General features: G+C 39.8%; 2 protein-coding genes across 4 annotated transcripts in view; both read right to left on the bottom strand.

Annotated features, from left to right (window-relative positions):
• Nucleotides 1-8,431: 8,431 nt before the first annotated feature.
• Nucleotides 8,432-45,805, bottom strand: pum3 (pumilio RNA-binding family member 3). 3 transcript variants are annotated; one of them, XM_052019511.1, is made up of 18 exons: nucleotides 45,521-45,559; nucleotides 37,291-37,408; nucleotides 36,857-37,018; nucleotides 35,553-35,688; nucleotides 33,176-33,251; nucleotides 31,819-31,912; nucleotides 31,298-31,364; nucleotides 30,418-30,592; nucleotides 27,472-27,575; nucleotides 25,276-25,354; nucleotides 22,519-22,617; nucleotides 21,964-22,017; nucleotides 21,108-21,188; nucleotides 19,517-19,659; nucleotides 15,191-15,413; nucleotides 14,021-14,108; nucleotides 11,712-11,802; nucleotides 8,432-10,621 (listed from the first exon to the last, which is right to left on the bottom strand). In XM_052019511.1, the coding sequence occupies exons 2-18, from the start codon at nucleotides 37,388-37,390 to the stop codon at nucleotides 10,477-10,479; spliced, it is 1,917 nt and encodes a 638-aa protein (XP_051875471.1). In that variant the 5' UTR covers nucleotides 37,391-37,408; nucleotides 45,521-45,559; the 3' UTR covers nucleotides 8,432-10,476. The 3 variants fall into 3 exon arrangements, with proteins under 3 accessions (XP_051875471.1, XP_051875470.1, XP_051875472.1); XM_052019510.1 differs by lacking the exon at nucleotides 45,521-45,559 and adding an exon at nucleotides 45,578-45,805 and having other exon boundaries at nucleotides 9,723-10,621; XM_052019512.1 differs by lacking the exon at nucleotides 45,521-45,559 and adding an exon at nucleotides 38,795-38,938 and having other exon boundaries at nucleotides 9,723-10,621.
• Nucleotides 45,806-60,248: 14,443 nt separating this feature from the next.
• The window catches only part of carm1l (coactivator-associated arginine methyltransferase 1, like), a 55,976-nt gene continuing 55,276 nt past the window's right edge, over nucleotides 60,249-60,948 (bottom strand). The window contains exon 13 of the mRNA XM_052019513.1: nucleotides 60,249-60,913. Coding sequence (XP_051875473.1) covers nucleotides 60,901-60,913 — 13 coding nt within the window. The 3' untranslated portion in view covers nucleotides 60,249-60,900. The remainder of the gene's footprint in view (nucleotides 60,914-60,948) is intronic.

Below are 60,948 nucleotides of genomic sequence, written 5' to 3'. Positions count from 1 at the left end.
AAATAGTCAACAGCACAGCAGGGAAATTAATGTTTATTGCACTGATCAATAAATTCCTCAATTAACACCAACAAATTATGCCTCATTGTGATTTTCTTACGAAAAGACTTGCATATTCCATATATAAGTGAATGCTGTTGAACTATCTAACTTTTAACCATTGTTTTATTACATATCACTGTATCTTTGTAGTTTATGGTGCATAAACTATAGAAGGGTGTATATTTTTGTGTATTATCCATAAAATATCAGACATACAAATAACTGACATTGTATTAGTGTTGTCTTGCTCTTGTAGCAACAGTTGGTACTTCCTATCACATGAACACACATATTGGAGGAAGAATAGTTTAGCACTCTTATATTTACCCTTTGCTGGAGGAATGGACAATCGATGTGTCCCTGTCTCCAGCTAAATCTTAAGTCTCATTCACTCTTCTTTCAGTTTGCCACAAAGTACCAAATTTTCCCCAATTAGAGTAAAACTCTACTATCTCGTTGTTCAGAAATCCCGATAGTTCAGCATCTGGCTCAAGGCCCTATTCTCATGCTCCTTACAAACACACCGACGCCCCATTCTTGTGCTTTACTAACACACTGTGACCCTGTTCCTGCACTCACATTGAACATACCCAGGCCCCATTCCCACACTCACTTTAAACCCGTTGGGTTGTATGAATAACATCTAATAGTCCAGAAAATCAGCCAGTCTGTATTTGTGATACCTTCAACCACATAACCAGTGCCTTATTAAATGATGGATTCTCTTTCCAAAATTCTATCTTTCATCTCTATAGAGCCTGCAGGATCTCCTCGCTTGTAAATAATTTTGTGTCCCTTTAAATGTGAGCAACGAACCTTCAAGTGTTCCACCTATAATGAATCTTACCTTCCAACCAATAGTCGCACTTCTGGTGCAGTTTCCAAGAATATATGGAATGAGTGTGTTCAGATGAGCGTTACTGGGCTGACATCGTAAAATCTCACCTCAGCCGAGCTCACTCATTGTTCTTCAGGTTGCATTGTTTGCAATAATTTGCCAAGTTCACAATCCGATCTCATGGAAAACTAAATGTAATAAAGAAAAAAAATAGAAAAAACCTACAGCACAATTCAGGCCCTTCGGCCTACAAAGCTGTGCCGAACATGTTCCTACCCTAGATATTACTAGGTTTACCCATAGCCCTCTGTTTTTCTCATCTCCATGTACCTATCCAACAGTCTCTTAAAAGACCCTACTATATCTGCTTCCACCACTGTTTCTGGCAGCCCATTCCACACACTCACCACTCTCTGAGTAAAAAAACTTACCCCTGACATCTCCTCTATACCTGCTCCCCAGCACCTTAAACCTATGTCCTCTTGTGGCCACCATTTCAGCCCTGGGGAAAAGCCTCTGAATATCCACCCAATCAATGCCTCTCATCATCTTATATACCTCTATCAGGTCCCCCCCCCCCCCTCATCCTCCATCACTCCAAGGAGAACTGGTCAAGTTCCCTCAACCTGCTTTCATGAGGCATGCTCTGCATTCCAGGCAGCATCCTTGTAAATCTCCTCTGCACCCTTTCTATGGCTTCCACATCCTTCCTGTAGTGAGGCGACCAGAACGGAGCACAGTACTCCAAGTGGGGTCTGACCAGGGACCTATATAGCTGCAACGATACCTCCTGGCTCCTAAATTCAATTCCACGATTGATGAAGGACTATACACCATATGCCTTCTTTACCACAGAGTCAACCTGCGCAGCTGCTTTGAGCGTCCTATGGACTCGGACCCCAAGATCCCTCTGATCCTCCACACTGCCAAGAATCCTACCATTAATACTATATTCTGCCATCATATTTGACCTACCAAAATGAACCACTTCACACTTATCTGGGTTGAACTGCATCTGCCACTTCTCAGCCCAACTTTGCATCCTATCTATGTCCCACTGTAACCTCTGACAGCCTTCTAGACTATCCACTACACATCCAACCTTTGTGTCATCTGCAAACTTACTAACCCATCCCTCCACTTCCTCATCCAGGTTGTTTATAAAAATCACAAAGAGCAAGGGTCCCAGTACAGATGCCTGAGGTACACCACTGGTCACCAACCTCCATGCAGAATACGACCCTTCAACAACCACTCTTTGCCTTCTGCGAGCCAGCCAGTTCTGGATCCATATTGCAATGTCCCCTTGGATCCCATGCCTCCTTACTTTCTCAATAAGCTTTGCATGGGGTACACTATCAAATGCCTTGCTGAAATCCATATACACTACATCTACTGCTCTCTCTTCATCGAGGTGTTTAGTCACATCCTCAAAAAATTCAATCAAGCTCGTAAAGCAGGACCTGCCCTTGACAAAGCCATGCTGACTATTCCTAATCATATTATACCTCTCCAAATGTTCATAAATCCTGCCTCTCAGGATCTTCTCCATCAGCTTACCAACCACTGAGGTAAGACTCACCGGTCTATAAATTCCTGGGCTATCTCTACTCCCTTTTTTGAATAAGGGAACAACATCTGCAACCCTCCAGTCTTCTGGAACCTCTCCTGTCTCCATCGATGATGCAAAGATCATCGTCAGAGGCTCCACAATCTCCTCCCTCGCCTCCCACAGCAGCCTGGGGTACATCTTATCCGGTCCCGGCATCTTATCCAACTTGATGCTTTCTAAAAGTTCCAGCAGCTCCTCTTTCCTAATATCTACATGCTCAAGCTTTTCAGCCTGCTGCAAGTCCTAACTAACAATCCCCCAGATCTTTTTCTGTAGTGAATACTGATGTAAAGTATTCATTAAATACCTCCACTATTTCTTCGGGATCCATACACACTTTCCCACTGCTGCACTTTGATAGGCCCTATTCTTTCGCATCTTATCCTCTTGCTCTTCACATACTTGTAGAATGCCTTGGGGTTTTCCTTAATCCTGCCCGCCAAGGCCTTCTCATGTCCCCTTTTGGCTCTCCTAATCTCCTTCTTAGTCTCCTTCCTGTTAGCCTTATACTCTTCCAGATCTCTAACATTACCTAGCTCTCTGTACCTTCTGTAAGCTTTTCTTTTCCTTTTGACTGGATTTATTATAGCCTTCGTACACCATGGTTCCTGTATCCTCTCGTGACTCCCCTGTCTTATTGGAACATGCCTATGCAGAACTCCACACAAATATCCCCTGAATATTTGCCACATTTCTCCTGTACTTTTCCCTGAGAACATCTGTTCCCAATTAAATCTTACAATTTCCTGCCTGAGAGCCTCATAATTCCCTTTACTCCAAGTAAACGCTTTTCTAGTCTGTCTGTTCCTATCTCTCTCCAGTGCTATCATAAAGGAGGTAGAATTATGATCACTCTCTCCAAAATGCTCACCCACTGAGAGGTCTGACACCTGACCAGGTTCATTTCCCAATACCAAACCAAGCACAGCCTCTCCTCTTGTAGGCCTATCTACATATTGTGTCAAGAATCCTTCCTGAACACACTTAACAAACTCCACCCCATCCAAACCCTTCATTGTCTAGAGATGCCAATCGATGTTTGGGAAATTAAAATCTCCCATCACAACAACTGTTATTCTCACACCTTTCTAGGATCTGCTTCCCTATCTGCTCCTCAATATCCCAGTTACTATTGGGCAGCCTATAAGAAACACCCAGTAAAGTTATTAACCCTTTCCTGTTCCTAACCTCCACCCACAGAGACTCTATAGACAGCCCCTCCATGACATCCACCTTTTCTGCAGCCGTGAAACTATCTCTGATCAACAGTGCCACTCCCCCACCTCTTTTGCCTCCCTCCCTGTCCTTTCTGAAACATCTATAAGCCGGCACTTGAAGCAACCATTCCAGTCCCTGAGCCATCCAAATCTCTGTAATGGCCACCACATCATAGCTCCAAGTATTTATCCAAGCTCTAAGCTCATCCGCCTTGTTCGCAATACTTCTTGCATTAAAATAGACACATCTCAAACTGGTCTGAGCATGTCCCTTCTCTATCACCTGTCTATCCTCCCTCTCATACCTACTATTAGCTTTCTCTATTTGAGAGCCAAACACCTCTTCCCCAGTCTCTCCAGTTCGGATCCCACCCCCCAACAAATCTAGTTTAAACTCCCCACAGTAGCCTTAGCAAACCTCCCCGCCAGGATATTGGTCCCCCTGGGATTCGAGTGCAACCCGTCCTCTTTGTACAGGTCATACCTGCCCCAAAAGAGGCCTCAATGATCCAGAAATCTGAATCCCTGCTCCTTACTCCAATCCCTCAGCCACGCATTTAACCTCCTCCTCATTCTATTCCTATAATCACTGTCACTTGGCACAGGCAGTAATCCTGAAATTACTACCTTTGAGGTCCTGCTTCTCAACTTCCTTCCTAACTCCCTATATAGTCTTTCTTCAGGACCTCATCCCTTCCCCTACCTATGTCATTGGTACCAATATGTACCATGACCTCTGGCTGTTCTCCCTCCCTCTGCAGGATATCTTGGACGCGATCTGAAACATCCGGGACCCTGGCACCTGGGAGGCAAACTACCTTCCAAGTTTCTCTCCTGCATCCACAGAATCACCTGTCTGCCCACCTAACCATAGAGTCCCCTAGCACTACTGCCTTCCTCTCTCCTTCCCTATCCTTCTGAGCCACAGGGCCAGACTCTGTGCCAGAGACACTGCCACTGTCGCTTCCCCCAGGTAGGCTGTCTCCCCCAACAGTACTCAAACAGGAGTACTTATTGTCGAGGGGTACAGCCACAGGGGTACTCTCTAGTACCTGACTCTTCCCCTTCCCCCTCCTGACTGTGACCCACTTGCCTGACTCCTGTGGCCCCGGTGTGACCACCTGCCTATAACTCCTTTCTATCACCTCCTGACTCTCCCTGATCTCCCTAATGCGGTCCCTTAGGAGCTGCAGCTCGACACACCTGGTGCAGATGTAGCCTTCCCAGAGGCAGGGAGGCTCCGGGAACTCCCACATCTGACTCCGAGTACAGGGAACCGCACTCATACTACTTCCTCTACTCAAGTCACCTACCTTTAAGGCTCTTTAAGGAAAAAAAAGATTTTCACTTGTATAGCAATCGCAAGACACCCCGCAGCTCTGCAGTGTCAACGAAATACTTTTAAAATATAGACACTTGTAATGCAAGGAATACAGCAGCTAATTTCTGCACAGGTAGCTCCCACAAAATGGAATGCAATAATGACCAGATTGAGGGGATTAATATAGTCTAGGGCACCACAATTATCTTCCCCACTTGTCTTCAAAAGAATGCCATAAAGATCTATTGGTCCCATCTGAGAATATACACAGGCCCTCTAGTTATCATCTCCTCTAAAAGATAGTGCAGAAATCCCACAGTACCACAACAGATGGCAACTTAGAATTTTGCTTAAGGGCATATACTGTATCAAAAGCAGGAATTCCTTGCTTAAGTACAAACTTACGATAAATGTAGGTTGACAGAGAAAATGTACATTTAGTAAGGAAAAGTATCAAGGCTGCTGAGATACATACAAGAAAATGTGCCACTAACATAGAAGGAAATGATAAGCCAGGTCAAATAAAAAGAAAAATTTTTAAAATTGTCAATAGAATTATTCCCAGTCATGGAGAATGAAGGATGAAATCTTGCAGTTCTGAAGAAATGGCAAAGTTGCATAAAACCTATTTTGCATCATTTCGTTAAGATGAAAGCAGAAATATGATAGACAATATCACTTTTCATACAAATGCATCCAGAAAGTGGTATTTTTCCTTGCGAAGATTTCCTTCAGATCAGGTGACATATCCATCATCTTCCCATTGCTTACACTCACAGGGTCCCCTCCCCCCTATAAACATGGTCAGGGGTTTACTTTGACTTCACTTATCACCCACAATCCACAGTGAACAAATCAGCCTGCACTTTCCCAACATAATGCCATCACCGAACACATCTACCTTTGCGATATTGTTAAGGGACCATTCCTTTCACTTTTGTCTATTGTCCCACCACCAACTTCCCTTCCCTCAGTACCTTCTCCTGGAGAAGCATGAAATGCAAAATCTGCCCTTTTGCTTCCTACCTGATCTCTTCCTTACATCCAGGGCCTAAATAATCCTTGGTGAAAAGTCAATTTACTTGCACTTCTTCCAAATTGAGATACTCCATCCACTGAATGTAATGGAGGCCTGACCTAGTGGTGAGTCACAGGTGTTGGTTTGATTTGGATGTGAATATACAAGGCGCGGTTGGTAAGTTTGCGGATGATACTAAAATAGGTGTTGTTGTAGACTGTGTAGAAGGTGATGGAAATTTACAGGGGGATCTTGATCAGCTAGGTACTGTATGTGGGTTGAGGATTGGGAGATCAAACCAGTGTAGGACTTGTACAGTGAATGGTAGGGCCCTGGAGAGTGTTATGAACAGAAGAGCCTAAGAATGCAAGTGCATTGTTTGCTGAAAGCAGCATCACAGGTAGATAGGGTGGTGAAGAAGGCGTTTGGTACACTGGCCTTCAGCAGTCAGGGCATTGAGTATAGGAGTTGGGAAGTTGTGTCAGTTACTTAAGATGTTGGTGAGGCTGCACTTGGGAGTGTTGTGTACAGTTCTGGTCACCCTGTTATAGGAAACATGTTACTAAACTAGAAGGAGTGCAGAAAAGATTTACCAGGATGTTGCCTGGACTTGGGGGGCCTGAGTTACAATGAGAGGTTGCGTAGACTAGCACTATATTATCTGCAATGTAGGAAATCGAGGGGTGACTTGATAGAGGTACATAAGATCATGAGGGGCATATACAGGGTGAAAGCACATTGTCTTTCTCCCAAGGAGGGGGTGCTAAAAACATGAGGGCATAGGTTTAAGATCAGAGGTGAGAGATTTAAAAGGGGTATCGGGGCAGCTTCTTCATGAAAAGGGTGGTGCGTATTTGGAACGAGTTGCCAGAAATAGTGGTTGAGGTGGGGCACATTAGCAACATTTAAAAGCCATTTAGATAAGTACATGGATAGAAGAGGTTTAGAGGGCTATGGGCCCAATTCAGGCAGCTGGGACTGGCTCGCTGGGCAACACAGTATGGATGAGTTGGGCCGAAGAGCCTGTTTCTATGCTGTATTACATGATGACAAGCTTCTACAGATTGTGACCCAGAGCAAATCAGACTATCCTTTTGCTGCAAATCTGTTCATTATACAGAAACAACTCTGAACTTTGGGTTGTTGGTCAGTTTAAGCCTCCACCCCAACACAAACTAAACTACAGCCTCCTATTTTGCTTTAAAAAGTCAAAGCAAACTCAAGGGAAGGGCACTGTGTTTGTCTTGACCTTAGCACAAAAAGATAACTAGATGTTAACCACTCCTCTCATTGTCCTGGACAGCAGGTGCAGGAAGATAACTGGAGTCTGGGAATGTATTGTCAGCATTAGCAAGAGAAAAACTTAAATCAATACTCTGTAGAAAATCTAAGGTTGTAAGAAGACTATGAAGCAAAGCAATGTTAAAGAAAATTAATTAAAGTTTTGTCCTGACATGAAAAATAAAAGCAAGATATATTAAAAACAAATAAACAAAGTTCCAGCCAAGAAGGCAGCCTTAAATTAGTTTTCAAATTGGAATTGCCAAAGTCAGCACTTTCTGAATCTAGATTGATTGTAGCTTTGCTTTCCCGTGAGTAGTAGGCCATTTTAATAACCTAGGATCTCCAACTGCCCATTCCTTTTTATTATAAAATGTACTAAAAACTTACTACCTTGTAACCAGTAGAGATTAAATGACAATCTCCCTAAATAAATCTATGGTATTAATGAATCAGAGCATGTAAACAGGCCTTTTGGCCCATGCTGTGCTGACCATTAATCATCCATTTACACTAATTCTACATTTATTTTCCCCACATTCTCATCAACCATCCTCCTCCCTGCCCCAGATTCCACCACTTACCCACACACTAGGGGCAACTCACAGTAGCCAAGTTACCTACCAACCCTCAAGCCTTCAGGATATGGGAGGAACCTGGAGTACCCAGAGGAAAGCCATGCAGTCAAAGGGAGAACGTGCAAACTCCACACTGAGAGCACCCAAGGTCAGGATTAAACCTGAGTCTCTGGCCCTATGAGACAGCGGCTCTACTGGGGGCAACAGTGTGCCACCCATTATGTACTCAGAAACTTCTATGTATAAAAGTTGATCTTTTGTTTGGTGTCACTTCAATAAATAACCACTTGTATGGAATTATCTAGAGCAGTGCTTTTACAATTGTCATGTTTATGGACCACAAAGATACAAGATATCCTCTCCCCTTGGTAGGCATATTACTACAGGCTTGTATGTCACCATATGTTTTCCAGTATTTTTAAAGCTGATTGAAAAGTATTTTTGAAAAATTAGGTCATATGCAAATTAGGTTCTGTGGAAAATGATGACATGTTTCTTGTGTATGAAATACAGAAATAGCTTGTGGGATGCATCCAATTTATTCATCTCCTTGGTGTATTTTTGTGTACTACACATTCCATTTTCCAGAAAAAAACATTTACAAACACCAGAAATGGGAGAACAGAGAAATTAAACACATACCTGCATGTTTAATGTTAAAGAAGCAAGGGGCCAGTGAGATTTAGAAACTGAAGGAAATTAGTAACAAATGTGAGGTCATCAAATTTAATGCACAAGACAGTATTTTTTAAATGATGCAGACTGGTTAATATTGGTGTTCAAAGGGACCAAGATATTCTTATACACAAGTCACTGATATTAAACATGCAAACTAAGCAAATAGTATGTTGGCTTTTATTGCAAGAGGATTTAAGTACAGAACTTGAAGTCTTCTTGGAGCTATATTGGGCCTTAGTGAGACCACATGTAGAGTGGTGTGTCCAATTTTGGTCTCCTTATCTTAAAAAATATATACTTGACTAGAAGGACTACAGAAAATATTCATTAAATTTGTTCCGCAGATTATGGGTTTGTTGTAAGGAGAGATTGAACGGGCAAGGCCTATATTTTCTGGAGTGTAGAAGAGTGAGAGATTTCATTGTAGCTTCAAGTCTGATACAGTGCTTTATTAGCACTGTATAATAAAATTTATGAGGGCTATAGATAGGATAGACTTCAGGTAACATTCTTCCATATCAGAGGTAGCTAAAACCAGAGGGCGTAGATTTAGGATAAAGGGGGGGGAAGAGATTCACAGGGGATATGAGGAGGACTTTCTTCACCCAAAGAGTGAAGAGTACCTGGAATGCACTGCCTGAGAAAGTGGGGGAAGCGGGGTCACTGATGGCATTTAAGAAGTCTCTAGCTGAACATCTGAATTGCTAAGGCATAGAAGGGTATGGGCTATGTGCCAGGAGATGAGTGTGGGCTGAATGGCCAGTTTTCTGTGCAGTATAAACTCTGCCTCTGCGAGATGTCACCCCTGGCTGAGAAGTCTAGAACTAAGTGGCAGTCACAGTGCAAAATAGGCCAGTCATCCATGCTGGCTCCCAGAAAGAGCAATCCTATCAGTCCTATTCCCCTTCACTTTTTCCACTTGTTGTTCTGCACTTTATTCTCTCTCAACTCCCCTTTTGCTACCTAACTGCACTATGCAGTAATTTCTAGCAGTCAATAAACACTCCACTGCTCAGACAGGCATCCAGTGGAAAGAAAAGCAGTCAATGTTTTTTGGTATCATGACCTTAAGGGTATACAAGTTAAAATATCCAAAATATAATACACAAGTCTAAATAAAATAATGCATTCCCTTTCACAAGTGGTTTGTGTGAAAGCTTGTGCAACTGCAAACAACAAATGTGGATTGATGTTCCTTTGCTATTCAGTTTTGTCAGGGACAAAGATATTCAACTTTCCTTTTGTAAATATCGGGTACTTATTCAGTTCACTTGAGAGTACATATGGAGAACCATATGTCATTTAACAAACAAAAGTAAAGTGAAGTGCCAAATATGTTATTGTGTACAATTAGAAACCAGAAGAATGATTTTTTTTACATAAATAAATGGAACATTTTACATTTATTACATAAGAATACAGCATCCAATTATAAAATAGAATAGGTAAAACTTTTACAAACATGATTTATATAATGGGCAATAATAAAAGTTGGTAGCTGTCTACTTTGGCAGCATCTGGTCTTCCCAAATAGTTTATTTAAAAGAAATGATTAATCACAAAATTCAGCATTATTTGCCTTAATTCACTTATCTATAAATTATAATCTGTAATGTACTGCAACTTCAAGAAGACAGGAGAAGTTTCATTGTTCCAAAAACCACTTAAGATGCTGGTTCACCGAGGTACAATTGTATCTCATGCCATTTCCAAGATTCCCTCTTGAAGACACCATTTAGCGAAATGTAGAGCCTCATAGAATAGTTTGTCTAACACAACAAACATTTTGAAGAAAATAGCTATTCCCTTTCCAATATACAAAAATTTATATTAATAAACAGTCAATTAGTTTTTGTCTAAGTTTTACAAATTCATTCTGAGCTGCTTTTACTCAGGGTTTTACATTGCCTGCAGTCAATTTTTCTAACAATATTTCCACGCCTTTCACATTTTTCATCTTCTTAAACTTGGGAATGAGGCTCTTTAAACCTTTTTTCACTTCAAGGGCTACATCCTCACTGTTACTTTGAAGAAGACTTTCAAAAAAAAAGAAACATGTATTAGATCTCAAACTTAAATATTCATGCAATATCTCAAACAGAGGCTGCTTTCAGTGGGGAAAAAGCAGACTGAATCTGAACAGAATAACAAAAACCTACCAGACTGAAATTGCAAGAGCACACAGCAAAAATAATTTGAAGAAACACTTTGTTGAAACACATTGTTTACTGTTTGTGGACGAATATTCACTCAACATAATGAAATGCCATGATCCAAAAAAAAATGTAGTTGTTGGATTTAAAATAATTTAAACTAGGGCCTGAAAATTGACTTGAAGGAATTTTTATGCTTGGTAGTACCATCATAAAAATTTCTTCAAGTCACTTTGCAGGTCACAAGTCTGAGAGTTGCAGATGGGGGGGGGGGGGAACATGGAAAGTTGTAATCAAATCTATAAATAACATACTGCTGCTATAGTAAGCCAAGGGTAGACCTGATGAATGATTCAGCTCAATGCCACTGCATTTCTTGATGGTATCTTACTCAAGTGTAGCAATAAACACACACTCTCACTTGTGCATTGTTAAATAGTTTTGGGGAGTCTTGTTGCTGCAGGAAACCCAGCATCTCTTTGCCTTTAAAGTCACGGCATTTAAATTGCTGATCCAATTGAATTTTGCCACCACATAATTACTACCAGATTTTGATGCAAGAAACACAGGGGGAGCAATCACCATGACCAGAACCACCAAATTAGAGCTTTCAGGCCAACAAGCAACATTTATTTACTCCAGGTCTCCTTCCCACAACAATTCCCTCCCATCTTTCAATAACTTCCTTCGGAATGTCTTCCTTAAAATGCACTTTTACTACCCTGACCCACTTCTCGAATTCTCAGTCTGCTTACACTCACTATCCATTGCTTTGTAAAATGCAATGGAATGTCTCAGCATGTAATGGGATCTACAGAAAGCATGTGGCTGTGGCTAAGTACGTCTTTGTAACAACAGTTAATCACAGTCGAATCAGTGCCTAACTTTGGTGTACAAAAAATGTGTATTTAAATGTTCTTAAAACTACAAATGGCTATATTGAAACTAACAACCACTTTAGTTTCATGGTTACCTGCAAAGTACAATAGCTCCACGGTTTACTTGTGCCCAGGTCTGCAGATTCTTAATGCCTACACGCTCCACTAATGTTCTTGCAAAGCATTCTGTAAGTAAGATTCAATACCAGTCAACATTTTTTTCATGCAACCCATAAGGTTTTTTGATGTTATTCTGGATCAGTAACACTTCAGCTGCTCCAAAGAATGTTACACATTATTACAATAGTGTAATTGATCCTCAAACAAATTACAAGGACACAATATGAACCGGTCATAACATAATTAATGGATCTTTCAACAAACATTTTTGAAATATCAGTACAAAGGAGAATCAACACAACCTAATTTGATCTGATTTTGGTTGAAAATCTTTCAAAGAGGTTTCCAAAAATGTCAAAATATCATTGTGCACAACAGGAACCTTTATATCACTGTTTTGTCAATTAAATCCGGTTTGGATTTCACAAGCTTGCTACTAAGAATGAATGTCTATGCTTTGCTAGCAAGCAGTGGGCCTTTCATGTAGGTTTAAAGTAATTTTATCATTTCAAAGCTTATATCAAGGTGTGACCCCTGTGCTAATAATTTCAAACAAGACCACCGACCAGTATAGTGCAACATGATTAGAGTCAAAATAGGTAAAAGCACGCTGAAAGATCTTCCTCGTTTTTCTATCTGTAATAGGAGTAAAGTCCCCATCGTAATAGTGATAAATTAGCTGGAGCAACACAACAGACTAAAGTGCTATGGACTGCATACTGATGGGATTAAATGTCCCAAGAAGCACAAACATCATAATCTTAAAGTCTGTGTTAATTTTTTTAAAATTTCCTAAAAATTTAAAAATAAGTGATCCCAGCATCAAATGGAAGCATGCTTTTGTTAAGCTAAATTCAAATCTCACTTTTAAAATCGTCAGGTGCATCTGCAGCTGGAAAATTATTCATGTGACAGATTGATCTTGGCTGGTTTTTCATGGTCCCATTATGGGATACTTTTAAAATACAATGTATTTGAAATTTTCCTTGAATTTGGTCTTAGACAAGATTTTATAAGTTTGGAAAAGTCTTCTAACAAATCTTTGTAGTGGAAGTTGGAAGACTGTGATAAATCAGTATAGTCAGATTGGGCTAGAGCCAGTAAAAGTTAATTACGGACTACAACTATGATTGTAAACCCAATGCAAGACTTAGATAAAACATCCAAAAGAAAGGCAAAATATCCAATGCTGCACCAGCCAACATTTTAATAATTTTCTCTGATGCTCATGTCAGAGGATTAGCCAAATAATTCTAATACACTTTGTGGTGGTATTAATTTGATGATAACATTCATGAACTATATTCCTACCATTTTAATTTGGACTGGAATAGGAAGGCATTAGATGGATAGCTAATAAAATCTTAGGCTAACTTAGCCAAGTACCTAAATATTTCTCTAATATACATATTATAGATGTTTTAGTAGTATTTTGGGCTCATAGGATCAAAGCAACACTATTTATTTGGATTTCCTTTAACTATTCATTTATGAGATGAAGTTATCATCTGCAGGGCCAGCACTTATTGGACATCAATAAATGCTCTTAAGTAAAGTGGCAATGAGCTGACTTCTTGAATTTCTGCAGTTGCTCTGGCGAAAGTCCTTTCAGGTGGGGAGTTTCAGGATTTTTACCTAGTGACAATGAAGGAACAGCAATACATTTCCAAGTCAGGATGGTGTACAAGTTTGGAGGGGAACTTGGAGGTGTCTGCTGCCCTTGTTCTTCTTGGTGGTAGAGAGGTTCTGTTGCAGTAACCTTGGCCAATACTGCAGGATTCTGGATTTGGATGTGAGGGAACAAATGTACTGGGAAATGGAAATACTGGATTCTTGATGAAGTACAAGAGTAGGACTTCAGATAGCAGTAGTGGATTGGTGGGGGTTTTTGGCTTAGATTGACAATAGCTGCAGCAGAGCTGCTTTAATTTTTTTAAAATATGAAATGCTGTAAAGAACTTAAAGTCAATTTCCATTTTAAGGGAACAAAAGCAGCACGAGTTAATTTGTTTTGGGGAAAACATTGGGAACAGAGGAAATAAAAAGAGCATCCTCACTTAAACTGAAGACAACATCAATAGTAAAACAGGATCTGAAGGAGCATAGCTACCACTCAATTTCTCTCTTGCTTACAGGTTATAGACAAATCCTTTGAAATGCCCTTCCTCATCTCTCACATCCAAAATGTTTTTATACTGGGAAAATAAACTGTCTAAAATAATAACTCTTTGTTACAAAGATGATTCAACAAGTTCCAGAAAGCATACATTAAGATTTCCTCTACCTGTTTTTCCAAGGTCTTTCATCTTTACATCTTGCTCTATTAGCCATTTAAGGACGAGGTGGCCTGCTGGATGCTCTGCCATGTGGGGCTAAAGAAGAAAAAAAAGAGGAAACCAGTCATATTTCAGTGTTCCTGGACTCTAACAGCAATTTTCCTAGACTCTAACAGTTTTAAATTCAGCCATAACCATTAATTGAAAAATGATAAAAGGACATTTGACAATGACATTTGAACCAAGGACTTGAACTTTTAAAATAATATTGAAGTAACTAGCCATTGTATTTATTTTAGAACTGGTGGCAAATGCCAATACAAGAATAAAGTATAACATGTCCTATTAGGTACTCTTTTCCAATTGTACTCATGACATCCTATTGCTAATTTGTAGTGTGATTTAACAGGACTGGTTTATCCCATTATTTACACCTTAACCATAAATTCACAATGACACTCATTAACAAAAATCAATTAGGGTATTACAAGTGATTGGTGTGCACTCCAAGTACACCTACATATTAAATAAAACCGACTGCTTATTTTTATTTTAGTCAGTGGGCACTTTTCCTCTAAATGTATTTACCAATCAGAAACTTTTAAATGCAGTCATATGACTTGACATTGACTGATGCATATATAGTGCAATTCTTTCTTAAAATGAAAGTAAATAAAAACTATCAAATCTATCAAAAAATATAATCCACTAAATAACTACTTAGGAATTATTCTGAGCATCATTTAAAAATATTCTGGTTTTTACAGACAGAAAAATATGGAAGAACACAACCTTGTAGTTGTTTTTATGCCATTTTGATCAGTTACTGCACGGAAAGATAGTTTTGCTGCACTTGATTAAACGACGTACAAAGATTAATAGCAGCATAAATGTGAAATTTACACAAGGATAGAAAGCAACTATCTCCTAACATTGAAGAGGAATAAAAGCATTATTGGATAAAATATGTTTCGGAAGATTTAAAACAGCTGCAGGATTTTTTTTTAAATGGTGTATTGGTTGATCTTGAAAATGCAGCACAATTTTCTGGACTAAAACTAAAAGTGGTTAAGTGCTTTTTTTTTGGAAAACAGTGCAACCCTAATGATTTTAGATGTTGAACGCCTGATTCCATAGGCACTGAAGTTAGAAACAAAGGTTATGTGTTTGTACATTACCTCACCATTTTTGCCTCCAGGTTCAAAAGTCTCTGCAGCAATATTAGCTATAGCATTCATGGAAGGCTGCACATCACCAATGGCACAGCCAAGAATATCTACCACAATGACGCTCGTTGCTTTATTCATCACCATTTCACGTGCATTTTCCTGCAAATACTTCAGCAAATGCGGCGAGATGGCTTCTAGCAATTCACGATGACGAATGTCTGTATCTTTCTTACTGGCATGATAACAAAAAGACCATTTCAAAGACATCAAACAGCAGGTTACAGAACATTTAATCAACTCTAGCAAATACTTTTCTCTCATTTTTCATTTATAGCATTCAATTTCAGATTATCCAAAGACACTCTCTGACCTCTCTTCCTCACTCTCGAAGTTGGTATATTGTGTTTATGGAGACAGAGTCATAAACCAGAAAACAGGCTCAACTGGTCCATGCCAACCAAGATGCCGACCTAGTCCCATTTGCCTGCATTTTGTCCACATCCCTCTAAACCTTTTCTATCCATGTACCAGTCCAAGTATCTTTTAAATGTTGTTAATGCACTTGCCTCAACCTCTTCCTCAGACGGCTCATTTCATACATGTACCAACCTCTGGGTGAAAAAGTTGCCCCTTGTATTCTTATTAAATTTCTCCCTTCTCACCTTAAACCTATGCCCTCTAGTTCTTAATTCTGCAACCCTGGGAAAAAGACTGTGCATTCACCTTATCTATGCTCCTCATGATTTTACACACCTCTATAAGATCACCCCCCATTCTCCTATGCTCCAATGAACGAAGTCCTAGCCTGCTTGATCTCTCTCTATAACTTAGTCCCTCGAGTCCTGGTAACATCCTCATAAATCTTTTTTACACTCTTTCCAGCTGAATGGCATCTTTCCCATAGCAATGTCACCAAAACTGAATACAATATTCCAAATGCGGCCTCACTAACATTTTGTACAACTGCAACATAACATTCCAACTTCTATACTCAATGCTCTGACAGATGAAAGCCAGCATGCCAAAAGCCTTCTTCGCCTTTTTACTAAAAAGAATGGGGAAAAATAAATCTGCAGAACGGAAACCAAAATTAATCATCATCTTGTTCAACATATAAAAATGTCATTATAGAACATGGAAAAATACTATTTAATGAGAAATGGAGCATTTTTCAACAAATAGAAATAGGAACACCAATACATTTATCCATCAATAATTCAAATTAAAGGTGATAAAAAAATCAGTTATATCATATGTTAGCAATACATGATCCCAACGGGCGCAGTTAGTAGTGTTACTGCCTCACAGCTCCAGTGACCAGGTTCAATCCTGACTTCTAGGCCATCTGTGTGGAGTTTACATGCTCTTCCATTGACTGCATGGGTACCCTTTGGTGTTTCAGTTTTCTGCCACATCCCAAAGGTGTGTGGGTTGGTAGGTTAACTGGCCACTGTACATTGCCCCTAGTGTGTAGATGAGTAGTCTGGTGGGAATTGATGGGAATACGGGGATAATAAAGTGGGATTGATGTAAATGGATGCTTGACTGTTTGGCCTCAGGGCCTGTTTCTGTGCTGTATGATTCAATGAGTTTATGTTTACTTCCATTTTGCACTGCCTGTTCACTCTCACAACTTTCCAATCTGCCCAGTCAGACTTCCAATTGTTCATCTACTCTCCAGTGTTTACCGGCTTCTTCCTCAAAAAGGGTTTCAGTCATTTTCACCAGTAATATCCCAACTGCTTCCTGTTCAAATTCCCACAATTCAGTTTCCACTTCACAACATAGACCATCAGTAATATATTCAGATAAACCCCAGCATGCACAAAAGGCATTTAATTTAATCAGAGCAACAAACCAACTGCTGGAGGAACTCAGCAGATCAAGGAGCATCTGCTTGGGAGTGGGGGGGCACGAAGGAACTGCTGATGTTTCACATTGAAACCCTGCATCAGGACTAAGGTCTGTTGCAGGACTTCGATCCGAAACATTGACAATTTCTCTTCCCCCACAGATGCTGCTCGACCTGCTGAGTACCTCCAGCAGACTGCTTCTTGCTCCAGATTCCAGCATCTGCAGTCTCCTGTTTCTCATCAGAGGACAGCTGAGACAATCTTAATCTTTACCTCATTTAACATCACTTTCAGGAGGATGAATCTTACAAGTTAGAAATAAATAGCATGGATGACATTCCATGTCTTAACTTGTTCCTATTTGATGCCCAGCTAAATTCAGATTCAGAGATAAAGATAAAGCTATGCCATTCATACTCTTCTCAACTACTGAGAAACAGCAATATAACTTAGTTAACAAAAAAAAGGTGGGGGGGAGAAAGAAGCTTAATCTGCTCGATTTGAGACCAATTACAATTGTGGAAATGTTCGATTTTGAAATAAGTAACTACCAAGTGGCGATCTTAAGGAGAAGGGGGATATTCACACAGGAGATAACAATCAGTCCATCCATTCCACCTGGAGCATTTCATTTGTGCATTTCCAATGAAGCTAAATCCCAGTTTCTGAAAAGAATCTGACATTTTTTAAAAGGTTTGTTTCATCTGCCAGCCTGATAATCCGTGGCATGATTTCACCCCAATTATAAGTGGAATTTTTTTTGTTTATGGAACAGATTTAGATTCTAGCTTATTTTTGTCCACAAACTACAAACTCAGAATAAAGGGTCATTTATTTGTGATGAACTTCTTTGCCAAAAAGATGCTGACTCTTTGGAATTCTCTATCTCAGAGATCTGTTGAGAGGCAGTCACTGAACATATCCAAAGCCGAGCAGAACAGATATCTGATTTACAAGGGAATCACAGAGAATGTGGATAGAATGGATCAGCTATGTTCTTATTTAATGGTGGAGCAGGCTTAAGGAGCCAATTGGCCTTCTGTGAATCCTGTATCTTATGGTGCTTAAATTAAGAGCCCAAAGTATAGGGGGAAGTGTGTTAGCATGGACTGAAAACTGGCTGTCACAAAGGAAACAGAAAGTTGGAATAAATGGGTCCCTTTTATGGCTAGGGGGATGCAACTAGTGGAGTACCCGAAGGATCTGCTCTTGGCCCTCAATCGTTTACTATTTATATTAATGACCTGGAAGAGGGCATGGAATGTAAGGTTTCCAAGTTTGCTGATCATGCGAAAATAGGTAGAAGGACATATTGTGATTAGGAAATTGTGGTTCTGTTGTGAGATATAGAACAAGTGAGTGATGGGGCAAAAACCTGGCAAATGAAGTTTAATGTGGGGAAGTGTGAAGTCATGCACTTTGGTATGAGGAAACAAAATGCAGATTATCTAAAAGGAGAGAGACTGAAAATGAAGATCTAGGCATGAATCACAAAAAGTTAGCAGGCAGGTCCAACAAGTAGTTAAGGCTGCAAACGGCATGTTGGCCTTTACTGCAAAGGGGTTGGAGTTTAAGAATAGAGAGGTTTTGTTACAGTTGTACAAGCTATTGGTCAGGCCACACCTGGAATACTGGGCAGAGTTTTGGTCCATTTCCCTAAAACAGGCCACCTGTATGTTACAGCAGTTCAGGTAACAGAAATTTGCCCATATACAATTGACCAATCACTACCAAAATATACAGAATAAAAATTTGCTCTCACAGAATTTATGTGGGGGGGAAAAAACAAACATAAACACAAATTTTATTTTTTTTCTTGACACATGCTATGCTTAGATGATGTGGCTTCACATTACGGAAAATCATGATACAGACTGTTTTCTAGGAACGCAACCATCCTGTAATGCTGGAGTCACCTGTAGCAGCTTTGAAGGCAGTCCAAAGGAGATTCACAAGGCTAATTTCTGGGATGAGAGGATTATTCTATCAAGAGAGGCCAAACAGTTTGGGTCTGTATTGCTTGAACTTTAGAAGAATGAGGGGTGACCTTACTCAAACATACAAGATCCTAAGGGGGCTTGACAGGTAGATGTTGAGATGTTTTTAGTTGGAGTCATGAACTAGGGGACATTGCTACAAAATAAGGGGCTAGTCATTTAAAACTGAGGTGCTTAGAAATCTCTTCTATCTGGAATTCTCTGCCCCCAAGGATGGTGGAGACCAGATCATTAAATATATTTAAGGTGGAGATGGATTAATATTTGAAAAATCAAGGAATCAAGGTTATGAGTAACAAGCAGAGAAGAGGACTTGAGACCACCATTGATCAGCCATTATCATACCAAATGATGGGGCAGGCTTGAAGAGCCTGGTGGCCTACTCCTACTTTCTGGTGTTCTGGTATTCTCACTAAAATCAACACATCAAAAGTGTTCCCTCAACACAATAGCAGCTGTCATTTGAACAAGTAAAAGATTCTGACCTGTGAGCATTGCCATCACCTTGTTGTAGAAGCTTAATAATTTCCGGCACACTATGTGCAGGGTCCCTCGGGCTTAGTAGATAAAGCAATACCTTCTTGCCATATTTATTGTTGATTAAATTTGGCAAGGAACTGATGATCTCCTGTGAATTGAGAGTTTTAAAATACTAAATGCTACTCAATTATTCAAGCATTAAATTTAAACAGACAGAAAACAAGCAGTCATTAAATTACTATTTCAGTCATCCTGTTTAATATATCCTACACTTAGATTTCCCCTCTTTAAAATATTGCTCCTGAATATGACATATTTTATTGAAGTTTGGCTTCGCTGCTGACAGCTCCCAAAATGCTCCAAAAATATGAAATTGTGCCTTAAAAACACAGCTCAGGGACACTTAGCAAATTTGGAAAACTGCTAAATTAATCAGTTGCTGATTTTAGGAAAACAGTCTTTTGCAATATGCAAGACTGAGGTGGGGGAGGATTGGGTGTACATGACAACCAGATCTCCTGTTCCCAATTATTCTCAATCTAGAAGACAGGCAAGTTTGCATGCCAGGATGGGGTAAAAATCCAAATAAGATAACGACAGGTTGTTAGTTCTCATTGGCATAGACTCTAGAACAAGTTCCCACATTTGAGATTAAATGACAGAAAGGCAGAAAGAAAGGAGGCCCAAATCTGAGGACTATAAATTCAAAGGCTTACACTTAAAAAAAACTGCTCCAAATGACATATTGCATTGCGCAATATTTATAGAGCCTTATTAACAGATATTCTATATATGGCTGAAAACAATAACTTTCAATTCAGCATCTCATCTTCACCTGCATAAATTTTCCATTTTCCAGAAGTACTAGGCACATTAGTAAATGAGGTCTTATTGAGCAATATGAAATAAGATCCTGGATAGAGTAAATAGGAAGGACCTATTTCCCTTAACAGTGGAATCAAAAACCAGGAAGGTGTTTAAAGTAATAGGTAGAAGGACTAGAGGGGAGATGAGGAAAATGTTATTCACCCAGAACATGACAGGGGTCTGGAACCCACTGTCTGAAAGGGTAAGAGGCAGAAACACTCATCGCATTTTAAAAGTATGTCAATGTGCACCTGGAGAGCCATAACACATAGGGCTATAACTAAGTGCTAGAAGGTGGGAATAGGTTGGGTACTACTTTTTCCACCAACACAAACATGATAGGCTAAATTGCCTTGGTTTGTGTGTAATTTTTCTATTAGGTACAATAGTTTTCAAAGATATTGTATCAAGTCCTTTGGTTGGGCAGCAGCAAATGTTGAAGTCATCCCCACTGACAATTAAACATTTGGAATAAAATCAAACTGGTAGTAAAAGGTGCTCATTATAAATCACATCGTCTACGTGACTCTAGGAAGGGATTTTATTTGAAGATCTCATTATCACAAGAAAACTGACTCATCTCATTCTCGTATTGCTCAATAAAACCTCATTTACTGATGTGCCTAATACTTCTGGAAAATACACTAGGACTTCTTCCTCTATAAAAGGGGATGCATTCCAAATAAATACTTGTCTTTCCTTTCCATAGAGAAAAATTCAACTACTTACCGACAGTATTATCTGTTTGACAAGTTTCGTGTCATCTATGCAGTCAAATGCTGCTGCGAGAACCAAATGTGAAAATTCACCCTGCAAATCAATTTCAAAAGGTGTGGTCGGTCAGTTTACCAGAAATGAATAACATGTGTAATTATCCTCCTCCAAACCACTTTGACATCAATTACAAAAATATATATTTGGATTTAAGCCAAGAGCACAAAAAATACAAACAATCATCAACCACATCTCAAACAAGTATTAATTCACCACTATTTTTTCAACTAACACTGAAGAAATAACTCTATTTGTACTTCAATAAAATATTAGTAATTAAAACAAAAAGCTTAAAATTGCCACAAATCCAGTAAAAAAAAATTAAAAATGCAGGGTAGCATGGAAATTTGGTGATTTGCCTCACCAACAAAGTAAAAGACCTGAAATCCAGATTTAGGATTTGTCATATTCAATGTTTTCAACCTTCAACAGACAGGGCTTAAATTTGTCATGGGTAGTCAAGTCATTTTAGCCTACTCTCATATGCAGTCTTGGCAACTAATTTTAAATTAGTACTGGCAGGGATCATGCTTAATTGATTCAAAAACAAAGGGCAAATTAAATCTTCCAGTTCACTGCCACAAACGAGTCTGGTCAATCATCATTTAATATTTCACTTTTCAGACTGTTAATTACCAATAGGGTAACTTTTGATCAAATTACAGCAGATAAAAAGGTTCAATCTTTCAAATAACCAATGTTTACTTTTTCCTACTGCATCTCAGTATTTCTTTTAAAAATGATTTTGCTGAATTTCAAAGAAGATTTTGTGAACTCCTAGCATACAACATGAAATAAATTCACATCTTACAGTGGCAATCTTCTCAATGTAGGTCTTCATTGTTTTCACAATAACTTTTCTATCCTGGGAAGGAATTAAGCAACAATGTTTAAAGAATTATAAATCAACTTTACCAAAGAGTAATCAATCTAATTAACTAGTTTTCCTCCTAATGAGTTTCTCCTTTCAGGACTTTAAACAATATGGTTTTTAACAATATGGAACATTACTGGCCTAAACAAAATAGGAAGCGATTGAGTCTTCAAGGGAGTCCTCATCATTTCTTTAGATTATTACAGAATTACATGTTGTCAACAGCAGTACATTATTCTTCCCTATACAAGAAATTTAAAATTAAATTAGAAATAAGCAGTCCAGAATATATAAATAAATTTAAGTTGAAGTAAAGCAGAAAGCAAATTGTTATATTATTTTCTTGAACATTCAAGCACTATTTGGACAATCCTGTGATTTTTTTCTTCCTTGGATGTAACTAGATTCTTCTATAGCATAATTAACTGCCTTCTAACCTCAACAGGGCCAAAAACAGTAACTGGCAAAAGATTCTGCTTACGTTCAACTTACTTTGGGCGTTCCATGCCATAAACATTGCATGGCTACTCTGCTCCCATCATGCGTATGTGCCATGTAGATGACTGCTTCTCTCATCGATTCAATCATTTCCTATATTCAGAAAATACATTACTTTCAAATTGATATAATAGTGACAATATTACAATTATTAATACTTTATTCTTACTATCATTATGCACAACACTGAACAAACAAAACATTGGTTTAAAAAAAAAGCTCAGAATAGCTAGAATGGATTTCTGAGAGTACTTAAGGCTGCATTCTCATCTCAGGGATGAGATGACCATTAGAAACTGCTGAAGCTTTAATCACAGTTTGTCGAGCAATCAAAATCAACTGATTTATTGTTTTGCACAATGTTTCTTTTTTTTAAATGAGATTATAGGTTAAAAGGAGTACCATGTATGGAACAGAAGACAAGAATGATGATTTTAAAATTGAGGCACTGCCTAGAAGGAGTTAACATAATTCAGTAAACATGGGGCAAAGGATGAATGGGACCCAATGAGAGTTAAAATACTGGTAAAGTTTTAGACATCAAGTTTATGAAGGTCAGAACAAGGCAGTCCTGTGGTACGTTTGGATAATCAAGACTAGACACAACAAGAGGTATTGTTGAGGGTTTCAGCAGCAGATAAGCCAAGACAAGGATGGAATCAGATGAAGTTACAAGGGAACTTTTTGTGAAGGCACAGATGTGTGGTTTATTGCTCATCACATGGTCAAAGTTGCAAATGACAAGCAGTCAAATCAAAACGAGCAAGTTACTGTACCATCACCATACTCTCAATCACCAATGTGATGAAGGTGCTGACAAACAATACAGGATGATCATGCTGGACAATCGTACAGCACAATGAAAAAAACTCTCATGAATATTCACTTTGGATTTTGGCAGGACTACTTTGTTCCAGACCTCATTATAGCCTTGATTTAAACATGGACCAAAGAACTGAATTTCGAAAGGTGAGATTAAAGTAACATGTTGACGTCAAGGAAGCATTTGACTAGATGTAACATTAAGAAGCCTGAGTAAAGCTGCCAAGTCGAATCAAAAGGAAGACCCTCCAGTGATTGAGGTAAATTAAGCACAAAGAAATTTGATTATGCTTGCTATAAGTCAATCACTGCAGGCCAGGAGATTCACAATTTCTCAGACAATGAAGTTGTTGGTGCCTATAAGACAACAAGAACAGACCAACATTCAGACTTGGACTGATAACTGTCAAGTGCTGGGCAATATCCATCTACCAGAAGAGTCTAATCATCTTCTTCTAATATTCAACAGCATAATCATTAACAAGTCCCTCACCAATATCCATTGACTTGGCACCATGAATTCCGCACGAGTGACTCCTCACTTTACAATGTACCGGCCACTAACCAGGAGTGTAAAGAAATAGTTTCCACTTGAAAAGGACCGCAATTCCAACAACACAGAAGCAGCTCCACATCATGTAAGACCAAGCAGCCCATTTGATTTGCACCCAACCCAAGATTCTGTACTCTCATCCCCTCTATCATTAGCACAGCATAAATGCCCTAGGTATTATTGACAAGGTTCATTGCAACTCTGCATGTTATGGATTGGCAGCTGACACTCACCCAAAATAGAAAACACAAACTTGCTTTTATACAGTGCCCTTCACATCCCTATCAGTATACCCCAAGGGATTTTTATTTCTTTATAACAGTAACACCTTAAGTACACTCACAGTAGAATGATTCTCAATTCCAGTCTCACTACAGAGACTTTGGTACAAAGGGCTAAGCTGACACTCCAGTGAAGCACTGTGTAGTTACTATTTTTGGAGAAGATATTAAATCAAGGACTCAAATCAACATTCCTCAAAAAAAAGATTTTATAGATATTCCTGTTTGTGGGAGTTTATTCTGTCTAAACTGGCAGCTGCATTTCTTTCATTGCAACAATGGTTACTCTTTAACTTTGGGACATTCTGAAAAGGGCAAAACGCACATCATACAAATAAATACAAAGCTTTTTCAAGAATGGCTCCCAAACTTGATACTTCCACCCAAGACAAGTGTAGTAGGCATTCATAATGCTGACTGAAATACATCATTGATCCTTCATGGCCACTGGATCGAAAAACTGGAACTCCCAGCTTAACAGTGTTGTGTTCTCCTACAGACTGTAGAGGTTCAAGAATGTGGCTCAACAGCACCTCCTCAGGCACCTTTAGGGATGGCCAATAATGGCCTTGCCAATAGCATAAAAGACAAACGTACATACTACATCAGTGAACCCTATTTAAGGAACAGTTTACATTTAAAGCATGTATATTATTGGCTCAGAATTTTTACGATTTATATATGCATTGACTATTTAATACAGAATGGTGCATTATTTGATGATAGACATTCACAACTTAAGTATTTATTCACAGGTTCAATTAAAAGTTTCCTCCCAAGTTAAATTTTTAACTAATTAGAGCTCTGGGCTTTGATAGAATAATGATGGAACAGGTTATGCCATTGGTTATTGAGGACAATAGGGATGGCTTCAAGGTTATTAAAACTTATACAACTCAATCTAAGATTATTTAGATTTCATAAGATTAAACCAAAGATTCACAGAAACATTTAACAATATAAAACATGGGTTTAAATCTATCGAGCAGTATATTTAACCAAATTTGTATCTCTTTCCAGATTATATACAAATTGCAGGTAACCTTACAAAAATTACATGACTATAGACGATGTGGTTTTGTAAAAATCACTTACCATTCTCATTTTATCAGGGCAGTATGTGAAGAAGTCCAAAAATGCTTTATGTACCAGTGTGTGCTTTATTACCGCCTCTCTAGAAGTGACCAAAAAGAATGATTAGGTTAAACCACATCTGCACCATTAATTTGAACAGAGAACTGGGTACATGCAGTTACTACAGTGAAAGAACTTAAAATAACCGTAAACATTACACCAATTTACATGTTTAAAGAATAAAGCTATTCTGCTATTAGCTCAGCAAATATTTTGTGCGTATAGTATCTTTAAAATAACGTGGAGCCAGTAAAATAGCAAGTTGCCATTGGAGTCTAAATTGAGCAAAGAAAGGAGCATGTAACCATAGATATAGCTGAAAAGTCACATTTTTCAAAAGAAGCTTCTGAATGCGGAGAGGTTTAACAGTACAGCTCCAGAATGAAGTTGATCTGGGTGGAGGGGTGGAGTTAGAAGTCTGCCTCCAATGAAACTGGGGAGCACACAGAGACCAGAACATGAGCAGCACTAGAGGGCTGGAGAGCTCATGTGGAATAAGCCCACTGAAGAACCTGTAGGTAGGCCAATAAAAGCCACATTCAAGGGCAATATACACAGGCAAAAATAAAACAAAATGCACTTTCAAAGGTACAACAGAAGCTTGCGCTATATCCTCCCTTCTTGAAATCCCACTTGCATTCCAGAAACAATTCTGCAGTATGAAAAATCATCCAAGGTGTGACATGGAGCTGCATGGAAGTCGAGAGAAGTTGGTCCATTGAGTCATATGGGAACACAATTTAATACATTATAAAATACCACCTCTTCTCTATCAGTCAACAGTGTAGTGTTGCCCCCAGTCATAAAAACAAAAACCCCCTTGTCGTTGCATGTCTGAAGGTCATTTAGCAGCTCAAAAGCAGGATTTTGTAACAGGCTTCACTTTTATCATTGAAAGCCTAATTTATATGTTATCCTATGGTTACCGAACAAACTTACCTAAATTTATGAGTGGCAAGGCATGCAAGTGAACTGTATTTTGTGTACAAGATAGGATGTAGGCAATAAAGTCCTGTATAAGTTAGTTTGTGAGATTAGTACAGACTCCATAATACAGATGTGGTATATTTTGGGAGGGCAACAAAGCAAGGGAATACACAATAAATGGAAGGAGGCTGTCCAGTGTAGAGAAGTGCAAGAACTTCGAATACACGAGCTTTGGTTCTTGAAGGTAGCAGGACAAGTAGGTAAGTGGTTATTATGAAGGCAAAAAGGAAACTTTCCTTTTTTGGCTCCAACAAAGACTATAAATTATTTAGTTACTTACACAGTTTTAGCATGACCCCCTTAAGGAGACCACCCTAGAACTGTATAAATAATTAGGTCGAAAGAAAAGTTCTGCATTTAGTTCTGGTGACCACTATGTAAGACAAATATAACAAAGATACAGGATTTAGAAGAGTTATGAGATTGTCATCAGGATGCAGCAGTTTAATTATTAGATAAGGCCTGCTTTCCAGGAGTATTTTTCTATGAAAAAAGGCAGCTTAGGGGCGATTTAAATGCATATACAATTATGAAAAGGCAAATAAAGCAAGGACATACTTAGATGATCATTTCATTTGATCAAGGAGTTGGGAAGTGGAATTAGTCTCAGCAGCTCCTTTTGGCCACTATGGAAACAAATGGCTGAATAGTTCCCTTCAGTGTCATAAATTTCTACAATTTTATGATTATTTTGAAAGCGTATTCAAGCTGATAGATTGTGTAAAATTATAAACCACATTAGCAAACTGAAAAAATTGGAACAAGGTTGACTGGCCAGATTTATTTTATTTGAAAGCTCCTGACATAATTCTTTATTCATTCAATAAAACATGAAATCAAACTCTAAAAATAAATGAAGGTACAGCATACAGAAGAGCAAAATGTTTTAGAAATGAGAGATCTGGTACTCTCTTGGGTTTGCCTTTTCCTTCATTTTTTTGTCCAAGGACTCTCATGAGCTAAACTTTTTTTCTAAAAAACCTTCACACTAGACTTGGTAAAATTTGATCAGCTGGTTAATGGCATGAAGTCAGCAAACATCAGAAAGTTGTTTCACTCATATCCCTGATATGGAAGAACATTAATTTGCAAAACAATGCAGACAAGTTACTGATTTTAATGGAATTTAAATAATGTGATAACTTATAAAATCATTAACAGTCATCTTACTTTTGTGCCATAGGTGTGAGGATCTTTTTCATTTCTTCCATTATTCCTTCTCGCTTGTCAGGATTAGACTCGAGAACTTTATCCAATGTTGGACAAAAAGATGACTAGCAAACAAAAAAGTTACAATTTATTAAAACAAAACTGACTAAAATATGTTAAAAAGCTGTTTCAGAACAAAACCAAATACAGAAGCTATTTTCCTTCTCCTTCCTGCAGGGAACCGTACCTGTTCAGCCAATCCAGCCAGATCAAAGGCAGCTTAACTAAATATATGGGGAAATACAACCCAAGTCATGTTATATAACATACATCAGTAAACTCATTAATAGTGAAGTCAACACAATATTTTTCAATAGTTAAATTTCCTTTCCTAATTTTATAGGAAGGATTTAGGCATTCCTTAATTACCATAAAAGTTATTTAATCAGTTTATTGTATTTCTGAATGCATACCATTAAAGTTTTATATTTGTCTCAATTTTGTTATTATTCATATTTGAGCAGTAACCTGAATACCAGGATAAAATAAAAATCTGTAATTTAGTAGAAATAATGCACAAAAGACAGTATCTGAATGAATTTGCAAGGAAAATAAAAATTAAATACTTATTCATATTGGTGCTGATACTTCCAACATTAATCTTAAAGAAATTACGCTTACTGCAAAAGCAACCAGAGAATGAAACATTTAAAAACTCAATTATTTATATGCGAATAAGCTGCACTATTGCGATAGTGGCTAAAATATCCATCTTTAACCATGATTTGCAACATGCAATAACCATTCCACATACAATGTGCAAAATATTGTACTAGTCAAGTACATTATTGTTGCCAATCGAAATTGGATTAAAGCAGAATGCCTGCAGATTACTTGCAAAATTCAGTTCCATACACCAAATCTGCAAGATCCTGGTATTCACTGTTTAATGCTGCAATACTGATTGTTCAGGAGAACACTGATTTTTGTTCTAATGGTTCAGTCAGGGGGAGGTGAAATAACCATGATATACAAGCATGTGGCTTGCTTCAGTGATTCCACAACATCCTATTCACCATATACCAAATAGTGACTGGACTCCTCAAATACAAACCCTTTCCCATGGTCAGATGGAACTTGAGCAAGTTACAGAGAACACAGGATACTGAGGTTTCCTGCAAAAAACCTAAGCATCACTGGTCTGAATAAGTTTTCAAATACGGGTCCTATTTACACAGGGTAGTAAAACAGAAGGAAGGACAGCACAGGATTAAAACAAAACTGTTTGAGAGGGTTACCAATGGAGAAAAGGTGGAACTATTATTGTCCAAGTCTCTAGAATCTGAAAAACGCTGTTGTTCCAAAGATGTGTTTCATATGAGAGGACGTCAGAAATTTCTCAGATTGTCAATCTGACTCTCCTGTAAAAAATAGACTGCACCACCAGCTTGGATTACTTTTTCCAATCAGTCGCACAGGTTGATTAAATAATTGGAAATATTTAACTAAAATTAAGCTTGGAAGAAAACCAATCGGTTAACATTTAGATACAAGTTGATACAATACAAAGGAAGGTGGACATATAATTCAAATACAAGGGAAACAGGTGGAGATGTTTTGGAGAACATTCATAAGAGCAAGGAGGAGGTATTTGCAGCCTTACAGTGCATTAAGGTGAATAAATTTCCAGGGCCTAACCGAGTGCATCCTCGGACTTTGTGGGAGGCTAGAGAAGAAATTGCAGAGGCCCTTGCGGAGATATTTGCTTCATCATTAGTCACTGGTGAAGTTCTCAAAGACTGGAAGGTGGCTAGGTACCGTATAGTGGGAAGGACAAGCCAGGGAACTACAGGCCAGTCAGCCTGACATTAGTAGAGGGGAAGTTACTGGAGAGAATTCTGAGAGACAGGATCCACCAGCATTTGGATAGACAGAGCCTGATTAGGAGTCAGCATGGCTTTGTGTGTGGGAAGTCGTGTTTGATGAATCTTCTGGAGTTGTTCTGGTAACCAAAAAGGTAGTCGAGGGTAGGGCAGTAGATGTTTTCTACTTGGTCTTTGGCAAGGCTTTCAACAAGGTCCTGCATGGTAGGCTAGTCTGGAAGGTTAGGTCCCATGGATCCAGGGAGAGCAGGTGGATTCAAAATTGGCTTGGAGGTAGGAAGCAGAGGGTGGTGGTTGTTGTTTCTCGCAATGGAAGCCAGTAATAAGCGGTGTGCTGCAGGGGTTGGTGTTGGGACCCTTGTTATTCGTTACTTATACAAATGATCTGGATGCAAATGCACAAGGCTTGATCAGTAAGTTTGTGGATGACACAAAATTAGGTGTTGCTGATAGTGAAGAAGCTTATTGTAGATTACAGGGGGATCTTGATCAGTTAGGGGAGTGGGCTGAGGAGCGGCAAATGGATTTCAATACAGATAGGTGTGAGGTGATGCATTTTGAAAAGTCAAACTAGCATAGGACTTGGTACTATGTATGGTAGGGCACTAATTAGTGTAATTGAACAGAGGGACCTAGGAGTACAAGTGCATAGTTTGTTGAAAGCAGTGTCACAGGTAGATAGTGTGGTGAAAAAGGCATTTAGCATGGTGGATGGTAACAGTCTTCCGCCTAGGATAGGGGAGTCCAAAACTAGGGCACATAGTTTTAAGGTGAGAGGGGAAAGATTTAATAGGGACCAGAGGGGCAACTTTTTCCACACAGAGGGTAATGAGTGTATGGAATGAGCTGCCAGAGGAAGTGGTTGAGGCAGGTACAATAGTATCAGTTAAAAAACACTTAGAGGTACATGGACTGAATGCAGGAAATTGGGACTAGCTGGGTGGGCACCGTAGCTGTCATGGACTTGTTGGGCCGAAGGGCCTGTATCTGTGCTGTATTGTTCTATGACTCTATAATTTAGAACAATAAGTATGGATTTCTTTTTCCCCCAGAAGTGGCAAACAGCAAATGGATCAAAACTTACCTTGCAAATCATGAATGCATTTCCATATAGCTCTTCAGTTAACATATTCCTCTGTTCTAATATTGCTTTGTCATTATATGCATATTCCACAATCGCTGATGCCTCCGAATGCCGCAGTAACCTTTTCACTTCACCTTTGAAACTTTTAATTACTTCAGCTACTTGTTGCTTATTTCTATTAAAAGAAATCACACATTAAATCTGGGTATAATTTACATACCAATGATAGATTTTCTTTCATAACTTCACACTTTAATGTTCACCAACAGTTCAAAATCAATTAAAATTAACTTTGAAAAATATTATATTTGCTAGGAAATGAATCAAGATTTGGTTGAGTAATGAACAGGGATCCACAGGTGTCTTAATGTGACAATACAAAAATCTAAATGTTATTTGCTAGTCTAGATAACACTTAAATTATCTTCTAGTTTATAGCTTCACTTGCATCTGAACATTAACATAATGCTGACTGATCTGCATAACAATGCTGTAGACCCTTTCTTGGTCTACAGCACAATGGCTCTAGGAGGTAGGAATATCCACAAAGACCAGAGTTACATTGTTCCTATATTGTGCCTAGTGTCTGCTCAGGAGTACACCACGCTGATGTGATAAAAACCAAGAGTTTATCATTCAGGATTCACAGATGCGGGCTCACTCCCATCTGTCCACATTTCAGCATATTGGAAGCCTAACAGCTTGAGATTATGGCCCTGATAAAACTTAAGTAGTACAGAGTTGCCTTCAAGCCTGTAGGACAATTTAATGTGGCGTTTTAAAACCAAAGAACACCAGAAATAAGCCCTAAACCTGCAGAAACAATCAACTGCCAAGTTTCTGCTAATACCTCATGATTAATCTCTAACATAACACTTACCCATACATTAGAATTTTTTTCACAATATGCCTTCCATACTTGGATTTACTCAAGTCAACCAAATGCTCTGAAAAGAAATTACAAGGTAGTATTAACTGAAAGAAAGCATCTAATTTTTATTCATTTCCAGTATCTGAGCATTGCTTGTTAGGCCAGAATTTATTGCCCATTCCTAATTGCTCTTGAGAATATGGTGATGAACCATATTCTTGAACCTCTGCAGACCTTCTGTTGAAGGTATTCCCACAATGCTGCTGGGCAGAGTTCCAGGAGTTGCAAATGGATTGAACAATGCTTATTGTTGATTGCACTGAGAAACTCATTTTACCAGGACATACTGATGCCAGACTTGTTTAAATAGTGCCTTGTTGTCAAGGGCAGATACTTTTGCACCACCACTGCAATTCAGCTCTTTGGTCCATATTTGGGACTGGACAAAGGTCTGGAACCAAGTGGCTCTGGTAAAAAAAACTGTCAGTGGTGAGTAGGTTATTGGTGAAGAGCATATAGTTTTAAAATACCTTTCAATTCCTCAAACGCCTCTTGCCTTTGTTCTTCATCACCAAACTGAATATAACACTGGATTACTCGGGCAGAATCATGTGCAAATGCAATCTGGAAAAGATAATAAAGCAATTCAAGTAAAAAAAACACCATCAGTGGTAGAATTATGGTAGAATTTCTTGTTTATTCAATCTAAATTACTAGGGATTCAATAAGATGCCAAAGTAAAATTCCCAGTAAGGATTTAAATAAAAAAGGAACCAACACTGCACTTCTAACTGCATTTTCTCTCAACATTATAGAATTGGTAACGTAGTTTTGGGAATCACATGCCAGCAGGTCTCCTGTGACAGCATTCTACCGTAGACAGGATACCAACATGGAATTGTGTTTGATTTGTCTTCAAAGCAACAAATTCTATCTGCTAAATGTAAAAACAGCCAAAGTTCAGTATTTAAATACAATTTAAAACCACAGGTCCAGTGGGTAAAACAAACACCACACAGCAGCATTAAAGGAAATTAAGTTAAGCCTTTAAGGACAGGTACGTTATACACTGCAAAACACCAGGGCAGATCTTCCAATGCCCTGAGATTGACTGTCATCTGTGTCTTTTTCATGCTGTTTCTTTAAGTGCAATTCTGGAGAAAGTTCTCTGCTGAGGGGCCAACTCCAAGCTTATCAGAGCAGCCCAGGGAACTCAGAGCAAACAGCCAGCTGTGCTGAAAAGAACAGCATTGGCATTCAGAACTGCTTAGAACCTGTCAAAAATTTAAATCTTAAAAGTGTAAAAACACACACATACACTCTTGAAGACAATAAAAAAGCCCAATTTACCCTAATCCCAGTAAACAACTTCTTCCTTTTTATTTAAAACAGCCTGCTATACATGCATCAAGTATATTCGGAAGCAGGCATATTCTCCAGTTTAGGAGTTGGGAAAGCTATGGAGGTTCACACTGCCCTGTTAGACTCCAGGAGTCCCAGCCAGAAATCCTGCAGCTCATGCTGCATGAGAGACTCTGCCATCACCTCCACTTAGGAAATGTCCTGTTAAGGATATATCCACTGAACATGTATACTGGACTTTAGTGGAAATTTTGCCCCATTGTATTAACCTGTGATGAAATGCAGGGAGTGTCATTCTTAGACTACAAGATATAATTATCCTACATTACTGAAATAAGCATATGATACACAAATTAAGCTATAGGTTAAACACTGAAAAAACAATTACATAATTACAAATATTCTAGTATTAAATACGGTACGAAACCTGCATTAAATGATCTGAGATCTGTACAACCCTCCAGATACGATCTTCTTAACCAAGCATTAATACTAATGAAAGGTTTAAAGTAAAAAAAAACATACATTTTTAATATTTCCATGGACTAGATTCTGCAATTCTTTCATAAGTTCTGCTTTCTTCTCTTTACTGCAGTCTTTTCTGGAGGAATAAAAGCATTTAAGAAATATATAAAGTATGAATGGGTTGGTAAGTTTGCAGATGACATGAAGATTGGTGTAGTAGATAGAGAAGAAGATTGTTGTAGGTTGCAACAGGATTTAGACAGGATGCAGAGCTGGGCAGAGAAGTGGCAGATGGAGTTCAATCCAGAGAAGTGTGAAGTGATACACTTTGGAAGAACGAACTTGAAGGCAGAGTACATGGTTAATGGCAGGATTCTTAGCAGTGTGGAGGAACAGAGAGATCTTGGGGTCCAAGTACATAGATCCCTCAAAGTTGACGCACAAGTGGATAGGGTGGTTGAGAAGGTGTGTGGTGTGCTGGCCTTCATTAACGGGGGATTGAGTTCAAGAGCCAAGAGGTAATGTTGCAGCTCTGTAAGTCTGGTTAGACCACACTTGGAATATTGTGTTCAGTTCTGGTCACCACATTATAGGAAGGATGTGGAAGCTTTGGAGAGGGTGCAGAGGAGATTTACAAGGAGACTACCTGGGTTGGAGAGCATGTCTTACGAGGAGAGGTTGAGCGAGTTAAGGCTTTTCTCTTTGGAGCGACTGAGGATGAGAGGAGACTTCATAGAGGTATAAAAGATTATGAGAGGCATAGACAGAGTGGACAGCCAGCATCTTTTCCCCAGGGTGGCAATGACAATACTAAAGGTCACCCATTTAAGGTGCATGGAGGAAAGTTCAGGGGAGATGTCACAGGTAGGTTTTTTTTTTACACACACACACACAGAGTGGTAGGAGCCTGGAATGCACTGCGGGTGGTGGTGGTGGTAGGGGCCGTTACGAGAGGGTCATTTAAGAGACTATTAGATAGGCACACGGACGAAAGAAAAATAGAGGGTTATAGAAGGTGAAGTAGAGAGAGGGATATATTGACCGGGGATAAGGTTTATAATAGGTTGGCATAACATTGTGGGCTGTGGGGCTGCACTGTGCTGTATGGTTCTAGGTATAGGAAATCAAATTTAATGTTACTCAAAAAAAAACAGAACACATTGGAAATTCTCAGTAGGTCAGGCAGTAGCTGTGCAGGGAGAAGCAGAGTTAACAATTAAGTTTAAAGACCCTTCATCAGAACCAGACAATGTTATTAATTACCAATTTTCAAATACCTACTGCAGTGCAATTTTTGAAGCTTCCTTCCAGGTTTACTGTTGTCAAGTGGCTAGATTCTAAGTGCTTAACCATTTTTATTATGTTTTGATTGTAGGCAGTAGTATTACTACCCAAGTATTTTAAACACATCTGGTTCATAATTAAATGAAGATATCATAATCTACTACAACTGCCTGTCAATAAATGAATTACTCCATTTATTTCCCTATTACAAAAAGATACCACGATCGATGTGGAAAGCTTAATTTTATTCACTGGAGATTTGAAGTTATTCTTCTTAATCTGCAGTGAATAAGAGTTGATAATACGCAAATGCCAATTACTTCATGAATATTTTTCTTTCTATTCCACAGCAAGTTTTACCTTTCTAAATCTTCAAATTGTGCCTATTAAAATGCTGCAGTTCTTGGTAAGCAAAGAGAAATATGATACATTTTATGGGAAAATACCTATGATGGAAGTTAATTTAAAACACAAATCAAAGCAAGCAATTAAATGTTGTGGAGAAATCAGCATTAACTTTATATTAGATGTATTAAAAACAACTTTGAAGTGTCTGATGGAATAAATTTAAAACAAATATAGATTTTACTACTGTGTAAAATTAGGGTTAAAACAAAACTATAATTTCAGAGTAAGATTTTAATTCATCCTGTTGTGTTTAAATTGCAAATTGATTCAGCCAATATATCAGTCATGATCCTTGATAACAGTAGCAACAAGGAAAATTAATAACCCATTGAGGGAGTCTGAGCTGACTCGACAGGACTGATATTCTGAGGATAAGAATCACAGGTGAACTTCAAATTGATTCAGGTGCTCAGCACTGGTATCTCAGAAAGTGAATATAATGGATCTATAGAATTAAATTGGTTGCATCAAATTAGGATGAGGTAACCTCTCTCCCAGTGCACCAAAAAATCTTATGAAGACAAAGTGTGCAAATAAGTTCAACAATGAAAATCATATACAAGCTTTGTAATCAGACTCATGCTTAATTTATTTGAATTAGGATGGAGAGGCACAGGGTAGTGGGGAACGCAGTCTTCAACTTGTCATTAAGATTGCATTCAATACACAACATCACTTTTGTAAGTGGACATTTAATTATTGCAAGTGTAAAAGATAAACTTGAATTGAACTTTGTTGAAAATACCTTCTTACACTTTCCCAGATCTGCTTTGATCGAATTATTAAATCATAATTAGTTTTCTTGTCCTGTTGTCTGTTCACTTTTAGTTCTTTCTTTTGTTTTTTGAAATCATCCCATTTAGGTTTCTTTCCAACGGTTCCTAAAATCACAAATCATTGTTAGCTTCACATAATGTCCCTTAGAAATAACATCTTAAATACATTTTAAAATACTATGCACTGATTGCCACAAAAACTTAAAATCAAAGGATGGTGCACCATACAGCCATGTCCCTGACACACTCAATAATGCATTATCTACTGGTCAACCCTGTAGCTTTGCACGTAGATGGGTAGTAACGAAAATACAAGAATATGAGAACAGCACCAATGATGCCCAAGGTCTTTAATTCCAATGATTTTATTTGCTTGACAGAGATAAAAATAAACAATACTTTTTTAAGAACAAGGACTAAAGCTAGTATTAGATGCAAAATGAAATGATTAAGTTTAAACACATAATTATATCAACCTAATCCAAAAGATTTTACCATTGGTAGCTAGGCACCAAGGTGTACAAGAACAGTCTAATTTTTTTCCCCACAATTTTTAAATTCCCTTCATAACAGGAAATAAAACAATTATGCACAAGCAAGGTCAAGATCAAGAATCATCATATGGAGAAACATAACCCATTCCTCAAAGATGCTGTAAACTTCTTCATTAGCACAATACACAAATGAAGCAAACCATCAATCCAAGTGCATCAAAATAACAAAAACATAAAAATACCAAAATAGCGGTGTTAAATATTGAAAACTTATTGCGACTAAAAGATTAGGCTTCACACATCTGAATCTGATCACTTATTTTAATACAGGCGAGCCCCGCATTACAGCAGTTTAGGTTGTGGAAATTTGGCCATACAGAATTAACAATCACTGCCCAAAAATTTGAGATGCAGAATAAAGTTCACTTACATAGAATGTGTGTGGGAAAAAAAATAAATAAATCAACAATTTTCTTTTCTCAACATCTTGCTTGACGCACTTGCAAGGCCCATTTTCTGGGAACGCAACCCCCCCCCCCTCCGCCGTAACAATGCAAGTCGCCTATGTTGTTAAATAGGATATCAAAACATTGCCTCAAATATTGAACTAAAGCACATGAAGAAAGTTTGATTAATTTATGATAAATTATAGTTACATAATCAATGGCTTGAAATGATCAGAAATCCAGGTAATAATTTCCATACTGCTAAAAAAAAAGTTAAAAAACTGAAAAGCTTAAGATATTTTTTAAACCTAGAGAAGCCGATCAGCCACGTACCCTCTTCATTTCCACCCAATTGCTTCCTCTTTTTTCCAGTTTGCCGTTCTCCCTTAATTTTTTTCACTTTTCCAGTTGCATTTGCCAATGTCTTGGCATGATACTTTGCTGCCTTCTCAAACTTTTGAGATTTGAACTTTGAATTGTCTTTCCCAGCTTCACCTGTGTCAGAACCCAAATAAAAAGATCAGGAAGTTAACACAGATGCCTGTAATTTCTGTAACAAATATAGCACAAATTTCAACGTCAAATTTGGGAAATAACTTCTTTGCACTTTATGTTCATAAAAGCAGCCTTCAATTTTCTATGCAAAGGTCTCAATTTGAAGATTAGCACTTCAAATAAAAGGATGTGAAGGCAGATCCAAGTTTGATTTCTGCATTAAAACTGGTAGATTGGTTCACCTATTGGATTCTATAACATCAAGGGCTTACCTGATGCAACATTCTTAGATCTGTCAAACTTTTTAACTTTGCTCTTTCCAGGTGGGGCACTTCTACCTTTCCCAGATAAGTTTTTACCTTTAAGCACCATGATCTCCCTCAACTCCACCTGCAAGAACAACAGAAATAATTACTGTACTGAATCTATACTTCAGACCAGATGGAACAGCATAATGTTTTGCAGTGTTATAAAAGAACAATGCCACTAAAAACATACAAATCAAGGCAAAATACACAAAAATGTTACAATCTCACTTACAAAACTAAAAACAAACAAAAATAGGTATGCGACCTGAATAAAAATGATCTTTCAGATTTAGTCTTATGCAACAGACCACAACTATTTCTTAATTTGTGTAATCTCAGTTGATTATTTGCTAAAAGAATGCATAGATCAGATTTACACCATACATCTTTATGACAGAATCGAAGGAAATCAACTCCACGATTAGTTAGAAACATTTTCCCGGAAAATATCACATACTTAATCAGAAAACAATCTATGAAATAAAACAATCTTATGGTGAAAAATTAAACTTGAATACAGTAATTCAAATGTAGACCATTTCTTCTAATAAACCATAAACATAAATATAGAAATAAAATATGTGGCTAAAAAGAATCTGGTATAAGCAGATAATAATTGGGTATATGCAGCAATAAGAACAATTTGCAAACTATCAGTTGGCAGTGTCAGAGAAGTAAGAAGCAAGGACATTTGTTCATGGGCGGCTAGTTCTTTTAAGTGAGCCTTCCTATGTCTTTTTTTAAAGTTATAGCTCATATAAATTTTGTCGAAGTATCAGATCAAATCCATTTTGATTAAAAACTGAAAAACTGTTTAACCTGAAAATGCCCACATTAACAATTGCAAAACTGGACACACCTGGAAGCTCTGCTAAAAGGCACAGGAAGCTAAGAGAACACCAAGTATCAACACTGCCCATCTGTACAGAATGATGAGGCACAATCTTTTAAACCAGAAATGGCAGCTGCATGGGTAGCTGCAGAGTATCAAAATTAATACTTCTGGAAAATGTTCAACTTAATTCTGGAATCTTCCATGGGACTAAGTGGAGAATCATCAGGTTTATCAACAAAACCAAAAACCTAAATATACATGGAAACCTAACCTTGTATAATAGGGGTAAAGTTTGTAGCTGCTACAAATTCCTCAAGCTTAATCTACATTGGAAACTACTTAGAGCTTCTGTGATGCTGGCTTTTAAATAGAACCATAGAACAATACAGCACAATACAGGCCCTTCGGCCCACCATGTTATGCCGACCTTCAAACCACGCCTAAGACTATCTAACCCCTTCCTCCCACATATCCCTCTATTTTAAATTCCTCCATATGCTTATCTAACAATCTCTTGAACTTGACCAACGTATCAGCCTCCACCACCACCCCAGGCAGCGCATTCCATGCACCAACCACTCTCTGGGTGAAAAACCTCCCTCTGACATCTCCCTTGAACTTCCCACCCATTACCTTAAAGCCATGCCCTCTTGTAGTGAGTTCTGGTGCCCTGGTAAAGAGGCGCTGGCTGTCCACTCTATCTATTTTGTACAGGAGGTCCCCGGATTACGAATGCCCGATTTACGAACGCCTGTACTTATGAACCGACCTCCGTAAAGCCTATTATTTTAAAAAATCGAGTTACACACAATAGTTCGTATTAACGAACGGGCGGACTACCTTGCACGACGCTCAAAACACTGCGCGTTTTAAGCAGTTTGTCGGCACGAGGGAGAACTATGTATTTCATAGCTTCGTATTCTACGTGAAATAATTCCACGTCACTTTCAGGACACGCGGTAACTTCTCCCCCCCCCCCACCACCCCCTGCACCCCTGGTTTATTACACCATTGACCTTTCCCCACAAATGACATTGGACCCACAAGAAACGTTGTTCTCCTTAATGCTCGTTTAACAATGTCTTCTGATCTCATTGTGTCACTGAGCCAAACATTCAACATTATTACCAATTACAGAATCACAACAAACTGCAAGCATGAAGTCATGACGAATTTTGCTGGCACTAGTCTTTTCCGGAGGGAACACCTCTCCTCAGTTACAGTCTCTATTCAACTATCCATTCAACTGTTTCCTTCATTCTTAATGGGGAGATCCACATAATCTACGACCTTCTGTCTAACGACATCTCGCCCCCTTTTTGGGCAAATATTTCGCTCTTATTTTATAATTCAGTGACTTATGTTATACTCAACCCAGGTCACCCACAACAGTATGAAACTGCTGGATATGCTGAAGAGTAAAACGATGGATTTCCTTCAGTTTTTAATCTCTGGGTTCATTCTCTCCATTGCTGTCCCATGCTGACTCTACTAGCTGCTAATATACGTCTGACCATCAGAACATTGAACATCAAAATCAGAAAGAACGGCACACAGGGGGTTAAAACAAGGTGAAACAGGTCGAATGCGATCCACGCGAAGGACGTTTAGAAACTTCGTCAAACAGCACAAAGCCAGGGAATATTGTCAATTATGTGTCCAGGTTCATATTTAAAGTACCAGGGGACACTCTCTGAACAGCCCAGCACATTTACTGTCCCTATAACCGCAGCTGTCGTTCTCTTGGTGCAATATTTCGTTTTCAGTTTCTCACAAGAAATGGCCACAAATCGATCAAAGCTGAAAACGACTATCAGCCATACAGAGACTGAGATGCTTGCCCTGACCAGAAATCCAGTGAGACAACAAATAGGAGTCATGCTGAGGAATGAATCAGGGAAATAAATGGAACCAATTAACACCAATCCGGGACCTGAGATAACGACCAGGAGATCAGCTGCTGCTATTCCCACCAGGTAGCGAGTGACAGATTATGATGTTTTAGGCAAAATATATACCATATACTAAGACAAACATTTGACTAATTGATGTTAGATGTGAACTGTACGTAACTGTTCCGACTTACATACAAATTCGATCTACGAACAGACTCAAAAATGGAACTCATTCGTAATCCAGGGATTTCCTGTATACCTCCATCATGTCTCCTCTCAAATGAGTAAAGCCCTAGCTCCTTTAGTCTCTCCTCATAATCCATACTCTCTAATCCAGGCAGCATCCTGGTAAATCTCCTCTGCACCCTTTCCAATGCCTCCACATCCTTCCTATAATGAGGCGACCAGAATTGGACACAGTACTCTAAGTGTGGTCTAACCAGAGTTTTGTAAAGCTGCATCATTACTTCGCGGCTCTTAAACTCGATCCCCCGATTTATGAAAGCTAACACCCCATAAGCTTTCTTAATTACCCTATCCACCTGTGAAGCAACTTTCAGAGATCTGTGGATATGAACCCCCAGATCCCTCTGCTCCTCCACACTACCCAGAATCCTGCCATTAACCTTGTACTCCACCTTGGAGTTAGTTCTTCCAAAGTGTACCACCTCACACTTCTCCGGATTGAACTCCATCTGCCACTTGTCAGCCCAGCTCTGCATCCTATCGATATCCCTCTGTAAGCTTCAACAGCCCTCCACACTATCCACAACACCACCGATCTTTGTGTCATCTGCAAAATTTCTAACCCACCCTTCCACCCCCTCATCTAAGTCATTAATAAACATCACGAAAAGTAGAGTCCCAGAACCGATCCCTATGGGACGCCACTAGTCACAGCCCTCCAATCCGAATGCGCTCCCTCCACCACAACCCTCTGCTTTCTATAGGCAAGCCAATTCTGAATCCACACGGCCAAGCCTCCCTGGATCCCTTGGCCTCTGACCTTCTGAAGAAGCCTACCATGCGGAACCTTATCAAACGCCTTACTAAAATCCATGTAGACCACATCCACTGCACTACCCTCATCAATCTTCCTGGTCACCTCCTCAAAGAACCCTATCAGGCTCGTGAGGCAAGATCTTCCCTTCACAAAGCCATGCTGGCTGTCCCTAATCAGTCCACGATTCTCTAAATACTCATAAATCCTATCTCTTAAAATGTGCTCTCATTGTGAACAAAGCTGGTAACAGTATACATTTCTTTTAACCTCAAGGTAAAGGATATTGCATGATAGAGAAAAATTAAAAAGTGCAGATGCTAGAAATCTAAAATAAAACAAAATGCTGGAAACATTCAGCAGGTCAGGCAACATCTTCGGAATGAAAAACAGAGTTAATGTATCAGGCTGAAGACTCTTCATCAGATCCTTTATCATTTGGTTTTTTCACAGATGCTCCATGACCTGCTGAGTGTTTCTAGCACTTACTGCTTTTAGTGTAGGATATGGAAATGGGTAATGGTACCCAAAGTGCATCAGGATGGGATAGCGCAGTAAAGTCACAGCAGGAGAAAAATAGTTTAAGAAAAAGATTCCTTGTCTGAATGCATGCTGCACTTGTAACAAGATAATGAATTGATAATATAGATATAAATGTAAATAAATGGGCATGATTTGATAGACATTAGAGGTGTGGTTGCAAGGTATGGACCAAGGCCAGGAAATGATTTTTTAAATTCACTTTCTGACTTTAGCCAATATTTATTGCCCATCCCTAACTGCTCTTGAGAAGTAGGTAGCGAGCTACCTTCTTGAACGATGCACTCTTTCAGGTGAATTTACTCCCCAAGTGCTGTTAGGTAGGGAGTTTCAGTATTTACACCCAGCAAGGTGTGCTGTCCCCACAGGCCAGCAAGTGACAGCAAGGTGTGCTGTCCCCATATGCCAGCTGCCACTGTACAAGGTCACAGGTTTGAGCAACTCTGTAGCCTGGCTGAGTGACTGTAGTGCATTTTGTAGGTGATACACACTGCAGCCACGGGCCACCAGCACTGGAGGCAATGAATGTTTGGAGAAGCAGATGGAGTGCCAATCAAGCTCTCTGCTTTGTCCAGGATAGTGTCAAGCTTCCCAAGTGTTGTTCAAATTACACTCATCCAGGCAAGGGAGTGGACAACAGGATATTTGCTTTTGTAATGTTGGTGGCGAGATGCAGCAACACATTAGCAAGGTAAAATAATTGGCTAAATAACAGGAGAGGGTCAGGATGAATGCCTCATTTTCAGGTTGGCTAGCTTTAACTTGTGGTATGCCACAAGGATCAGTGATGGGGCTGCAAGTATTTACAATCTACCTGAATGATTTAGATGAAAGGACCAAGCGTATTATAGTCAAATTTGCTCCCAATACAAAGATTAGTAACAGAGCAAGTTGTGAGAACCGCAAAGGGATATACGTAGATAAGTGAGCGGGCAAAAGTTTGGCAAATGAAATACACAATGGAGAAATAAGAGGTCATCCACTTTAAAAGAATAGAACAGTGAAATATTGTTTAAATGGGAGAAAGACCACAGGGTACCATAGTATGGAGGGATCCAAAATACCCTCATAAACGAAACACCAAAATTTAGCATGAAGGCATGGCAAGTGCAGGTGATCCCTCCATTATGGAGGGGTTGCATTCCTAGAGAGGCTTCCACTTTGCGATTTTCTGTATCTGCTCTACTCTCTCTACACTTACGACTGTGTGGCTAAGCACAGCTCAAACGCCATCTATAAATTTGCTGATGACACCACTGTGGTTGGTAGAATCTCAGATAGCGATGAGGTATACAGGAGTGAAACAGATCAGCTGGTTGAGTGGTGTCGGAACAATAACTTTGCACTCAATGTCAGCAAGAACAAAGAATTGATTGTGGACTTCAGGAGGAGGAACTCGGGAGAACACACACCAGTCCTCATTGAGGGATCATCGGTGGAAAGAATGAGCAGTTTCAAGTTCCTGGGTGTCAACATCTCAGAGGATCTATCCTGGGCCCAACACACTGACGCAATCATGAAGAAGGTAAGCCAGCGGTTCTACTTCATTAGGAGTTTGAGGAGATTTGGTACGTCACGAAAGACTCGCAAATTTCTAAAGATGTACGGTGGAGAGCATTCTGACTGGTTCCAAAGCACAGGATTGCAAGAGGCTGCAGAGGGTTGTAGATTCAGCCAGCTCTTTCGTGGGCACAACCCACACTACCATCAAAGACAGCTTCAAGAGGCAGTGCCTCAAGAAGGTGGCATCCATCACTAAGGACCCTTACCGTCCAGGACATGCTCTCTTCTCGCTACCACTGTCAGGGAGGAGGTACAGGCGCCTGAAGACCCACAATCAACAACTTAGGGACAGCTTCTTCCCCTCCATCAGATTTCTGAATGGTCCATGAACACTTCTTCATTATTCCTTTTTTGCACTACTTATTTATTTTGTAATTTATAGTTTTTATGTCTTGCACTGCACTGCTGCCACAAAACAACAAATTTCACATCATACGTCAGTGATAATAAACTCGATTCTGATTCTTTTCCCACTGAATCCCATGTTATAAGTGGAGATGCGTTCCCTTGGATGTTTTTCTCTCATATTAAGCCATGGTACTAGCAATGACAAAGTGACCCACTGCCATTACTTAATACCTGAGAACATTAGACTCAGAATGGACAAGGCTCATGCAAAAGGAACAACAGATTTTGTCAATTTTTATCTTTAGTCACTTTGTAGCTTGGGTCAATAAGATTTGGTTATGACAACACTACGTTGATTGTGTCCCTCCTTTGCCATGCCCCCTCTAGTCTGAGTGCAGCAGCACTGCACTCTGACGCCTGCAAGGTACTTTCTCTGACATGCAAAGCTCGGGGTTTGGGAAAGGGATGGGATTCGAGGATCAGGGTTCATTGGGAGAAAGACTACGTAGAAGGAATTCAGGAGGGCAATGGGTTAAAGCGCAGTGACCTAGTAGAAGAGGAGTATAAGTGGAGAGATTACTAGCCATGACCAATGCGACTCCCCCTCTCCACAATGCGTGCCAGAGAAAATGCTTCAGATGAAGATCTTGGCAGCACTGCACTCTGAGATGTCTGTTCACATATCCTCAGTCTGGAGAGGGCAAGGCAAATGAGGGACTCGGCTGTGAATGCCAACCCAATGTGGTGACGTCATGTCCAAAGCCCATAGAATTGAGTGACTTAAGATAAAAATTGACAAAACTTGTTGTTTCTTTCACATTGTGGTTTTTTTCTCCCACATAAATTTTGAAAAAGCAAATTTAATTCCACATCTCAAATTTTTGTACAGTGATATGTGAATTCCATAAGGGCTCATTCCTGTTGCTGGAATGACCATAATGTGGGGGTAATTAGAAAGCCAAATTGAATACTGGCTGTTATTGCAAGGAGTATGTTACATCCTTGTATCCAAATCCTACATCAGTTGCCTTCCTCATTAGAAGTGGTGATTACTGACTGGTGTACAGGATATCTAGGCCATCTGTATTCAACACATTGCGCCACCACTACTAAATAAGAACACTTAATGGATGATTATGATTTATAAGGTATATTGACTGGAAAACATTCACAGATATATGTGAAATGAGTATGCAGATATTTTTCCATGGGAATGTATTTTGTGAAAAAATTACTCTAGCTCTTTTATCCCCATCTACAGTAAGTGGTAACCAATACAACACATGCCCACCTGCAACACCTCCCTACATTTACTTTTAAACCACAGAAAAGCAACTAGGATTAGAAACCTAAAGTTATGGAAAATTTCAGGCAAACAACACCAATACTGCCTGACCATTCCAAAATTCACACCAATGTTGCCTCTATTTCACACTGGCAGCCTCCTCCCTACCTTCCTCCCTCAGACAGCTGATTATCTCCAGACCCTCTCCCACCAGGGGGCGGCCTCTTCACCCCCCCCATTCCCCCCCCCCCCAGGGGGCGGCTTCTTCACCCCTCCATCCCTCCCCCCCAGGGGGCGGCCTCTTCACCCGTCCATCCCCCCCCAGGGGCGGCCTCTTCACCCCTCCATCCCTCCCCCCCAGGGGGCGGCCTCTTCACCCGTCCATCCCCCCCCAGGGGCGGCCTCTTCACCCCTCCATCCCTCCCCCCCAGGGGGCGGCCTCTTCACCCGTCCATCCCCCCCCAGGGGCGGCTTCTTCACCCCGCCATCCCCCCCCCAGGGGCGGCCTCTTCATCCCTCCCCCGTACCAGGGACGGGCGAACCGGGGGAGGAGGGGACACTTCCCACACCACAGGGATCGTGCACTTCTCCCAACCGGCGGAAGCCCCAGGATCATCCACATCTCCCCGGGCATTAACCCCGGGCCCTGCACTGGCGGCCACCGCCGCCGCCGCCTCCCTCCCGTTGACCCCGGAGCCGGCGCGCGAGCCGCACATCCGTCCACTCACCCGCTCCGCGTGCCGCTGCCCGCGCTGCGCCTGACGTCAACACGTCCGTCCACTCACCCGCTCCGCGTGCCGCTGCCCGCGCTGCGCCTGACGTCAACACGTCCGCTTGCTCCCTCAACGGCCAACGCCGTCGGCGTCATTTCCCGGAGCGATGTTCACTTGAAAAATAACACAGTCGTAAAGTACGAAATATTAAATAGGAGTTCCCTTCATTCAAATTAAATCCTATCAGGAATAATTCGGAAATGAAATAACTTCGGCCGCGAAGATTACCCGATAGAAGGCGGGGTTCGGGAAACACAGGTTGGTGCAACAGATTTAGTATCCGGCTGACTCCGGGTAATACAGGCTGTAGATTTAGTGTCCGGCTGACAACTCTGTGTTATTATTTAGTTATAATAAAGAACTACAGTTCCCAATAGGTAATGCAAGGGGTCACATGGGGAAGAGGAAGAGGCTGTAAAAAGAGAGGGAAAGCAAGCCACTGTTGTTGGTGAATAAAAAATGTTCAGATGTTAAACCCATGTGAAGTTTGTCTCTTGATGAAGAACAAACATAACGTGGTGTCAGAAGTTGGTGTGAGGTCTGAACAGGGAGAGTAGATGAATATTGTGTGCAACTGAGAAAGAGAGTCAGTGTGTACGAAAGAAAAGCTGTAATAAGATGGAGAAAAAGCTGGTCAATGTGGCGAGGGAGCACATTGTTCCTGAAGTTCAGCAGTCACTGGATTTGCCAAGAGAGATTCAGGTGAGAGGCCGAGAGTTCTCGTTATGGATAAGCTAAGTTCTCCCAAGCCTATGCAGTTTACTGACAATTGAACCGATAATTGGAAACGCTTCAAACAGTGATTCAACATATATTTAGATACTAGTGGAGCAGGAGGGAACAATGAAAAGTTGAAAGTGTCTATTTTTCTGCACATGATTGGTGAAGATGCCTTGGACATCTATAACTGCTTTCAAATTGATGAGACAGCTTTTGAGTTGGGTACTTTGATGAAAAAATTTGAGGAGTATTTTATCCCAAGTAAAAACATCACATTTGAGTGATATAAATTATTTTCCTGTGACCAGAAACAAGGTGTTAGCTTCGACCAATACTTAGCTGAGCGTCACAAACTGAGTAAGTCTTGTGGATTTAGAGATTTGAGAAACTCACTAGTTAAAGACAGAATAGTTTGTGGAATTCCAGATAATGGACTCAGAGAAAGACTTGCATGAAAAAGACTTGACCCCGGAAAAGGCGGTGAATATGTGTAGGTCAGCAGAAACCACACGAGCACAAGCTAAGGAGCCGCACAGGGCAGACACAACAGTGCATGCTGTGAAAACAGAGAAGCACCACACAAGGCATTTCCGAAAGCAACAGCAAAGCAAAGAGCAGATAGGGTAGCATCAGTGTCTGGTAAGACCCGTGGAGGTGGTTTGTGTGTTTATATAAACAACGAATGGTGCAATAACGCTGTGCTGGTCTCAAAGCACTGTTCGCCGCTAGTGGAGTTTTCTATAGTTAAATGCCGGCCATACTATCTGCCAAGGGAGTTCACAGCCATTGTTACTGTGGCTGTGTACATCCCCCCCAGGTGTTAATACCGGGCAAGCACTGTGTGAATGTTATGGAGCGATAAGCGAACTTCAAACGGCTCACCCTGAAGGCTGTTCTATTGTCGCTGGAGATTTTAACCATGCTAACTTAAAATCGGTGCTTCCAAAATTTTTCCAACATGTTAACTTTGCAACCTGGGGAGTGAGTACATTGGACCTGATATTCACAAATATCAAGAATGCATACAGAGCTGTCCCCTGCCCCCACCTTGGCTACTCAGACCACGTCTCTGTTATGGCCTGTGAATACAATGTCAGCCTTAGAGGACTGCTTTGAAAACACGGACTGGAGTATGTTTAGAGAAGCAGCCACCTATGACCATACCATCAATTTGGAGGAGTATGCAGCTGTGGTGACTGACTACATCAATAAGTGCATTGACGATGTCACTGTCATCAAAACCATCACCACACGCGCCAACCAGGAGCCATGGCTGACAGCAGAGATACATCAACTGTTGAAAACTCGAGACGCTGCCTTCACGTCAGGTGATGTGGCAGCCCTCAGGACAGCGAGGGCCAACCTGTCCCGTGGCATCAGGGAGGCAAAGAGGAGTGATGCCCAGAAGATCCAGGGCTACTTCTCTGACACCAAGGACACAAGACGTCTGTGGCAGTGCATCCAGGCCACCACGGACTGCAAGCCCCCACCTCGCACTTGCGACAATGACGCCTCGCTCCCAGATGCACTGAACGACTTTTATGCTCAGTTTGATGTACTTAACAACGAACCTGCAAGCAAGACACCTCCACCGCTCAATGACCAGGTACTTTCTCTGTCCTCAGCTAGTGTGAGGAAGATATTATCCAGGGTTGATCCTCGGAAATCAGCGGGACCTGATAATATACCTGGCCGTGTGCTCAGGGACTGCTCAGACCAGCTGACAGATGTATTCACCGACATCTTTAATGTTTCTTTGAACCAAGCAGTTGTCCCCGTATGTTTCAAATCTACCACCATTATACCAGTGCCTAAAAAGACACCTGTAACCTGTTTAAATGACTACCGCCCCGTGGCACTGATTTCAGTCATTATGAAGTGCTTCGAGAGGTTAGTCTCGCAACACATCAAATCCATTCTCCCTCCCTTACTGGACCCCCTTCAGTTTGCGTACTGCCCCAATTGGTCAACCGAAGATGCAGTATCCTTTGCCCTCCACCTGGCTTTGTCTCACTGAGATCAAAAGGACACTTATGTTAGAATGTTTTTTATAGACTTCAGCTCCGCCTTTAACACTATCATCCCACAGAACTTTATAAGGAAGCTACACCTACTGGGCCTTAGCACCTCCACCTGCAATTGGATTCTGGACTTCCTCTCTGAAAGGCCACAGTCAGTTCGTATTGGAAATACTGTCTCAAAAATCACCAGGCTGAGCACTGGAGCCCCCCAGGGCTGCGTGCTCAGTCCACTGCTGTTCATGCTGCTGACCCATGACTGTTCTGCCAACTCAAGCTCCAACCATATCATCAAGTTTGCTGATGATACAACAGTGGTGGGCCTCATCAGCAGGAATGATAAAACAGCTTACAGAGAGGAGTTGGTGAGGCTGGCGGATTGGTGCTCAGTCAACAATCTCTCCTTGAACGTGGACAAAACAAGAGAGATGATTGTGGATTTTAGGCTCAGGCTGACCACTTACCCCTATGCATTAATGGCATCATTGTACAGAGAGTCAGCTGTTATAAGCTCTTGGGAATACATATAGCAGACGACCTGTCCTGGTCAACTAACATCTCTTCCCTCGCCAAGAAGGCACAGCAGCTTCTCCACTTTTTACGGCGGCCGAAAAGAGCAAACCTGCCCTCCCCCACCTTCACTACATTCTACAGGGGTACCATTTGAGAGTGTCCTGTCTAGCTGCATCTCTGCCTGGTACGGCAGCCGTAACATCTCTGACTGTAAGTCTTTGCAGAGAATTGCAAGTACAGCGAAAAAGATCATTGGAGCACCTCTTCCCTCCATCTCAGATATTTACAATACACGATGTACACGTAAGGTTTATAGAATCATAGACGACCGTTCACATCCCCTCCCACGACCTCTTTGTCCCACTGCCATCTGGCAAGCGGTACCGGAGCATCTGGCCCAGATCTACCAGATTGCACAACAGCTTTTTCCCCTGGGCTGTCAGGCTCCTGAATACCCTGGTAGATAAATGCCACGTCAAAAGCTCTGGTTCGCACAATGGCGTATAAGAACTTTGGCTGCTGCTGAACCTGTTTATACAATGAGTACAACACACTGAGCTTGTATTTCTCTTGTCCAACTCGGTTTTGCACTAACTCTGCACTAAATTTGTATTTTGTAATTACCCTTTTTTTGCACTATTTGTACTTGCACTATTTTTATTTTGTTTTTTGTTTGTGTTTATTGTATGTCTTCTGTTCTATGTATGTCCTTTGTTGTGTGAGTTTTGGGGAAACGACATTTCGTTTCACCATGTGTTTTTATAGCATGGATGAATGACAATAAAGTAACTTGAACTTGAAAGAGGAAGGCTCAAACAGCAAATGCAGCAGATGTGGAGGTAGACACATTCAAAGGATGTGTCCTGCTTATGGGAAGTCCTGCAATAGCTGTGGGAAGAAGAATCACTTTGCAAGGTGCTGCAAAGCTGGGGCTAATGAAAGAGATGAACACAGTTGATGAGGAAATGGAGGAATTATTTGTGGATTCTGTACAGAATATGGCTGCTGGTAAAACAGAATGGATTGTTCCAGTAACTGTGAATGAGACAGTAATTCTCATTCAAGCTTGACACCGGAGCTCAGGTGAATCTGTTATCCATGGATGATTTTGAGACTCTCACAGTAAAGAGTAAGATTTACCCTGTGAAGTTAAAAGTGACAGGCTACACTGGAGAGAAAGTTCCAGTAAAAGGGGGCTGTGTGGTGACCTTTAGGCACAAGGGCAGCACTTAAAATCATAGCTACTGATTGTAGAAAAGAAAGTATAGCCAATATTAGATCTGAGTGCATGTGAAAAGCTCAACCCAGTGAAAAGAGTTTTCATAGTAGCTTCACAAACCAAAGATGACCACACTCATGGCAGAGTATGCAGATGTCTTTGAGGGCTCAGATGCTTACCTGGTGTACACAAAATTCACATAGATGAGGCAGTGGCTCCTGTTGTCCATTCATGCAGGAAAGTTCCGTTTCAACTTAGAGATAAACTTAAACAAGAACTAGCATGCATGGAATGGATGAATGTCATACAGAAAATTGAAGAACCACCAGATTGGGTGAGTTCACTGGTCATTGTGCAAAAGAAAATTGGAGCATTGCAGATATGTCTAGACCCAAGAGATCTCAATAAAGCCATCGAGAGAGCATTTTAAATTGCCGACACGGGAGGAGATCACGTCCTGGTTTTTGGGTGCCACATGGTTTAGCAAGCTCAACGTATCGTCTGGGTTTTGGTAGATGAAGCTTGATGAGGCAAGTTCAAGACTGTGTACTTTTAACAGGGAAGATATCGCTATCTTCGGCTGCCATATGGGATCCTGTCCACACCAGAAGTCTACCATAAAACCATCTACGTGATTTTTGAGGGCATACCTGGTGTCGAGACCATGATGGATGACATCATCGTCTGGGGGTCCACCAAGGAGGAACATGATACTCAACTGAGACAACTGCTTGATGTGACAAGGAATGTGAATTTGAAATTAAATAAAGAGAAATGTGAGTTTGGCGTTAAGACATTGATCTTCATAGGAGATGTCATATCTGAAGAGGGAGTGAAGCCTGACCCAAGAAAGACATCAGCCATTAAAAACTTGGAGAGGCCCCAAAACAAAGAGGAGGTGAGACGTTTCTTAGGGATGGTGACTTACCTGGTTAAGTTCATCCCTCGACTGTCAACAGTGTCAGCACCACTTAGGTCACTCCTTGAGCAACAAAATGAATGGATTTGGTCTCATGAGCAAGAAGAGTGTTTCCAGATGTTGAGAAGGGTCCTAACTGATGAGCCTGTACTGAAGTTTTATGATCCGGAAAGGAGTATCAGGATATCAGCTGATGCGTCCCACACGGCCTTTGATCAGTACTACTGCAGCAGCATGATAGCATGTGGCAACCTGTGGCCTATGCATCAAGGGCTTTAACAAGTGCGGAAGCCAACTATGCACAGATAGAGAAAGAGCTTCTCGCCAGTACATATGCATGTGAAAGGTTCCATCAGTACATCTATGGGCAAGCTATTGAAGTGGAGACAGACCATAAACTATTGGTCTCAATTATGTCCAAACCACTGAATGACTGTCCCATGAGGATACAGCGCATGTTAATAAGGCTGTAGAAATATGATGTGAAGATGATCTACGCACCAGGAAAATATATGTTTGCTGCTGATGCTCTGTCTCGAGCAGTCGACAAGACAGAAAAAAGTGACGAACAGGTTAATGCAGATATACAGGCCTATGTTGACATGATTGTCACCTCTCTTCCAGTATCTCCAGATAGAACAGAGCAGATTAGGAAAGCAGCAGAGGCAGATGAAACAATGAAAGTACTCAAGGATACAATACGGAAAGGATGGCCAGCAACAAAGGATGACTGTCCAATGTGTATTCGGGATCATTGGGCATGTAGAGCTGAACTGTCAGTAGTGAAAGATATGGCTTTCAAAGGGAACAGATTTGTGATTCCAGTGTCACTACACAAGGAGATGCTCCAGAAGATACACGAAGGGCATCTTGGTGAGGAAAAATGAAAACGAAATATGCCTTACCTACAGACCAAAGCAGCAAGCAGAACCACTTACACCACACACTGTACCAGACAGGCTGTATTTCAAAGTTGGAGTGGATTTCTTTGACTGTAATGGGAAGAGCCATATTATTATAACAGACTACTTTTCCAATTACCTAGAAGTTGCGACACTGCAATCAACGTCCAGCAAAGCAGTTAACGTGTTCCTGAAAGCTGTGTTTGCGAGGCATGGAGTTCCATGTGAAGTAGTATCAGACAATGGTCCACAATTTTCGAGCTGTGAATTTGACATCCTTTGCCAATGTTTGGGGGGTTCGTCATATAACCTCAAGCCTACATCTAGAAGGGAGTTCAGTTAAGGTGGTGAAGTTATGGTGGTGAAGGGCCTTATGAAGAAAGCACAAGATGGACGAGAGGATTTTCACAGAAGTCTAATGATTTACAGAAGTGCACCACTGCAGAACGGCCCTTCACCAGCTTAAATGCTGATGGGTCGATGCATACGCACTAACCTTCCAATACATGAAAACCTTTTGACACCTGAAGGAGCAGACAAGGTCAAACAGGCTAAAGAGGAAGGGAAAGAAAAACAGAAACAGAATCACAAGACAGCGAAAAGCCTACCAGTCCTGAAGCCTGGGGATCAAGTGCGAATCTGAGATCATGATTCTGTCACATTGTTCATGCAGGGAGTTGTGCAAGAGGAAGTAAGTCCACATTCATACCAGATCCAGACAGAGTGAGGGACACCTCTGAGGAGGAACCGCATGGATCTACGACCACAAGCTCCAACCCATGGCTGTGACCCGTCCCCTGTCAGTACACCAAAGGGGCCAGCATATGGAGAAAATGAACATGTGGACCAGAGTTCCCAGGAAAACACCAATAGTAATGCAGCAAATGAAAGCAACACACTTGCGAAAGCAAGTACCAGACCAAAAAGGACCATTAAACCACCTCAGAGACTGATTGAAAGCTGCTGAATGGACCAGGGTTCTTGGCAGGTTTATAAGGACAAAGTATTGTGTTTGTTTTTCTTTAAAGGGGGAAGATGTGTTATTATGTAGTTACAATAAAGAACTACAGTTCCCAGTGGGCAATGCAAGGGGGTCACATGGGGGAACACAAAGTGGCTATAAAAAGGGAGGGAAAGCAAAGCAGTCTGTTGTTGGTTAATAAAATGTTCAGATGTTAAACCCATGCGAAGTTTGTCTCTTGATGACGAGCAAACATAACAAACTCTTCTCTGTCAAAATCCCAAACTTGTTGTGAATTATTTTATTGGGAAGACTGACGGCCTCTTAAATAATTTGGTTTGTAATTTAAGATTTGATACATTTCACAGCAAAATCAATTTCTTTCATCAGATTTGGAATATATCTCAACTTTATCATAAATCTATTAATATTTTCCTGGTGTTGATCTGATCCAGTATTTTTTTAATATATGGATTGCCATAGCCATAACAATAAACGTAGCCTCTTGAAAAGACTTTCTTTCCCAAAGGGACAAAAATAATAAACACACAATCACACACAAGGAAATTATATTAAATCAAATCAATTCATACAATTGTTTCAGTAGCTCACCATGATACCACTTGCCTAGCTTTTGATGTGAGCTAGAAATTGTACTTGCCAAAGAAACAAGCACTGATATGGTACTGCACAAGGAGGTGATTCCCATACATACAGCTTATTCAAGAGATGTGTGCTAGGTTCAGCTGGAGTTCTTTGACTTGGAGCAATGAAGAGCCAGAGGAGATTTGACTGAAGAGTTTAATTTATCTGCTAAATAGGGTAAATTGAAGGAAGTCATTTCCATAAGCAGCTGGTTCAAGGACAGGGACAATAAACCTATCTGTCTATACTCTCCCAACAAAGTACCACATCTTCAATCTGGGCATGCAGTAGACTTCAAGGCTGAATATCAGATTCAACCTTTTCAGATAATTTGTTTTTCCTGTTTGTATTAGAACTGGCCAGTTCTGCTCTAAGGTTATCTATTTGTAATATTAACTCATTTTTGCTCTCTTCACAGACACCACCTGATAAGCATTCTTTTGGTTTTTCGTTTCAGGTTTCAGCAACAGCGCTGATGTGCATTTTGCAACCTTTACGTGCCCCTTTTTCTCATTTTCCGACCACTCTCATTTTCCAACCACCCTCATTAACATATTAACATTTGGAGAATCTGGGCTACCCTCACTTAACTCTAAGAATATTCCCTTAACCTAACTATCCCACCTCCACCATCTCTAACTTGTCTTCTCATTTCTGAAGAAGGATCTTTGACCTAAAATATTACCTCTGTTTATCCATAGACACTACCTGATTTGATAATTGTTTTTAGCATTTTCAGTCTTTATATACCACAGATTTAAAACTTTGGGCAAACGGTACAAGGGGATGCAAGGAAATTTTTTTTTGTGTACAGTATGGTTAAGATCTGGAAGTCAATGCCTGTAAGAGCATTGGAAACAGAATTAATCATAGCTTTCAAAAGCAAATTGGACAGAGAAACTTTTAGGGTTGTGGGGACAGAGCAGTTTCATAAGGCTGACAGGTTTGCTCTACTGAGTCAGCACAATTTTGAAGGGCCAAATAGCCGCCTTCTGTGCCATAAAGATTCTATGATTCTCTGTGGATATTTTAAATGCAAATCTCATTAATTCCATCTATTACTTCATGCAGGTCAAATAAGTTCATGTGCATTGTGAATCTGAAATTCAAATCCTGTATCAATAATGGTGATCATGAAATTACGAGATTGTCTTAAAAGTCCATCTGGTTCATTCAGGTCCTTAAGGAATGTGATTTTGGCCTGCATGTGATCTGGAGCCACTTGTGCAGTTGACTCTAAATTGTCTCTGAACTGACAAGGCAGGTATAGATGGCCAATATATGCTGGCTCATCCAGTGACTGAAAAAATAAAACCCGTTGAAATCAACCAGCACTAACTGATATCATGGCTTAAGCTGAAAAACTGATCACTGGAAAAAACCACTACAGGAAGTTCCTGTACAACCCCTCAACTACTGTAGAGTTATGATTACATCAGGCAAAGCCCAATGATCAAAATGGTTCCCCAGATTTACTGGTGCTGACCTTAACATCTTGGTCAAAGAATTTAACTACCATGGCAAAGAGGCCCCATGTGCCAGCAAGCCCAGGAGGTTCAGAACTGACAGCTGCAGTTGTAGCAGCAAACAGAAGAGGGAGCCTTTCCAATCTAAATAGCTCATTTGTTTGGACTAGGTTTGGCTGTCTCAAAGCCAGTCACAAAAGATCAGATCAGATCTCAACTGAGCAAAATTTGGGTGCGACTCACCCCTAGGATGAGTTTTCCTGGCTTTTCAAAGGCTTTTTCCCATCAAATCATAGCTATTGCTTTAATGGATAAATCAATATAATTAGTTGTTCATGAGTCACATAGTGGTTTAAATTATTGCAGAAAGTAGATTTTAAAATACTGATTGAATTTAGAATGCAGATTTTAAAATGCTTAGATATGGGCATTGCAGAGAATGAGTAGAATAAACGAGCTCTAAGCAAAATTGTACAGAATGTTACCCATAATCCTCTCACATACCCAATATTGGTAGATTACCCTTACTTTTATAAAAGCTCCACATTTTTTCAAAAATTTTATTTCCTTTATAATATTAATTTCAATATCACATTATCGCCTTCCACAGTCAACATTGAATTCAATGATTTCAGATAATCAGCATATCAATTTTCAGCATTCAATTTTTTTCTATCTTCTGATAATTTCAGATTTTGTTCATTTCTTCCTATTTACACCTCCCAAGACATAAATTTTGTCGTTTGCTAGCTTTGATCACCCTCTTTCAGTCCACACCATCTGTCATTCAATCTGACATGGTCTCCACAACACAGACCTTCCCTTGTGTTCCTTCTACCCCCTCCTTTCCCTGCAATATAACACTTTCTTTAATTATAACTTTCCTAATTCTGACAAAAAGTCTTTAACCTGAAACATTAACTCAATTTCTCTCACCACAGATGCTGCTTGACCTGTTGAATATTTCCAGCATTTTCTGCTTTTGATTTCTGGTCATCCTTGACCTTGAAAACATTATCTCAATGAACATGTCTGGTTAGCAATGAATAGTGTGCAATCTGAGATTCATGTAATGTTCCTCTGTTCTCAGTTTCTTGTTAAATGAGGGTAGGAGTAATAGCTTTTCATTATTTTGCATTTTCTGAGTTCTTCAGAATAAATATACTTAGAAATAATTTGTATTGAACCAGATGAATACAGTTACATACAGGGGATGAGATTAGCAAAAATTAATGTGAGTGCACAGAAGAGGGCGAAATTATGTTGGACAATAAGTAAATGGGAGGCAAATATACTATTTTGCATCTGTCTTCCTGGAAGATACAGAACACCTCAGTCATATAGAATCAGACCCTTTAGCCCTTCATTTACATTCCTGTGATTAAGAACCCATCCACACTAATCCCATTTACCAGCACTTGGTCCTTTGCTTTCTCTGCTTTAGTGAATCAAGTGCTCATCTAGATTCTTCTGAAATTGCATGGATAGTACCCGTCTCCACCATTCTTTCACCTCCTGGAAGTAGTAGAGAACAAAAGATCCAGCATGAACAAGGAGCTGATAGAAACCAACATTAGTTTTTAAAAAATTGGAAAAATTAATGGGACTGAGGCTGATGAATGCTCCAGGATCTGATGAACTGCATCAAAGGTTTTGAAAGAGTTGGCTATCTAGATACACTAATTACCATCTCCCAAAATTTGACAGATTCTAGAATGGTTCCCACAGATTGGTAGCAAATATAAACCCACTACTTCAGAAAGGAGGGATAGATAAAATGGGGAACAGCAGACCAATTAGCCCATCATCAAAGTGGGAAAAATTCTGGAATCCATTATTAATGAAGTGGTGACAGGATAGAAAATAATGTTAGGATTGGGCAGAGTCAACATGAACTTATGAAAGGGGAGAAAAAGCTTGACACGGGATTTTTGAGGTTGTAAATAGCAGAATAAAGGGGAACAAGTGGATGTCATACATTTGGAATTTAAGGCCTTCGCTAAGGTGCAAAACATTATTAAAAACAGAGCACATATGATTAGGGTTAAAATATTGGATTGAGGATTGGTTAACAGACAGAAACAAAGGGAATAAATGGATTATTTTTGAGTTGGGAGGTTGTGAATAGTGGGGTGTTGTGAATAGTGGGGTGTCACAAGGATGCTTCCAGAGCCCCAGCTGTTCAAAATCTCTATCAATAATTTGGATGAGACCAGATTTAACAAGTTTGTGATAGTACAAAGCTGGGTGGCAGTGTAAGTTGCAAGGATGATCCCAAGAGGCTTCAAGAGGACATAGACATACTATGAAAAGGCAAGGAAATGCAGATGGAATAAGCAAAAATCAGAGAGCAAATACTTTGATAGCAAAAAATAGAAAACCAAAGTATTGTTTAAATAGTGAAAAGTTGAAAGGTGTTGGTGTTCAGACGATTTGTGCGTCCTTGTACACTATTATTTAAAGTTAACCTGCATGTGTAGTAAGCAATTAGGAAGGCAAACAGAATGTTGGTCTTTGTTGCAAGAGGTTTTGGGTACAAGAGTAAAAATGTCTTAATGTAATTAAGGAGGCCCTGATGAGACTGCATCTGGAATATTGTGTACCAATCTGGTCTCCTTACTTATGAAAACATATACTTGCTATTGCAGGACTGCAATAGGGAGGTTGCCCTGCAGCAAGGAGAGATTATGTAGGCTGGATCTAAACTCTAGAGTACAGAAGAATGGGAAGTGATTTCACTGACTCTTACAAAATTCTTCAGGGCCTTGAAGGGTAAATGAGAGATGATGTTTCCTACGGTTGATGTTTCTAAATCCAGGGGTCACAGTTTCAGGATACAGGGTTAGCTATTCAGGACTGAGATGAGAAGAACTTTCTTCACCAGGGATTACTGAATCTTTGAAGTTCTCTTCCAAAGATGCTTGTGGAGGCTCAGTCACTGAGCATTTTCAAGATGGTTCAATAGATTTCTGGAAATTAAGGAAATCATGGGATATGGGGTTTGTGTAAGAAAGCAATGTGGAGGTAAAAGATCAACATTGATATTATTGAATGGTGGAGCAGATGCAAGAGTCCAAATGGCCAACTTCTGTTTCTGTTTGTTATGTTCTTACATTTTAAAATTTCCATCACCATGCATTTGCTGAGATTTTTTTCTGGGAAGCCATGTTTGTTTTTAAATAGAACTCATAGTCTCTACCATTCCATCAGCTACACAGAAGTAATGAGAGGTCAAAACATAATTATCAGAAACTGTAATGTGCCTGTAAATCAATCTGTGGGATAACAGGCCACTGCTAGAAGCATTGAACTACAATGCATAACAAAAAAAAAATCATTATTATTAAGGCAGACCACCAGAAATTTAAGGTCATAGAATGATGTGATAAATCCATTCATAATACTCTGAAGGGAATGAATACCTGGATATCTCACCCTAAAGTGTATCTAGTTTGGTGAGGAATCGCAACAGAAGTTCCACTTACAGCATTATCTGCTTTTGGCTATACATTATCATTCCCGTTGCTAACTTAAGGTTGGCCTTGCATATTCTCACCAGTTGTTCTCCAGCCTGCACTACCATGCTTTACGTAAAGGAATCCCATGGAGTGCTCACACATTCATTACAATGAAGAATGGGTGCAAGGCAGTATTAGTAAATTTAGATTTTGTAAATTCTTCTATAAGTGTGTTGTCAATATGATTATAGGTTTTCTTACTTTTTTGTTATTGTTTCATACATTTAAAATTACTTACTTTTGGTTAAGTCACTATCAAAGTTTGTTTTCATCCTTTCTGGGGGCAGAGTTTGTCCTAGATTTCTGAGGGTTAATAAGACATGCTCTAAATGTGAAGCTGTATGCAACAGCAAAGGCAAAGTATGGAATACAAAACTGCCCTTGACGATGCTGACATTTTGAGAACAATAAAAGGATACATCTTTAATGGTAGACAAAGATTCAAGCAATTGTCAAATAAATGCAGATTGACAATGAAATGACCCTCACTTAACCCAAGGCTATTTAAAAAAAAAATTTTTTTAAATTTTATTTACAGCGTGGTAACAGGCCCTTCTGGCCCAACGAGTCTGCGCCGCCCATTTTAAACCCAAATTGACCTACCTGTACGTCTTTTAGAATGTGGGAGGAAACCGGAGCACCTGGAGGAAACCCACGCAGACACGGGAGAACGTACAAACTCCTTACAGAGAGCAATGGGAATTGAACCCCGCTGGTGCTGTAATAGCGTTGCGCTAACCGCTACGCTACCGTGCCACCCCTGTTCATTTTCTTCTTTTGTCTGGTACTACCAAAGCCACTGATATATGAGGTAACTTTTTTCCCCCACAGATCATTCATTTCAGCCCTGTCACCAAAAGAGGTGCATTGCTTATTAGGATGGATTGAATACAGATGCTCCATCCTACAAACTATACAATAACGTGTCATCCTACTTTGCAGGAGTTTAAGTTTCAGCTCTAATTTTTTTTAAACACTTATAAGGCAATATATTTATTTGTGCATTTTGAGTAGAACTGAAAGTTCCAAAATAAGCATTTGGTTTTGGAGTATGGATGGTTTACATGAAAAACATTTGAATATTCTAGTAAACTCAGATACTTTCAATGAAAAACAAGGGAGAAAAGTCCTTGGTGAGGAAAATTATAGCAAGGCCTTAGATTCCCACCTTGTAGATGGGTGTAGTAATTTAATGCAGCATCACAGCTGATATCTAGCCTAGATCCTTTTGGAAACAGAATCTTGCAGATGTTTTATGGCTTGGAATAAGTTTGGGGCTGTGAAACTGCAAATGTTATGAGGTATGATTTGTAAACATGGTTGGAAAATTGAAAAAAAACCAAAAACATACTACTAGTCTAAAGCCACTCTGTTTCTTTCACGTGTGCAATCATAGAAACATCTACCAACAACTTTGGTTTCCTTTTGAAGTGGGAGATCTGGTAACTTTTCAACAACCTTTGAAAATAATAATAAATAAAACTGTAATTCTATACTGATGGCCCAGATGTCAAAGGTAATTAGTGCACAGTCTTTTGCTTCTCACAAATGTCCTATGCAAGGTCCCATGTTATGATTAAATCAGCCATACACTGTTAGGACTAAACTTTGTTCAGAAATACTGTAAAGGTGGCTGGTTGGGAACATGCAATCAACAGTTTGTGCATTAGGGGATCGTCCTCTGCTTTGGCTCATTTGTGGAACAGTATTGAGTATTGTACACTATACTTAATTATATTACATCTAACCCAGATACAAGTTCTTGATATTGGGCAAAACAATGCTACAGGCCCAAACATGGACAAATTGTAATTTAACGAGTGAAAATATTTAATAATTCTTGGTTGCAGGTCATAGAGCACAAATGCCATAACATCACAGTGAAAAATATATTTAATATATCGAATGCTAGAGATATAAATAAGCCATACTTATTGAATATTTTGATTCTACAATAATTTCTTTTAGGCAAGTATTGAAACTGTTTCTTGCAATTTATCCATTAAAGTTCCAATTTAACCAAGTTGATAATAACTGTCCTATTTACACAATATTCTTGACTGTATCTGACCTACTACACAATAGCCTCTTACATGTACACACTTATATATACCACATACATGTATAAAATAGACTACAAAGTTATTACATTATTCTTATTGCCTTGAAGCTGACAACAGATGTATATCTGGCTGCCTTTGGTTAATTCAAGATCTTGGGCTACATCTGATATTCTGTACAAGTGCTAGCAAGTTAACACTTGTGTTAACATATGATTTATTCATTAATACAGATTGATAAAATATTCTAGAGATGGGATACTGCAATTTGGAAGCATCATCAAAAAAAAAACTGATTCAAGTTCCGCCTCGATTTTGTTGTATTGCAGTCACCTGAGTATCTTGTTCAGAAGATATGCTGGTGTCAGTTTAGACTGAGCTTTTTCATAACTCATCATTCGTAAAAACTAAAGAACAAAAAGGAAAATGAGAAAAAAAAACT

This window comes from Pristis pectinata, chromosome 7 (genome assembly GCF_009764475.1).
Source record: "Pristis pectinata isolate sPriPec2 chromosome 7, sPriPec2.1.pri, whole genome shotgun sequence".
NCBI lineage: Eukaryota > Metazoa > Chordata > Chondrichthyes > Rhinopristiformes > Pristidae > Pristis > Pristis pectinata.
The sequence above is the reverse complement of the archived record's forward strand: the minus strand, read 5'-3'. Positions and strand labels throughout refer to the sequence as shown.

Excerpts from the sequence above, each read along its gene's own strand:
- pum3 (XM_052019510.1), bottom strand. The coding sequence starts at position 37,390 with ATGGTGCTTAAAGGTAAAAACTTATCTGGGAAAGGTAGAAGTGCCCCA. Across the intron at positions 31,913-33,175 it reads TCCATGGAAATATTAAAAAT|ATTGCATTTGCACATGATTC; the intron begins GTATGTTTTTTT and ends TATCTTTTCCAG. Across the intron at positions 22,018-22,518 it reads TATGGCATGGAACGCCCAAA|GATAGAAAAGTTATTGTGAA; the intron begins GTAAGTTGAACG and ends ATTCCTTCCCAG.